Source organism: Megalops cyprinoides, chromosome 2, assembly GCF_013368585.1.
Source record: "Megalops cyprinoides isolate fMegCyp1 chromosome 2, fMegCyp1.pri, whole genome shotgun sequence".
Classification (NCBI taxonomy): domain Eukaryota; kingdom Metazoa; phylum Chordata; class Actinopteri; order Elopiformes; family Megalopidae; genus Megalops; species Megalops cyprinoides.
The window spans coordinates 41,085,190-41,157,278 of NC_050584.1; the positions used below are offsets into that span (position 1 = coordinate 41,085,190).

At 40.5% G+C, this 72,089-nt stretch overlaps 5 protein-coding genes across 6 annotated transcripts in view; 1 reads left to right on the forward strand and 4 right to left on the reverse strand.

Moving 5' to 3' along the window:
* Positions 1–11,441: 11,441 nt before the first annotated feature.
* On the reverse strand, positions 11,442–16,659 carry LOC118771204 (hydroxysteroid 11-beta-dehydrogenase 1-like protein). The gene is made up of 7 exons (XM_036519127.1): positions 16,578–16,659; positions 14,119–14,249; positions 13,574–13,685; positions 13,190–13,281; positions 12,465–12,558; positions 12,207–12,372; positions 11,442–11,625 (listed from the first exon to the last, which is right to left on the reverse strand). Exons 1-7 carry the CDS (start codon positions 16,657–16,659, stop codon positions 11,442–11,444), a joined length of 861 nt encoding a protein of 286 aa, XP_036375020.1.
* Positions 16,660–19,043: 2,384 nt separating this feature from the next.
* On the forward strand, positions 19,044–21,669 carry micos13 (mitochondrial contact site and cristae organizing system subunit 13). The gene is made up of 4 exons (XM_036522517.1): positions 19,044–19,222; positions 20,048–20,204; positions 20,799–20,850; positions 20,969–21,669. The coding sequence occupies exons 1-4, from the start codon at positions 19,194–19,196 to the stop codon at positions 21,064–21,066; spliced, it is 336 nt and encodes a 111-aa protein (XP_036378410.1). The 5' UTR covers positions 19,044–19,193; the 3' UTR covers positions 21,067–21,669.
* Positions 21,670–26,089: 4,420 nt separating this feature from the next.
* On the reverse strand, positions 26,090–31,229 carry LOC118772869 (spindlin-W-like). 2 transcript variants are annotated; one of them, XM_036521512.1, is made up of 5 exons: positions 31,134–31,229; positions 29,816–29,853; positions 29,063–29,310; positions 28,138–28,371; positions 26,090–27,834 (listed from the first exon to the last, which is right to left on the reverse strand). In XM_036521512.1, exons 3-5 carry the CDS (start codon positions 29,247–29,249, stop codon positions 27,629–27,631), a joined length of 627 nt encoding a protein of 208 aa, XP_036377405.1. In that variant the 5' UTR covers positions 29,250–29,310; positions 29,816–29,853; positions 31,134–31,229; the 3' UTR covers positions 26,090–27,628. The 2 variants fall into 2 exon arrangements, with proteins under 2 accessions (XP_036377405.1, XP_036377404.1); XM_036521511.1 differs by having other exon boundaries at positions 29,812–29,853; positions 31,134–31,212.
* A 1,214-nt stretch (positions 31,230–32,443) lies between these two features.
* Positions 32,444–42,191, reverse strand: LOC118771214 (mast cell protease 3-like). Its single transcript, XM_036519140.1, has 8 exons — positions 42,085–42,191; positions 41,682–41,820; positions 41,037–41,297; positions 40,752–40,899; positions 33,555–33,708; positions 33,331–33,460; positions 32,950–33,204; positions 32,444–32,599 (listed from the first exon to the last, which is right to left on the reverse strand). The coding sequence occupies exons 1-8, from the start codon at positions 42,174–42,176 to the stop codon at positions 32,444–32,446; spliced, it is 1,335 nt and encodes a 444-aa protein (XP_036375033.1). The 5' UTR covers positions 42,177–42,191.
* Positions 42,192–52,643: 10,452 nt separating this feature from the next.
* The window catches only part of fgf22 (fibroblast growth factor 22), a 25,142-nt gene continuing 5,696 nt past the window's right edge, over positions 52,644–72,089 (reverse strand). Inside the window, exons 2-3 of the mRNA XM_036522663.1 lie at positions 53,918–54,021; positions 52,644–52,838 (exon numbers count right to left, since the gene is read on the reverse strand). Of these exons, the coding sequence (XP_036378556.1) occupies positions 52,644–52,838; positions 53,918–54,021 (299 nt within the window). The remainder of the gene's footprint in view (positions 52,839–53,917; positions 54,022–72,089) is intronic.

The following is a 72,089-nucleotide window of genomic DNA, read 5'->3' on the forward strand; positions in this document are numbered from 1 at the left end:
TTTACCATGGTATTTAACTTCAGGGCTTGCAGTTGATGGACTTGAGGATTGCTCGGTAACACAAAAGAATGGAAAAGATTACTTTGTGTCAATTCACTGAGCAACATTTCTATAAACACGCTCACACTCAACCTCAGTGCCACAGACGTACATGTAGTAAAATGTAATTAGGTTGATGAACACAGTGAATTGCACACAGTTACATGGTCCATATATATTAATTTCCCTTTGCATTCAGTATCTTACATCAGTGTTACTAAATTTTCACTAGTCTGAACCCGTTCAGCTTCATGAGGACTTAAGAATAATTGTAATCATAGAGGCTTGTGTGTTTCTGGTTTTGATGAAAAAATTTAGGATTTTATTAACATATATATATTTTTTAAATACTACAGTATTATAAATATTAAATATTTTATATGAGATGAGAAATGTATTTGTGTGTGTGTCTGTGTTTTCAGCTATAATGTCCATGTAAAAAAAAAAAACAATAATGGATACACCACAATAAGCATGTAATTATAAATGCAATGTTTTGCAACTGACAATATCACCCAGAGGGAGGAAGGAGATTTGGTAGCACCTCAACAATCCTGTGATAGAGCATCCTGTTTTATATAGTGTCCGTGATGTTATAGAACACAATTTGAAAAAAAAAACTAACAGGAACAGTTGTATAAGTACTTTGCTGTTAGCCTAACCCACCTCTGAAATATATACTATATCTGTGATACAAATTGCACAGGAGATATTCCTGGGACAGTCAGAGCTAACACACTTTCATAGTTCAACCTCAATAACTTATATAGTTCATTGAACAGTTCCTGGTTTTGGTGAATAGAGTGAGCCACAGGTGAACTCTGTGTTGTGGTTGTTTGTGCATATTTGTGGATATGGCTGACCTCATTCTAATCATATGTGGGAAGTATGAGTGAAAGCTCAACACAGTTGTCCTGGGTCCTGATAGGGGAAATGTCACCAAAAGTGCAATTCTTTCATAACCTTGTAATTTTGTCATAACCCTAAGACAGATCCAGCAGTAGAACAGAGCACATAACTGCCCTGCACCAGTTCCACCAGAGCAGATCCTCTGTAACGGTCACAGGAAGCAAACTTTGTTATGGGATATCGTCCGCTTCCAGCAAAACCTTCTCCAAGACAATGCAAAATTTTATTTTAGTTCAGTGGTCTTATGGAAATAACAGTAAATAATTGCCCCAGTTTTGCAAAAAAGTGTTGGCTCTGGTTGTCAAGTTTTTTCTGCCTTCAACCACAACTACAATTTGAATATCAACATGAACAGATTAAATGTATTCTCTATTTTGATTTGAAAATCTGTCTTTCAAGATTGATTTCCACTTGTCAACACATGCATGGTTTCAAACCACAGGGAAAACTGCATGGGTGTGTGTGCTTATGTGCAGACATCTGTCTGATATTAAATTGATTGAGGGAGGGGCTGACTATCTGAAATTAACAGAAAGCAGATAGCTTGAATATTACTCTCATTGTCCTTATGTTGATTAATGTTGATGTATCCTTGGTAAGGAATGTCATGACTTTTACACATAGCTAATTTCTCGTGGGCAGTAGCTGACTGAATAGGCAGCCCCTTCCCTCCCGCAGTCTCTCCAGCTGTCTGACCTCAGATCCAGAATAGTGGGAGACAGATGCGTGCACTTAATGAGAAAAGTGGAGGGCATCTCAGTCAAGGAAATGAAAACGCCCATGTAGAGCAACCAAAGCTCCCTACCCTCTGAAGTCTCTGAATTCCCCAAGGACTACGTGATCAAGACTCACTCCCTGCTAGTGTCTGATCCCTCTGCACAATTTGCCCTGTTTATTCCCATGATTTGATCTAATTAAGACCAGATAACCCCACCCCTCTTCACTGTTGGATAGCTCTGGGCTTGGGTTAAGCACCAAGCTGACAGTGAATCATTCCTAGCTTGGCTTGTGGCGATACTGAAAGGATGACTTTGGTGGTGGAGTTGATATTGGAACCGATAACTGATATTGACATTATGCAATATGGAAGTGCTTCGGTTTTGCTGGTGCATGTGTCTCTTTATCTTTTGTGTTTGCGTCCAGTCAAACCTCAGCCAAGCTTTTCATCATGTAGCTCTAGCCCATCACTGTGTTTATGTCTCTCAGATTTTTTTTCATTGTGTGTATGCATTTGCATATGTGTATGTGAGTGTGTCCATCTGTAACTCTGTGTGTGTGTGTGTTTGTGGGGAAAGTGTGTGTGTGTGTGTGTGGGGGGGGGGGGTTAAAGAACAGAACAAGATGTGTGTGTGATACCAAATTCGCAAATCCTGGGCAATTATCATTTCTCTCTGTCCCTCTTTGTTTTCTTTGAAACATATCTTCTGGGGTAATCACTCCCAGATGCTGAATATTAGATGTAATCACTTCCATTGCACTGCGCTCCAGCTCTCTCAAAGAGGTGACAAGGCGCCTTCCCATGATAGCACTGCATGATGCCAAGTCACCATGACCTCACCTTTTAGACACATTATCAAACAGCCCTGTTTTACATATGGGAAGTAATCACATTTGAGGAAATTTGCACAAACCTAAAGTGGGCAGCCCTGCTTGCTTCTTTCCACTCCAATATTGGAACTCCTGGATATCAGCTGGATCCTCAGCAGTGGAGACAATTACTGAGGCTTAATTATATATTGGAGGTGGATTTAAGTCCGGGATATATTGAAATCCTCTGTGTTTTCTAGTTATGGACCCGGCTCATATGACATTAAATGTTATTATGGTCTAGCATAGTCCAGCTGCAGGGTTAGAGCCGTGTCTTCTGATTTAGAAATGAATATATACAGCTAGAGAAGAATCTTCTTCTCTTCTTCTAAATGCTATGCTGGCTGTAACAAAAACCACTGTTACAAAATTGTAGTGTGACCACGTAACCATCATGTGCTTTCCAGTTTACACAAACTCAAGTCTTTGTAAACATTGGTGCCATTGTGAATGTCATAATGTAAAATGTGATTCTTGCTCATAGTTATATAATGTAGCAGTCTCCAAGCAGGAGAACATTCCTTTCAATCAGACTAAAAGACATACCAGTATATTTATTGCAGTGACTATATGCTATAATCTAATTGAGTCAAGAGTGTAATACCATGGCACCAGACACAGAAAGTCTTCCCTTATATGACCAACAGAAACTGAAGCACCAACTGAAGGGTGGAGTGTACGCCGCACAACCAAACTGGTATTGTGTTGACTGCGGGCACCACACAGGGCCTTGAGTCAGAATCTGGTCCAGACTGGTAGAAATACCACAGTTGTAAAAGTTTTGTGGGATTTGTGTTTAAGGGCACATAGCTGAGATGTAGGAAACCTCAGTGTCATGACTTTGTAGGAGGAGGATTTGTAGAGATTACTCAGGAGAGGGGGAGAGAGGAGGAGGAGAGGGAGGATGAGATTTGAACAAGGGAGGCAGGGATGCCCCTCCCCACCAAGGCTCTTGTGGTAGACTGCAGACAGGACAGCCTCTGCTGGCTGACCTCTGTTTCACCCCTATCTCGGCACTGTCCAAAACCCCAGTGAGTTACTGCCCCAAGTCCTGTGTGCTTTGGAAGCTTCCTTTAATATCCTTAAGTCTTGTGTCCCATGGGGCTCACGGCCCTAATGACCGCACTGTAAAGGTCACGGAGGCACCAGACAGGCATGGCTCACGTCAATTCACCATCTTCACCCGAAAGTCTTGGGAAATTGCAAACCCGTGGAGAGGCAGAAAAAAACTCCTCTTGATCCAGAGGGGGAGTGTTGTTCCATTTTGGCAGGATTTGTGAAAAGAACACCCTTGACATTCATCTTGTGCACGGCACGTGGACTTCTTTGCTTTCTCACGATCCTTGTTGCCCTGAGACAGATCAATGGTACAATCGTCTCTCTTTGCCTGACCAGGTGCAGTTTTAATAGGTGTCTGAGTCTGAGTGCTCATTCACTTAATTGTGCAACGGGGATCTCAGCACTTTCCCCCATAATATTGACACAAAATATTACATTTGTATGTTGCCTTTCAAGGTTGTCAAAATACCTTAAAGTGGAGGGGGAAATTCATCTCAACATCTCATCATGTGTAGCACCTACCTCTACATGCAGAATTGGTCTCAGTGGTGTCTTACTTACTCATAACTTTTATTTGATTATTTGTTTGTCATCATATGTGCATATACATACATATATATTATTCTTTGATAAAGGTAAAACAGTGCTTCTCTGTTGTTCACTTTCATGGATGGGTCAAGTGAAGTGCAAAGGTGGAATTGCATGTCTGGCTGATTCTTGCAAGAGAAACTGGAATACATTCCAACTGATAAGCTGTGAGGCAACAGACTTGTTATGTACATGGTCTAGTTAAGTGGATAGCATCACCCTGGTCTCAAGTTTATATTGTTACAGAGCTGACTGCTATGTCTCTGAAATGATCAGCAAAGCAACGTAAGCTCAAAAACATCAAGCTCACTTTTGAACTCATCCCATGTAGCCATGTAGGCCTACCTCCAACCTCTGGTTTCTGTAGCTGTGTGGTAACTACACTATGTGAGGCAGTTCCACACTAGTTCCAGCACAGCCTCTCGTGAAGTGCCTAGAGAATTACCATTTTTTACCATTACCAACAGGAGGAAAGGGACAGTGCTCTTAATGTGTGTACACAGAGATAAGTCTCTTTTTCATATAAACAAACAGAATCTGACCATGGTGCTTTTCTCTATTAGCATCCACAAACCAGGGCTGTTTGACCTTGCTGGCAGAAAAAAAAAAAAAAACAGAAAGGATATGCTTGTGTATCCCAAATGGTAACAGTGATAGGCAGTGCAGTAGAGGTGGCTGAGACCTGGTAGAAACCTTCTTAAAGAGTGTGGAGGTCTAGATTTCTCCCCAGGTTTAACCCTGTTCACCCCTCCCTAGTCACTGCTCTTTTATTCACGCTGCTGATTTACTGGTGCAAAGAGCAGAGAAAAATAGCCATGCCTTTGATGAACGACCAACACCGCTATCTTCATCTTGACAGTGACCTTAAGCTCCAGTGGGAAAGTAGTGTGTGTGTGTGTGTGTGTGTGTGTGCGTGTGTGTGTGTGTGTGTGTGTGTGTGTACGTGTGTGTGCACATGTGTGTGTGTGTGCGCGTGTGTGTGTGCGGTGCCAAGTGTAATACTATACTGCATGCATTAGTACTTATTGAGGATATTATAATCCATATCAATAGAATTTGTTTCTGAATGAATCTTAAATCAGGAGACAGCAAACTGTGATTTCATGAATCTTTACATATTTTATACAGTTCTCATGTGTTGGTAAAACTCTATGTACCGGAGGACATTCTCCAAATGAATACTTGGCACAGCAGACAGTAACCTTGCCTTAGCTTTCATTCTGTTCAAATGGTGAATCAAACAACTCAAATATTTTTCTCTGCGATTGCATCAGCTAGAAGTTCTTCTTAGACCAAGAAGACACAAGCGCCAATAAAATGATTGTCACCAAGACTTATTCACTGCTAGGACCATGACCCTAAGCCTCAGATTTGTGGTTCTGAAATGGAACATCAATAACCAGGAAGACAAGGGCTGTCCACAGAGGAAGAGTCCCCTCGCTGTCTGAATGCTTTGTTCTCCTGTGTTGTTTCCCTCCCCTCCCCCACCCCGTCCTGTTACTACCCCTACCCCTCTCCAAATCAGCCCTTCTTCTCTCCCCAAATGAAATTCTTTGGAAAGTCATTTTATATCACCCTTTGAACGTGCATTGAACTGTAAAACCACCCCATTGGAAACAAAATAAAAGGGTTGGGGAGGGAGGGAAGGGGGGGGGGGATGGGGGTAAGAAGGAGAATTATAATTCTTCACAGGCCTTTGGTATTAACCCAAACACCAGAGCTGTCAGCAGCTTGGAGAGGGAGGTGCGAGGGGCAAACATTCAGTGTTAATTGGCACTTTGTAAGCCTAGGGCCTTCCTTTTGTGAGGGAGGGGGAAGAGAGAGCGAGGGGGAAGAGAGAAAGAGAGAGAAAGAGAGAAGGAGGGAGGGAGGGAGAAATGGAGGAAAAAAGCCAGCTCTTGTTCTTGCAAGTTTGTAGGCCCTGTTGAGAGTGTTTATGGTTCACTTCTTATCCTTTGTTAATTGGGCTTTCTCTTCTCTCAAAAAAAGTTAGAAAAATGAGAAATCACTTATCCCCATACACTCAGACACCATGACTAAGCTCCCTCTGTCTTCCCTCAGGATTTATACTTTGAGACAAGGTTGATTGGCTAGATGGGAGAACATTACAAGCATAGTTTTCCAAAGAGGACACAGATGCATATAATGCAAGATACACCATGAAATGCAAAATGCCGACTAATGTAGATTTTTTTGCTTTATGAAATATTACATCTTCTGTTTAGACACATAACCTGAACAACTTCCATTTTTTACATGTTGTCATCTTATATAGCTGGATATTGCCCACTAGTACAACAGCAGTATCCCCCCTGTGAATTGAACCAGTAACCGTTTAGATTATGTGCCTTGCTTGTGAACTACATTGTCTGAAAATATCAATCTCAGATGCTTGCACTTCTTATTTATCACTATTTAATCAAAAAGCATGAACAGAAACATCTTTCCTTTTCCCAAACACAAATCAGGATTCTTCCAGCCATGTCAGCTCAGGTCCTTTGGAAATATCAATTTTTCATTAAAGCACTTTCAAAGTATGTGTAGTAATATATTGGTAACCTGTCATGGGTAAGTGATTTATTGTAATGTGTTAATGCCCTGAGGTGAAGAGAATGGAATGACAAGGTTTATTTTCTGGTTGTATGCAATATGAAACGCTCAAAATACTAAATCTTCACTTAGTACAGAAAATAATTCATTGTGCATCATATTTTGCCAGTATGAAACCAGATACTAATTGTTCTGGTGCTATATCTGCCCAGTCTTCATTTTACGATTGAATTATTTAACCGTTAAATGGATTTCATTTTTTCATCACCACCTTAGGAAAAAATAGCTGTTCTAAAATAGATAGAATAATTTTATCAACAAACTGCAATATGATCTACTCCCATCTTTAATAGCAAGAGCAGTTATGACAACATTGCAGTTATTCTACACCCAGCCCCCCTCACCCTATGTTTTCATTAGCTCTCATATTCGGCATGTCCTGATAGATTTATTTTCCAACCCTTCCAGACTTGTTTTTAATTAATACCAACCAGGAGTCTTTTTGGCCCTTACTGAAATTCCCATTCTAATCAGAGTTTATAAAAAGAAAGAGTGAATAGAACTATTGGAAGAGAGACAGAGCAAGAAAGAGAGAGAGGGAAAGAGAGAGAGACACTAGCATACACAGGCCCTTCAAAGCCAGACCTTCTAGGGCTTGGAGTGCTTTCCCCGCACTGTGTCCATCTGTCTGAGTTGAGTATGCATGTGTGCATGCACAACTTCTTATAATTCAACCGAGGGGTATAAAAGGATGGAACCCTGTCTTTGGGAGGAGGTGGTGGTGTGTGTGTGTGTGGGGGGGGGGGGGGGGGGGGGGTGGTTGTCCTGCTTCACAGAACCTCCGGCCTCTCTCTCTCCCAGGGTATGATGTAAACAATAACAGTGCCAGGACTGAAAGGACACAGGTGTCAGCCATTGTGTTGGGGTGAATAGGGGCTGAGGCAGGGGGGGGTCAGGGGGTCTACTGGGGGAGCGGGTGGCCATACACCCTGCCAGACCACCTCTCTCACACACACGCTGCTCTCTGCACTCCCCTTGTCTGCTCCTTTCCTGCGTGTTCCACTGTCCCTCCCTCTCTTTTCTACATTTTTATTTGTTTCTGTTGTTTCTATCCTTTTCCATCCGCACTCTCACGTCTCTTAAGGCTATTCCTGTGGTTCAGGCATGTCATTTGAATAACCCCCTGATGTTTTAAAACCCAACATCAACTGAACCTTATCCGCTGACCCAGCTACAGAACTCTGCGGTCTGTTCCAAATGGTCCACTACAGTCAGTATGAGCTGTGTTGTTAGTCTGTTACAGTGTCCCAGTGTGGAGTCTTGGCACATAATCTTTGTTTTAAATGGAGGTCTTCCTGCTAAACAATTTGTCTTGCTTGCATGAAAGACTGCAGTATATGATTTGTACCATTCTCATTCATACATGAAGTGATATACTGTATGTCTAATTAGCACTGTGTCTGTCTTCATGTTGGATTTTCTCAAATGGTCTTGATCTTGGTCTTTGGGTGCTGCGCATAGTGTATCATTGTTTCTTAGTGTCTCACAGTCTCTGTATGTCTCATATATATGCCTCAGTGTTTCATTGTCTAAGCATATCATAGTGTGTCTCTACGTGTCTCAGTGTGTTTTAACATGTCTTAGTTTGTATCAACATGTCACAGGCTGGACAAATACCTCTCAGTACATTTTAGTGTTTCATTAGTTCACTACATCTCAGTGCATCTCAACATGCCTCAGGGCATCTCAGTATATCTTAGTGTGTTTCAGCATGTCTCACTGTTTCGTTGTTTCAGTATGTTCTTGGTTTTTCTCAGCATGACTCAGCATGTCTTATTATGTCCCAGGTTGTCTCAGCATATATGAGCATGTCTCTGTCTCTCAGTATGATTTAGTGTTTAATCAGCATATCTCATAGTGTTTCATCTCACTGTCTTACCGTATCATGGTGTAGCAAAGTTTCTCAGTATGTCTTGGTGTCTTTGCACATGTCAGTGTTTCTCATTGTGCACCACTGTCTCAGAGTGTGTCAGGGTGTCTCATGGCATCTTGGTGTGCCTGTCTGTGTGCTGCAGTTCTCCTCTCCCTGGCTGTGAATACACCACGTAGTGATGTTTGGAGAGGTGAGGGGATTTATTAGCAAGCATTAGCAGTACTAATCTGTTGCAGGTGTTACTGGCTGCCATCCCATGCTCTGGCTGTTCCCCTCCCAGGAGGCTCCACCATGAGTGTGTGTGTGTGCACGCGTGTGTGTGTGTGCGTGTTTGTGTGCATGTGTGCATGTGTGTGTGTGTGTGTGTGCGTGTGCGCGCGCGCATGCGTGTGAGTGTGTGTAGAGAGGGGAGGGGGGGTGTTACACACAGTAAGCAACACCTTCCCTCTGCCAACGTCCTGCTCCCCCACTCAGTCTTACATACTCTGTCTGCAGCATTCCCTTTCTCACTCCGCAGTACATACTTTCACTCTTTCAGTCTAGCATATATATATCACTGTACACACATGCAAGAGTTGCTCCCTATTTGCACATGAAATGGTTGATATAATAAAAGAGTGAATGTATAGGAAAATGATAAATATCACATTCACAATCACATTCATCCTTAGCTCTTTACTGAGGTTATTTCAACATCCTGCCAGGTTTGATGTAGCTAAATTAAGACTGTGTTTTACATAAACACAAAGTTCCCAGTATTCTGGTCTACACTTGTTTGATAGAATTACATTACATACATTATTAGTCATCTCCTGTGTGAACAACAAAAATACTTAATATTGTCATCACAGATGTATAGTTAAACAACATTTTTACATTTCAAATCCCTAGTAAAATCCCAGGAGTGGATTTATTCCAAAAACTGAAATTCTTTGCTTGCATTTGGTACTAACCATTCCTTAGGAACTGGTGCCCCCTGGTGGGTCATACTATGAATAGCTCAATTCAGTAGCAATTTTTCTTATAGCATAGCAATGAACAAATTCAACTGAAATTCAATGACAAAACAGTTATGTAACAAAAGCATACAATGAGCAAACATAGAACATTAGTTCTGGGACTGACTCTCAGTTTGAGCAGCTGTGAGCTTAACCAATTGGTTGGTATGAGCCATGAACACGTAAAGGGGGCAGGGGTCAAAGTTCATGCCATGTGTTGAATAAAGTGAAGGAGAGGCGGCTCCCGTTTCTTTCTGGAAGAAAAATCTTTAGCACCTTAGAAAATACGTGACAGCTGGTCGAGGAATTTCTCTTATTTGTACTTTGTGGTGCTGGGTCTGATGTACATATTTGTATACAAGACAGAAATACAATGTGTATAGCCCAGAATTTGGCAATGTAGACATCTGTACTTCATGCTTTGTTAGTGATAACACACTTATCTGTGTCGCATTCAGATAGGGTTATTTTCAGGCAAACTCAAGCCTACCCCTGCTGGCTATTTATTATCCTGAGGTGATACCAGCAGACAGAATTCTAGGAGGTTGTATTCCCAGCCCTGTGATTCATTTGCTTTTCTGTTCATGGTGAAGATATGGTGTGTCGAGAGCTACAGGAATGCAAGGCGAAAGGCATTAGACACCGAGAGAGTGACCAATGCATTAGCCAGGAGTTCAGAAGCCTCCATCAAACATCCTCTTTGTCTGCCTCCTCTCCAGACTGGTAAATGTGAGGATAATCAGGCCTCTGGCGAGTGTGAAATTACGTGCAGTTTTCAAAGCAAGTAATTTCAAATGTACAATCTGTTGCCTGGCAGTATTTTTGTCTCTTCGCTTCATGAAAGAGTACAGTTGGTTTCTTCATTTGGGTTCAAGGCCATTTACATGCTCCACTAGAGTAATCACATAATTTAAAAAATGATCCTCCTATTTTCTTCTTCTTCAAACCAAAAAAGAAAAAACACAAGCAGAGCAATTGGTGCGAGATATAACCACAGCCAGCAAAAGTGCAAATTAGAATTTCAGAAGCTGCGTTGAACTTATAATGAAACTTGACAAATGCCAGAAACAGAAAAACCCAGCACAAATCTGAAAGGATGCTGCTCTGCTGAGGAGAGGAATCGTGCTTTATCAATCTAGAATAATTAGGAAGTAATGTTGGGCCTCAATATGTAATTATATTTAAAATACTATTTAAGACATTTTTTTCTTCACATGCTTAAATGTTTTCTGTAAATCACATCCTAGAATTGTCTGAAATACCACCAATTTCTGTTTTAAAACTGCACATAGGAATAGAGAGCAGTAAACAGATGAATGTTTCCATTCTAATTCATCATTGTACATTGCACAAGTGGTAATGTACAAACAACTGATTCCTGACAAGTAATGAAAGAAATGATAAGAGAGTACAGTCGACATATAGTCACATTGATATAACACATAGCAGATGGGCATCTGTCACAGCAACAGTAGTTACAGAATGAACTCTGGAAAGAATTTTCAATGTGTCTTTGACAACAGTGACACATAATACAATAGCAATATATGTTCCAGTTCCATTTTCTTCATTCATTTGTCTGAATGAAAAACAAAATAAAATCAAGAGAAGGGTACTCTCATCAATACTCATGGTAATGATAAGTGACTTATCCAATAACCACACTGCACAGTTATCATTCAAACTGTGCACATCTCCTAACAGTCCTCTCTTATATGTTAATAATGATGTCTGATCCCTACATCAAGCAAGAGACAGTTTTTCCAGCATGTGTATAATCAAGGTTCATAGGAGTAGAAATTCTGGATTATAAGGTCTGTGAAAAAAGGAAACCAGTCCTTGATGAGAGTGACGTAGAAGGTGAACCAAGGGTAGAAGACCTCCCTCTGCCGCAAGGCCCCAGCTTTGATTATCTGCAGAGCTGCCTCAGCGGCTGGGTAAGCAGTGATGTTTGTGTAGCCCCTACAATCGAGCCAAACAAGGGATCATATCAGAATATAGGAATTACATGCTCAAAATCAGACTGCTTGGTCCAAAGCCCTGTAAGAGATTTAAAATCAGTTTCATCTCACATCAACATACTTCAGAATCTGACTACTAAAATGAAGCCATACAGAGTACAGCAGGAGCTGAAGTTCAAGCGGGAAGACCACTCCAGCTGTGACCACCAGTGTCACTGCAGTGAGGATGGAAGTCCTCTCAAACCACTGTGCTGTGCTGCCTTTGTGCTCCTGTTACTCCTAGAATGTTCATCAGAAGCAGGCTGAGGCTTGGCACATCATGTGGAATTGTGGTATGTGCCTGTACACTCTGCTCTATGGCCTTGTTTTTGGAATGCCCACCCTTACATTGGAAGGTTGAATACAGCTGATGCCATAGCAAAGATTTGGAAAAAAAGGGCCCCTGTGCTTGGCCCTAAGAAATACATAAATGTACTCGGGGTGATAACCCAGATATAGACCAGTGCTGCTGGGCAAGGGGAAAAACTGCAGGCCAAAGTGCTTCATGCTAAGCAGACTGGAATAAGACCAAACCGGACTCACCTGACTTTCTCCATTGCAGACTCTGTGTCGATCAGCCCCAGGGTACAGATGGTCAGTGACACGTTGGCTCTTTGCATGGCCAGTTCATGATACATTGTCCCAAAGAAGCCATTCAATGCAAACTTAGTGGCAGTATATGGTGCCGCAAATGGTGTGGACATCTTCCCTGCAGCAACAAGTCAATCAATAATCAATTAGATCTCAGTTTGACCTAACCTTTCATCCTTTCTGGAATGGGATTCAGAACCTTTGACTCACCAAGCAAGGAGGACACAACAATGATGGAGCCCCCACTCTGCTTCAGGGAAGGCAAAGCTGCCGAGGTCATCTGAATGTAGCTTAGGAAATTCACCTTTCGCACATGAAAACAGACTTCATAAAATCAGCCCTTGTAAAAAATCCTGTCAGTTCACTTATTCCCTCCAAATAGAAACCTAATTCGAGGAAGGATTACACACACTCACACACACACACACGCACACAGACACAAATGCTTGCTGTGGTTCCTTTATGAGAAACTCTGCATAAGTGGTTTCCACAACTAAAATGAATCTGAATCAATGGTGGACTCCCATGTTGTCTGAGGTTACACAGATATCACTGAGATCTCCTATTTAGCATTATCACAAGAAGGGAAGTGAAAGCCCTTTAGAGCATAATTTGGCATGTTCAGGAAAATAAACTATAATTTGCATGTATGCCCTTTGAGGACAGACACTGACAGCCACTTTGGCGGTGCACTGCCAGGGAAGCCCCTCAGTAGGTCTTTAAGTACAACAGAGATCTATGTTTTTTACAAGTTCTAAAATGTGAACAGTTTCTCTCTATAAAGCAACTGCCACAATCTCTTGCCTGTTGACACAAATGGGATGCTTATCTGACAATATTCTGTTTACTTGTAAAAAACATGAAGTTATAAAAGCACAACACAATGTTCCTTTTCTGTGAAATTACCGTAAGTCTGGAGCAAACTCCTTAGATACCTGTAGTAACCATCTAGTATGTTCCACGTCTCCATCCCACATTGCAAACGGACTGGATCCAATGTGATTCAGTACAAGGTAGTCCAATCCCCCTGACATCCAACATGGAAAAAAGGGAGTGTCTGTTAGGTTGTGTCCATGCCCCAAAACTATCCAAATCTACAAAACATAAACATGCCCCTATGCAAAATCTTATGTGTCCAACAAAACTTTAAAATGGAAAACTCCATTATCCAGAGAGATAGACTTTTGCCATGCTCCCGTGGCAATGCACCACACCTCTTGCAGTTACTGTCACATGATCAAGCAGCAGTACAAGAGCCTGTATCCTGATAAGACTCATTCACATGTTAAACGGTTTCTACCTGGTAATGTGCTGCTTACCTAGTTTATCCACGGCAAACCTCACCACTCTGGCAGGATCAGACTGCTCTGCCATGTCCCCTGATATGTAAAGCACTTTCTGTGCTCCCATACTGAGACACTTCTCCGCCACCTGCCAAAAGGAAATGACATCACAACAGAACTGTAACAGCTTGCATTCTTTAGCGGACACATATACTAGCAGATGTGATCCATTTTAATCCATTTAAAGTTCATTTTTACTCCAAAAGTCCAAGCGACATGTAGATGTCCATAATTTTGATCTATAAAGGGTCAAGATTTAGGATTTAATACAATAAGGTCAACCTAGAAGATGTACATAGGCCTAAATGCTCTGTATAAATTTCAGGCCTCGGGCTGTTGTATGAGTTGCTAAGTAAATAAGAATCTAGAAATAAACAAAAGGCCAAGTAAGAATTCCAGATGCACCAGAGTACCTACCACATCTATTATGATAATACTGAAAAGTACTTAGCAGTATGTTAACAAACGTTTAGACTGAGCAAAATGATCCAAATCAAAGAAAACATTCAGAGACCACTGACCTGAAGCAAGACATTTTCTCTCCTTGCAGTGATGATAATTTGGGCGCCGAAACGGGCGTAGTAATATGCCATCTGCTCACCGATACCCGTACTGGCACCTGTCACCAGCACCCTGGCACCTCGTAAGGACTCTGACCAAGATGCAGAACATCCAAGTCCTTCAGTAAAACTACTGGACAATTTTCCAACTCTTGACTCCAGACTGCACTGCTCCCTCACAGTTTAATGGGCTTTAGCGGACTGTACTATTATAGCTATGCTGTGTATCACAATGGAATATGGTAGAAATGACAGCTGTGCCATAATGTTTTCTGTGAAGAAAATTTGAAACACAGATACATGAGAGACTAACAGATGGTGACTTGGTATTATTCATTACACATAATCCATAGGAAAAATAAAGGAGTCATGTTTTTAAAAAATCATGTTAGCTAAATTGCAGATCAGAGTTTGACAGGCTTTTGAATAGACTCCATTTTTGCTGTCAGGGCAGCAATCCGCTGTGTTCCGATCTCATAACCCTTGCAAATTAATGCTCTGAGGAAGAAGCTAAGCTCTCTTTCAGTCAATAAAGCCTGGGCACTTGATATGTTTTAAAGAGATTCCTTTGATCGAAATGCAAATTTTATAGCTTGGATTTGAATATTAGGAGCTTTAACATTTATCACTGGTTATCAAAGTGTATGCTAAAGCTTCCATTTATCTCTATTCCTCTTAAATGTGAACAGGTCCATCACAGGGATAGCTTCATTACAATAACGATGGGACTGCAAGGTGAATAAATGATGTCTAGGGGGAGCAACCACCTCAGACGTACTCTCATCAATCAGTTTGTTTCAGTAAGTATAAAGCCTCAGATCAATTAGCCCATGAGCATGATATGTTAAACATTGTATGCCAGGATTACAGAGAAGTCAGCCTCAATAACATAACTGTGCGCTAAAGGACATGCATATATTGATTTAACCTAGGGATCCACCTTTTGACCCTTCTGTGAGTTGGGAATTAGCATGTATAATGCGCATGATCATGCTATAAACATGTCTTTTCAAATTCAAAGCTCTCCTAGGGAATTCTCAGGTAAAACTCTGGTGAGCTCATATTAAGTGTTTTCAAAGATAGAACAAATATGTGAGCAAAGTTAGGTCTCTCAAAGACACAAACTTTTATATCGTCCACAACTGAAATAGACTACAAAAAACAACATGACAATAACATTCTCCATTCTATCAAGATGTATTAATATCTACTGCAAAAGACAATAATTAGAGTGGTGGTGTTGATGCAGGATCATGCATGGATCATATCCATTCATCACAAATGGCCTTTCCAACATAACCAGATCACCATTAAGAATAAGATGACAAAATGATCACTCAATCAATACAATTAATTTCATAATTGTCTGTAACTGGACCTGCTGAAAAACTGAAAAAAGAAATATAAATGCCAAAATCCAAGCTGCATAAGTCTTGGAGCACTTTGTTAATACGAAAACACCTAAAAACAATGAAACCATCACATTTTCTTCCATGTGTGCCATTTTTCAAAAGCTGGTCAAACACACCGTGTGTCTTGTATGCCTCTTACGTATGCCTAAAAACTTGAGACTGAATTCATGAACCAGAAAGTTGATGTGAATAAAATTTGAGTGGAGTTCCTATGTGTGATACAACTGGCCTTGTAACTTTTTTTTTTCTTTTTCTTTTTTGTGTGTGTTAAACCAAAATATAACACTTATATGTGGTTTCAAAATCATATGTCCATGATATTTTAGGCAGGATATTTAGGTCACCATTTCAAGAGTCTGTAGAATTAACCTGGGATATTTGTATGCATGGAAGGTAATCTGACGTTTATGGAACAGTCTTAATTTTGCGTCTCTTAATGCTGCCTTGCACCGTTATAATTAAAGGTCCTCGTAATCAGGTATTCTGCTGCCAATAGTGCAATAAGATTAATTTTAAAGATGAGCAGTGTACGTTTCCACCACATATACTGTGCACATCCAGTTAAGGATATCAGTACAGTCTGCCTTGTGTTACGCCGATAGAATACCTTTCTTCAGAGGGTTACTTTATTTTAGTGTTTTCTGAGTTCCCACTTCAGCGAGTATTAAACGAGTTAATTTGTCTTAAAGCATTGCGTTACCAAAAATCAAAAGGCACAGGGTTTCTTTGCGTGAAAGACGCTGACAGAGAACTTGAAATGGTAGGGTACAGCGGCATGCGTATAGAATCCTAACTATGGAAACATTTTTAGATCCCACAGATGAAATTGTGGAGGACGCAACCACGCACTTACAAAGAAAACGACAGTTCAGGATCAGTAATGTCAAACACGCAGTGTCTGTCCATGCTTGAATTATTTTGCGCATGTAACGTGAAGACAAGGGTCACTGCAGCAAAATGAGTTGAACAATGTCGGTTGTTCAGGGCGTAATAAACCTTTGCACTCACCTGTCTCAAATGTATCTCTCCATATGAACGCCGTAAGAATTGCACAGACACTCATTATTAAGAATTTTAAAAGGAACGTCATCCTTTTTTTCCTCTGTAAAATAAACTACTAGACAATTAAACTATGAGATTCTTTCGACTTTGCTTCTCTCGCGGTATTCGTCTATATTCGTGTGAATGGTGCAGTGATGACCTTGTGTTATGGTGCGTTACAGTGAAGTATAGCCGAAGGTCAGTTCGCGTGGCAATAAACATGCATTTATTTAGCAGATGAAATAACGCGTCCCTGTTTATAAAAACAAACCCATCTACTGTGTGCCCTCACAAATATAATTGGCGTAAATATTCATCGTGGAGACAAATCCACCATTCCTGGAAAAATCAGGACGTTAAAAATCAATTTCAGTAAAAAGTTTCAGTGTAACAGCCTATTTGACGAACTGATGAATGTTCTTACGAGTGATTTGGCTTATCAAAATAATAATAAGAGAACTCTTGACAAAGACGCAGTCATTATGTCCACTATTCGAAATAATAAAACAATTTTTGGGAACCTGCAGCATAGGGTCGGGGAGGGGGTGGCTGTTTCTGGGTAATTTTCAAGAGGCCAACATAGCAGCAGACACAGAGGAATTCCCCTTCATTGATTCCCTTTAGAATAGTTCTGTCCCAGAATTAATCAGAAATGCCCTCACTAACCCTACCCAGCTCACAACACACACAAACCACTCCACTACATAAAGATTACAATAGCTCACATTATATGAGTAGTGTGCTTGTGTGGTTAATTCCAAAAACCACAGGCTTAATTTAAAAAAAAAACAAAGGTGGATCTTATGCTGCACTGCTGTTGTTAAATCCTCCAACAATAGATGAAGCAGAGCTTAAGTGGTGACCCCCTACATTTGTCTGTGTGTGAACAGTGATGAATGGAGTTGGATGGAACTTGGTGAAATGCTTGGCAATGAAACAGTAAGGGCTGAGCTACTGTCCAGTGATGCAGGACAGAGCAGTGGACTATGTGCAGTACCCTTTCAAGTTCACTTTGGTACAAGGCTGAATATGTTCTTCCCTACAATTATAGAAAATGTCCGAAGGGTATTGCAATGAATGGCATTTTCCTAACTATGAGTGACTGCTCTTCACTCCTTAGCTAGCTGCAATCACATAAGTGGAGGTGATGATAAGTGCATATTTTACAGACATGCTGCTGTGGGACTGGCCTCTTGGCAGCAGGAGGCCTGGGTAGTGCCACCAACAATGCCATACAGATGCCCTAAACAGTGATGATATGTAGCTCAGAGAGTTTGCCTTCACAGGGACAAATTCAAAACTGTGGCACACCATAAATAAGACAATGACCTATTGGCTTAAAACACCTATCCTCCAGCAGGGGGTTCCTGTGGTTTGTAAATCTCCTGTATTTTGAAGCAGTCTCTGTAACCCTGAAGGATTTTGATAGTATAGTGCATCTTAATACAACATAACACACATCTTACCATTGCTTCAGCCCATTCAGAGAGCAGACCTCTCTGAGTTCACCTTAAGGAGTTCTATGTAGTTCATTTGGTGATCTTAATGTGCCCAATTATGTTTGTGATTTGTCCTTCAGCAGATATTCCCTAACTATTTCTCTTTACTACATGTGAGTGCACGTAGCACCTCTCTACTGTTTAGCAGATTGTAATTAAATGGCCTTCTTAGACGAAATAGGCCACATTTTCCTGCAATTCAGCTTCCTTCTTGACCAAACTGCTAGACAATTGAGACAGTCAACAGCAGTGTTGACTGAAAGTAAATGGCATGAATGGTTATAGGCATCATCGGACGGCATTTACGGACAATAGCCGACACACATTGCCCAAAACCTGTGACAGTATTACAGTGACAATTCATTAGAGATATTGACAAATAATTATAGAGGCAATGCAAGATGCTTTTAAAATCACAGCAATCACACTGGAATTATTAAAATGAGGCAGAGTATATTGCTAGGTAGTAACCATAATAAGAGTTGAAAATTAAACTACAACTACACATGATTATATAAACCTGACCAGATTATTTTCATCATGTCATGCGAAGTGTACTCGAATTCAGACTGCTGATTCAAGGAGATAAAAAAAGATTATAAATAACCTAAAGTTGTCCACCTAAAACACGCTAACAAAGGACAAAACTTAGGTTGCAGATTAACGCTTTCGCCATTATGACACGCCCACGAAATCAGAAAATGATGCAAAACACAGATGAACATTATAATGCAAGTATACGGACAAAATGTGGTTACTATTAATAGGATAATAAAAAATAAAAGCACTAGCTACACAAATTGTGAGTTCATACAAATAAAATCTGTATGATTTAGTATGAATCTGCTGCGTTCGTTGTTAAACTACTTTTTTCCTTATCAATAACGTCATTTTCAAGATTAAAAAAACTTTATTGCTAAACCTTCCTGATGACACATGGGTCGTCCTTGTCAATGAAGGTAGACAGCGGCAGTGCAACGTTAGCTAGCTACAAAATTCCGGCTGCATAACCTGCAGTTAAACATTTAGCAACCTGAAGGTATTCATACACTTAAGTATTGTAAGCTTTTCCTTCGTTCGTGATATGGCGGCCAGGATTTTGCCTGTAGCAAAGTAAGTGTACTCCGGCCTGTTTTCAATGGGCAAAGTGTCCTTCTCCGTGAGTGGACATTCTGTGGTCCTATGCAAAACAGCGAATGTCAGTTGGCTTGCTAGTTTAAATACATGCATTAGTGACGAACGACAAGTGTTAACATTAAAATGTATGACACTGTCGATTTTAATGTGAATGAACAAATTGTAAATCATCGATAATTCTAAACGATCTGGGTAGCTACTGTCAGATAGCTGTTAAACAACGAAGCCATACATTGCACGGAAACAATCAGGTAGCAAATCAGTTACACTAATATTAGGTAAAGAAAGAAAGAGTATAGCAAATCCATAGACGAAACATGTGCGTTTCACTAAAAGCGTTTAATTGTATAATTTTAATTAGACAGCTAATGTTGTCTTGCTAACGAGATGGCTAGCTTGTTGTGCTATGACTAGCTAGCTGCCCTGTGCAAGCCAGTTAACGTTAACTGCTGAATTGATGGACCGTTTTGTGAATAATGTCAGTTTGTTCTGTCCGTCTGTGTAGTTTTGCTTGTCATGGGTGACGGTCATTAGCTGCATTGCCGTATAACGTTAATATCCATACGGATGGATTTCATTAAATCGATTACAAGGAAGTATATGCAGTAGCAATATCTCACCCTGGCTTCAGACCCGTAACGTTACATCTTTTGTGAGCTTTGAGCTAGTGTTCCATGATACTGACTTATATTGATACATATTGTCTCTTTTCCTCGTGTACATGCATTATAAATGTGACAAAAGAAGCAAAATATAATTTTGTTCTGTGAACACTTGACTGTTATATGCATCTGTTTACAGGTTAGCCACTAAAGTGACTGTTGCTGGGGGAGCTCTCTATGTAGCCTATGACACAGGCCTACTAGGGGGAAGTGAACAAGGTTCAGAGGTCCTCAGCAGGGCAAAAGCTGCCATTCCCCCTGCCGTGGACGAGTGGATGAAGTACTTTGGCTTTGAGGTAATGACCATAGTAACTTATCCTGTAGGTACAGGTAGTGAAAAGGTATGCATTTTCGTGTAATGGCATAGGTCCATTTCTAAGACAGTCATGCACATTGTCGGTTTATCCACGGAGTTCCTCAGCCACAGACAGGAGATGCTTCATCACATTACCACTTTCTGGTTAATTACTTTCACAAACATACCTTTTCACAATATGCATTCATTTGAGGCAGCACAGTTCCATCAGCAAATTCATGATTGGCATACCTGAGGTAGGAGGGATTGACACACATCTCTGTGAGTTGCCAAGGCCACTGACATTTTCAACTAGGCATTTATTATTCTAAGACATCCTAAATGTGCTGCAGTGTGTATGTTTTATCCCTTATGATTGTGCTGTTAAATCCACAATTTGGATTAATTATCTGTATATCATTACGATTATCTGTAATGGCTGTACAACATGTGTAATAAAAGGTTTTTGAAGTAAGATTCCATAATCATGTTCACAAAGTGTATATCCACAACATTTGTAGACTGTGACACCTAGTTTTTAGGGTTACATTGGTTATGGTTTATGGTAAAATATCTGGTTTATGCATTGTTGCAGCTTCCTGCTCCTCCGAAAATCGAGTTTTCTCTCCAGGAATCATGGAACTCAGGTGAGAGCATACAAATATGGTTTTCAGACAGTGTTTGTGTTTATTAACTAATGCTTAGTCGCTCAAAAGGTCTTCCATCATTAGTTTTTTGAGCTGATTTTTAACTTCATCCTTCCAGGGGTGCAGAAGTCCGTGTCTGCTCTTTCGGTTGCCCCCACCACGGTGTGTGAATATACCAACCAAGGCATTCAATACCTGAAAAACTTGACCAAGTGAACACTGACACCCCCAGCTCACACATCAGTGTATCAAGTTTCCATTTTGAATGGGTGAAAGGTTCTTACCAAACATGGTCAAAACGTAAGGATAAAATTGGATTCACATAAGTTTCAGATGATGCTATATATTCGCTCTCATATAAAGGTCCTTTGCTTGATTTGGAAATTTTCTAGAGAAAAATGGCAAATGATTTAGAGCCCAGGTGTGAATAAAAATTGTCCAGTACCATCACAGATCTCTTACTGATAACTGGACACAAAATGTTTCAGCAGATAGCCTGCAGCTTTCTTGAATGTATATGTTGCCACAAGCTGCTTGGGGGTGAATATAACAAATGATAGAATTGATGAATCATGAAGCAAGGCTTTCTGATCAGTGAGGACTGATATATGATATGTGAAACAACACGTCAAGATATGTGTGTGAATCCAATGCTCTTTGTCTGAAAGTCACTGTTTGATTTTTCTGTTGTTTTATTTATTTGAAAACCTTCCAGATATTTAATTTGTTTTGGCTTGGAATCTGTTTTCACCCATTTGCTTAAAACGTCTTTTATACAGAAAAATACTGTATTTTTTGTATGTAACCAATTCCACCATCTCCCCATGACAAGTTCAAAATAAATACCATGTCAGAGAACATTTGTCTGTGGCACTGTTTATTTTATAATTGGTGTGAACGCCAAATAAGAATGAATGTTTAATTCTTAAAACAGTGAGTTAGTGTTGTCATGCTAAACATCCAATGTCAGACTAAATCTAGAGAATTTAGAATCTAGAGAATCTACATAATGATACACTCAGTGCAACTACTAACATGCCCACTGCTTACAGGGGCAATCTGTTGAAAAATATAGATTTACATTGTCTTTAACATAGCAGGTATAAATACTTTCATCTTGATCCAGTAAAATTGTAACTGCTAATTTAGCTGTTAGGGCCATCAAATGTTGTCCACATTTTTGGAGATTGTGGCTGTGTAAAAGCATTAAGTTTCATGGTGCTTTCATTCAACCTGTGATACAGCAGTCTGAGTCAGTCTGTATGTCTTGTGGAATGACTTATGTACTAAAACTGCAGTAAATTCTGCTTTTGACAGGATTCTGTATCATGCTAGATAGTAGGGTTCGGTATCGTTTGAATTTTATCGATTCCAATTCTGATTCTGCTTATCAATTCTGATTCTTATCGATTCCCCGTTTTGATTCCAAAATAGTTAAAAAAAAAAAAAAAAGCGGGGGGGGGGGGGGGTCAAATTTTTAGATAACAAAAATATCTTTATTCTTTTAAGCGTTAACTGAACATTCACAAAGTAAATAGCATTTACTATTTACTAGTATTTACTAAATACAAACAATAAAAACTTATGATCCACAGACGTTGAATAAAAGATTAATCTAGAGCAGTTAATTAAACTAACTGCTAGTTATTTTGGAGAGACTATTTTAGTGTTCTGATGACAGACTCATCTTTATTTGTCCTATATTTTACTAGTCAAGGACATCACACACTATTCCCACTATCAACAAATAAACACCTCATCCAGAGGTCATTTTAACCGTCAAAACAAGCAAATGCAAGGGATTATACTTAGGGTTGGGTATTGTTTCAATTTTATCAATTCCGATTCTGCTTGTTCTTATCGCAAGACATTTCAGATCGACGCCGTGCTGCCTTAAATGTTTGGTCAGATTTAATGTGCAACCTGCGTTTTGCCTTGTTGTTTTCTTTTCTAAAGTGAAGCCACAATTTCGAGTTTTGACAGTTTACCGCGGTCCATCTTTCACACTATTGTGACGTTAGCCATGCAACTGAGTTTCGGTTCCCAACCCTACTAGATAGCCTGTTAAGACACTTACAGCTCATTTATTTGTGTAGATACACATACAGTGCAGTATTGCTGTTTGTAAGCATACTTTCGCTAATTCAACTCATGCAGTATGGTCAGTTCAGTTAGGGATATGTGACAAGCACCCAAAGGTGTGAGGTTTCAGATGCATTCAGATTTAACCATTCACAACCATACAGCAACTACTATGCCAAAATGGGGGAACAACACAATAGTCCCAAAAATATCTCTTTATTATTAAGGATGCCATCATAACACCAACTGGATGGAGAACACTACATGCTTACCACTACTGAAAAGTGAGCTTTGGTAAAAAGCAGTCAGATGAAAGTTGTACTGCAGGTATGACATTGGTGCTCAGAGTTCCTGCAATCTTGAAGTCTACACAACAGCACATCACAGAAAAATAATTGCCAAAAGGAATATTACCCACAAATACCACAAAACATTGTCTATATATGTATATTCTGCAGACAAATGTCAGCATTTATCAAGACAATTTTCCTTTGTTACAGCTAAAAACATTTACCAGAACTGTGTTAAAATGGAGCTATAGTGAATAAGTCTCTTTCCCAAATACACTCACTCGTGTTTGAAGAGGCTATTTCAGTGTAACCGTTTACAGGAGACATTTTACACAAATGGCAATCAGAGTACCTGCAACTCTTTCCAGATACTAGAGAAAAATATATCTGAAAAACTGATAAAACAAACAGGGAGGTAATTCTTTATGTTATTATAGATGTATTAACGTTTTACAAAAATATTGGTGAACTGAACTGAGAGCAAATATTTTGCAATTAACAGGATACAAAGATTTGTCTTTGTGGTGTTGTATGTTACTGGAGTATGAGGTACAGATAGTAATTTTGAAATAAAATCTCCCAGGTTTTTATGACAGGAAAGGTCATAATGAAAACACAACAGAATGAAAATGGACACAAGTGCATGCTTACAAATTGTGCGCTCTGAGCAGACACAATAGTTTAAGTGATGGAGTTCCATTTAATTTACAACTCAACCATTTTTGTTTCCAGATGAATTGAAGTGATCTATTTCCACCCTGGCCCAAATATAAAGTTGTCTTGATTATAAGGTGACCCCTTCTTTTCTAAGAGGGGATTTTTTAAACTGGCAAAAGCACACTTTACCCAACCAAAAAAAAAACGCTACTTCGAAAATCAATGGGGATGTCATGTGTGTAATCCAAAAACATTGTATCTCGTCTGTCTCTTAAAACTAACAACATTTAGGTATGCAAAAATATTTACTCTGGGAGTCATCATTCAAAAGGTGTTTTTACCCATGCCATTTAGTCACATTATATTTATTGATAGTATATTTTTAGCAGCACAGTGGCTGTTTAGTGCTTCTTCTTCATTAGCTACCATGATGTTAAACTTTGCATTGTAATTCATTCCAAGTCCCTTAGATAATTACACAGTGTTTTGATTGACTTTTCTTCATGATCTCTGCAAGTAACCTTATCCATTTTTCCCCTGCTCTGATATGTCCATACCCCAATTGCTAAATAAACATTCTGTCCACTGACATTGCATAACCAGTGGCCTTCGGTTTTGCCTTTCAACATTGGCATTTGACTTGTCTGCAAATACAGGGCATGTTGCACTTTGAAAACATGTATTTTGGGGCTAAAACACACCTTATAATTGGGCCAACATGCTAATGTGGACTTTCATGTTAACACCACTTGCAACAATAGGATTATGAAGGTGACTAAAGTGAATTCTCTCCCTCTTATTAATCAACATAACACTTTCTAGCTCACAGAATGACATCAAAACTGTCACTGTTTTATTTCTCATTATGAGGATATTTATAATACCTAAAACACAGATAATAGACCATATGACCTAAATTTCATAATGAACCCATCATATTTTTGGTGTCATGCTAAAAATTAAATAAATCTGAATATAAGCCACACACCTAAAGAAAATGCTTTCTCAAGGGCAATGGTAAAAACAAAACTCTGCAAGTTACACAGTCTCATCTTGCTGTAGTCACATATAAGTAATCACATGAGTTATTTCACATGAATTAAAGCAGCATTTATAGTCATTTTCTGAAAGGAGAAAAAGGTGATCTCTCTATGCTATCTTTACAATCAATAGAAACAAATAATACATCCCATCATTCTGATGTACAAAACTTGTAGGTCGCTAAACTCAACTGAAATGCAGATGCTTTATTTTTTTAATGCTTTTTATTCTTTAAGAACATGTTTACTGACAGTCATAAATGAATCAAATATTTAAATCTTCCATGGGGCAGAGCAATTAGGTGAGAGCAAGTCTCTTTATCTGGCTACATGGAGATGGCTGACTGCTGGTGAGCTTACTGATTTCTTATGCCAATCAATGAATGATATGCAAGACAAAATTTTGAAACTACAGTGTGCTAATCAGACTGCTATTGTGACCAAGCTTCTTGTCAATTATTTGTGATTGCAGAACCTTTTCAGGTCTGGTGAGGAACACACCAATCATACAGTAGGAGATAACTATACTGTAGGTCCATGCAATAGAAGGATTCAGTAACATGATTCCTCAGAATATAATCACTCTCTCCCTTAAACTGTAACACAGATGCTTGCCATCCAAGTCATATTTTTTTCTCATTGTAGACAGTTTTCAGTGCTCTCATAGGAGGGGATGAATGGCATTGGCATTCTGTTCCATTTTTAGTAAAAAAAAAAAATGACTATCAGCAACAAATCAAACTTTTTGTCTTATTTTCAGTTTTAGTTTGACAAGAAGGCACTTGAATTTAAACCGACCTTTTAAAGAAGCCTTGCTATAATATTCTTTGTGAAAGACATCCAAATTTCGACAATTACTTAACAAGCTCTACCTCATAAATATGAGAATCAACCTGAATTCAGGGCCAGCAACATAAATTCAGGAGTTACTCTGTATAGAGTAAATATAGTAACTACAATACTTTTATGTACAATTCCTTGGTAAATACATAAATTTTATGGCATTAGTAGGTAAATATTTATTCAGGTGAAAAATAGTATATTTGGCAATTACTACTGCATTGATAATTTTTTTACCAAATTTTATACAATCAGATTGTACATTTTTATACATTGAACATATTAAGACATTTGTCAAGCTTACATTTGTCGAATTTAAATTTTTGCAGGGCCCTACATTAACTGACCACGAAGACAATAATTTCATTCACCTGTCAAAATATTGTTAAAACATGTGTATTCATTCTTATGTGGTCATTAATACACCTTTGCCAGAAAAACAGGATTCTGCATATGTATTTACAGAGGGTGTGGATGCTTTGTATGCTTTCCATCCACACAACTGTATTTCACCTTGTGACAACATGATCACATGTGGGCTTCTCACAGCCTAGCTCTTCTCTAGGGTCATCGGGACCTGTACATGCTTAAGTAGTCTTATTTGGCAACATGGGGGTGTGACAATATTGACCTTAAATTCTCAACCTTAGTTATAGTACTACTGCTCAGAGTATCCCATGGTCAAGTGTACTGGCCCATCTTAGTTTTGCTTTCTCCTCTATCAAATGAATAATCTTCTATACTCAAAAGTTCATCAAGTCAAAAGGAAATGCTTACTTCAATTTGATCTATAATGCAATGATGTGTCAAAAAATGTCAATGTATCAGACCTAGTTTCCAAAAGTTTAGTCACAAGCCACTGCTGCCTATTTACAAAGCATAGTTATTTCTACCATTGCTAATTGAATGATACCTTCACTGATTTTTTTATACATTTTTTTTCCCAAAACACCTACTTTTCATAGGCTTACTAACAAAAACAGTAGTCATTGCACTGCCAGTAAAATTAGTGTGATAACTGTTTTGCATTAGATTACTGTTAATTCATTCCAACAGGGTATTAATCAACTAACAGTTTCATTTAAAATGAAGAGTTGTTTCCTACTATAAAGATTGGCTCTATGAGTTCAATATCGTTACTCACAAAGGTGTGGTCAAACATGGCTATGTTTTAATATTCACACTGTCCCCACTGCTTTCCCAGTTTTCATGCTACACACAGGGCTTTGACAGATACAGAGTTTAACTGACAACATTCCCTGACTGGTCCAGCATCTGAACATGACTGGTAGAATTTTTCAGTTGGAGTTGAGATGGGCAGAAATAATCCACATTCCCATAGCAGATTATAACCAAGTCTGTAGCAACTTTATATCTCACCCCATAAGAGCTGCACCAGCTACACATCTCTGCTGTGGCAAAAGCCAGGTTTAGACAATATTAACATTCTACACATTTTATGGGCAATTGTTTTGCTTATAGCAGATCATCTAACTTCATAACAACCTTATATTTTTACAGTTATCACATCCCTGCCAAATGCGTGATGCAGATGTTCAGCACTTTTCCTCAAACATTTCAACTCTGATGCCTCATTTTAAAACATCTAAGTGTATTTGCTGAATCTGTGAGGCAGCTTCTCTTCCACTGGAAAATGTCTACCATTGTGGAGAGGCTGACAGACCCATCTCCCTCTAGTGGCAGCTGGACAGGTACTGCTGTGTGGGAGGACTAAAAACCCTTCAAAATCAGGGCCTTGTTGAATGATTGCACTTTTTGACAATACAGCACGTCACTTTCCTTACAGTGCAATGGGAGAAGAGAATGTCAATGGCAGGTGAGCAATGGGGAACGTACAGCTGGGTCCTCTTAGGAGGTCTTGACCAGGTCATACACATGGATGTGAAAGTCATCGTCATACTTAATGTAGTAGACAGACGGCTTGGCAGGGACTTGGTAGATCACCAGACCGGTTCTCTTCACTCCTTTGTCAGTAACATACTCCACCTGCTTACCCACAAGGCTCTCTGTTTCCTCACCTGGCTTCCTGTCAGCTGGGAGCAAGTGTTTGTTCTCTAAGGGAAAAAAAGGACAACAGCTAAAATGTCTACTTTTGTGCCAATGTCACAGTCTGTCATATCTATCTGATATTTATCATAAGCAAATTGAGTGGTTCAATAGACTTTTAAATGCACATTATCTGGTAATTAAATCTTGAGACTGAGCTTAATTAATGAATATGTTCATTAATGTGCACTGCATGGCATATTAGATATCAGTTCTACATTGTTATTAACTTGCAACCTGAAAGGACTCTGTAATGGTGACACATAGAACTGAAAGACTATGTGAATTTTAAACCAAAGACATATGGATACCTGCTTCAGGTAAGATACGCAGATCTCCGTCCTCAAAATCGTCCCACAGCTGGTACATGTACAGGACAGGGTCCTTCTCGTAGGTGATGTAATACCAGTTGGTCATGATCGGCGCTCTGGAAAGGACCATGCCCCTCCACTCATTCTTTTCACCATCCTCTTTTTCAAACAAGTGCTCCACAGCCTTGCCCACCAGCTCCTCTGCATCATGGGGAACCTTGATCTTGTTGTTCACTGTGAAGATGGTCAGCATGGATGGGTTGAAGGGCAATTGGAAAAGCAAAACATGTAATGTTTATCTGCTCTTTATATTTTCAGTATGACCATAGACAAACTAAGACATTAATAACAAGAATATTTATGAACTTGTAGTGTAACAGGTTTTACATGGTTTATGGTCCCCTTAGTTTGCTCACATTTGCTGATGACTAAATCATTCAGAAAACTGTCTTTAAATAACTCAACTTTATGCATCAATCATAAAGAAAGATAGATTTATTGTTGTAAAATAGTAATTCAATGTTTCCTATGGTCCGTGTTTGTACTGGTATGTCATTACTCCGCACACAGGCATAAAGCAATGTGGCAAAACAAATACGATGAGAGACCCATTTACAGATTACAGTTCTGTAACCAGCCAAAATGTTTCTCTGTTGTGTTTGCCTTTACTGAATGAATAAAATAAGGCATTACAATTTGTGAGTGACCTTTACAAAACTGACATACAATCATCTTAACCTCGCATACCTTTCTGAGTGTGAGGCCTCTGTCCTTTTTTTGCTAAGGAAGCGTACTGTGAAGGTCTGAAAACTGATGCCAGGCAAGCATCAGAAAGCACTTCATACTTTCAAATGTGCTCCAACCTCCCAGAGGCATCATCTACTAGGCCTCTCAACCAAGAGCCCCTCCTGACAAGCCCACTCACCCACTTTCTCCTTGAGGACCTGCAGGTTGGAAACCCTCTCGTCCTTGAAGAGCTCGATGCCGTAGACACAGTCGAATCCATCGTACTTGACCATGAAGAGCGTGGGGTTGACACTCAGTCTGTCGAGAACGGTCCCCTTCCACTTAGTCAGTGCCCCTTTCTCCCTCCAACTGTGCTGGATCCTCATGCCCAGGATGCTGTTGGGGTCAGCGGCCAGGCTGTCACTCAGCTCACCACTGCTACGTTTCCTGGGGATTACAGGTGTCCACAAACTTTAACTTGGTACCCCCATCCAGCATGACCACGTAGCCACACTGCAGCCTGCAGCTCATTTCCAAACCCATTCGCAAGTCAAAACTACTGCTGAATTGGTTTATTTACAGTAAACTGCTTGGTGGCATTAGTTTGGCATACATATGGTAAGTCACAGGATCTTAGCATCATGTACTTCAAAAGACAGAACTGACTGTTGTGGGCTGTTTGACAGATGGAGGCAAGGAACTGAACCCTTGTTGGTTAACACCAGGTAAGGTGTGAGAAGGTAATATGCATCTGTAAGCAGACCTACAAAGCTTCAACTATTTTAATATTGTTCCATTATTCAACTGTGAAAATGTTAAAATTCCAGTTTTCCAACAAATGAGTCAAAGTCCCATTAGCTGTCACACATCAGTAAAGCCGGTTTGCAAGAAACATACACATGCAATCAAAGAGCTATGATGTTGTCAAAGAAACATCTTCCAGCATACCTGCCTTTTTTCTTGGACATCTTCTGAATAATTCAAATGCAGCTATGGGAGAGAGAGAAAGAAAGAGATATTTTGCATTACTTAGAACTCCCATTTACTCCACCTAAATAGAAAGACATACTTGTACATGTCTGGCATTGAAATAAATCATGTGCAGAAATACATTATAAATTGGGTTGCTATTTCATCATCAATAACAACAACAATAACTTGATGTCATCATACAATTATATGTGTTTCTGTCCAAGTGGGTTGCTATGCACACACGGTAACAGTTCACAAACAGATAGTTGCATGTTTCATCTCCTGTATGATGGCTGTTTATTGACATTGCTACCTTATGGCCTCATATGTCTCTTTCCTCCTTTTAAAAGTGTCAGGCATTGTCAATGCGACAATAATGAATCATACCATAATGCATCTGGCTGAAGTCTTACCTTTGCATGTGTGGGAAAGACAAAACAGTATATTAAGATGACTTACTCAGAATAAACAGAAACAAACTAAAGATGATAATAATAATATACAAGGCATGGTCAAAGACTTAGCCTGCTTATGCTTTGTTCCTGTAACTGCCTTGTTTTAGTTTCAAACTCCTGTGAAAAGGTAACCAGATGATATCACTCCTACAGACACTACAGCAATTTTATCAACACCCAAACAAATGATTATTGCATAAAATGAATAAGAAATCTACTTTCACATTAAACCAACTCATCTAGCTGTTTCTCTCATTAAGTATAGCTATTTGCAACCATCAGTAACAACAACAGCAATATGACATGCAGAAAATGTCTCATAAAATAATGCAGTGTTTGAAAAACAATATTCACTTCTGTTTAACGCTAGCTGCATTTCAGACTCCCACTTATGTGGCTATCAATCGAACAACATCAGAACAGCCAGCCTTCTAATGTAATGATGCACGTTGGTTATTTATTTACATATTTTGCCATGAGATGAAATCCATCTTAAAACAGCATGCAGGGACTACCTTTTATATTTGTACTGGCTTACTTGCTCGCCGAATCTGTACCTAGCAAAGAAACGGCTGTATGTGATGTTAGTTATCTCTTATCGCACCGCAGCGTGGACAATACAGCGGTCTACGTCACATACACAATATCACTGTTTTGGGTTCATTTCATATATCTCTAGCTAACGTTACTATACATCACGCATTATCCCTGTCAAAGCAACATGCGCAACAGGCAAACGGGTCGTTCTGGAGGATTTAGCTGAAGCAAATGGCGATAATTATATGTCCTTCATTTTCTCTGTTTCTCTCATTATATTGGACAGTATTATTAATTTAAAATTACCTGCCCATTATTTTCATGTCTGAGTGATGCAAATTCTGTCTGCAGAGCGCAGTCTATCTCACATTCGAGCTTCGCAAAACCTTTGGGAAAATGGGGGAAAATTGCAGTGGGAGAAAAAACTACAGCCCCCACGTTACGAGAAAGCGCCAAGACGACTTGAAGTGAAGAACACATATTCGCAATGTACACTGGGAAATGATGTCCATTGTGGGAGCGTGTTTGGTTGCCGTATTTAAAGCACCATAGAGGGTGGGGAAATCTTAACTTTGAATAGGGGGTACAGATTGATATATATTATTAGCTTACGTTTTTCCTTGTTGTATATGTAGCTACATTGTTGGCTTAAATAGATAATATGAATACTTTATAAGTGCTTCTTTTGGAAACACGTGACTAAACATGTGCTATCTTAGCAGTTTTGCCTCAACGCACATACATAAATCACCTTGCGTTTCATCATGTTGGATTCGGCCACTTCATAACTACATTGCCCACCGTGCATCGAGACGCCAACTGTTATTGGTGAAGTTCCCCACTGGTGTTCTGTTTATTCTCATCAGATACTCAAACAGAGGTGTCGCATCATGGACAGATTCAAATGTCCCATCGGAATATACACTCTACTTCAGAATAGCCTACTTCATTATATTACATTATTCCATTATCTTTCCCATATTTCATTATCTTACCCAGAGCGACTTGCATAAGTTATCATTTTGTCTATTTATACAGCAGAATATTTACTGAGACAATTGTGGGCTAAGTACCTTGCCCAAGAGTACAATAGCAGTGCCCGGAACTGAAGCAACCCTTCGTTTAAATGTCCTATTCCTTACAATTTTGACACATTGGTGACACTACTTCAGAAAGCATACTTATGTATTTTGATAAAGTGCACACTGTCCGATAGTTTTAATTTAAGTGTGGAAGAGAAAATTTAACTGTCATATAAGGCCATGTTTTGAATGCATGTTATTGAAATAGCATATTTCATGATTCTGATATGTGAACAATCTCCCACACTGAGCAGGGAGAGAGAAAACAAATCTATATCACGGGCAAAATGCTTTTCTAGTGTCTCTATATGAAGCAAACACAAATGAACAAACACTGAAATATTTGTCATAAGGCAATTGTTTATTCAGAATCCACAAATCATAAACAATGCAACAATGGCAATAATAAAACACTTCTTTTCATAACGGACAAGATAACTTTTTAACTTTTTCTGTTATTTGCAGAAAAACTACAGGTAAACATGCAAAACTTATTAAGCTGCTGTAAAGTACCTTGCACAATGATGAATGAAGTCATTTGTTTTTTTTAAGGATGTTCGCAATCCAGCGTTTATAACTGATAACACGTGTGTAAACATCTGGGGTTCTTTGGTCCCCACATCGCCGGCCTGAGAATGAAACAACGCCTGCTATCATCCTGTCGCACACCAATGGACCTCCTGAATCCGCCTGCAAACCATATCAGAATAAGGAAACCACACTGAGCAGGGAGAGAGAGAGATAACATTCTAAACAGCGATCAGGGTGCACTTTTTAAAATTTGTTTTCAAAGAAGCTGTTTTAATGGCGCGCATGCCAGAAGATGTGTAACAGAATGAAATGAGTTAGTATGGCAGGTAACTCGTTTACCCCAAATCAGTATTTCATTCCTACAAAAGGAAAAAAAATAATGGCTTGATTCCACAGAGGATGTCTAAGTAATGGTTATGTGACTTTTCATTTAGGCAGAGGTAAAACTGTACACATGCAATCAGGCAACAATGGCAATTGTAACAAACAACTATGTAAGCATAACCCACCGTGCAAAAGCCTTGGTATTTCTTCTGGCCTGTTGCGCACACCAATCGGCTTGTTATGTCAATCCTTTTGTGCTGTTGGTCGCATGTCTTCCTGTTGATGATGGTAGTTTTCACCTCTCGCAGTGTGTCAGGGAAGGTGTCATTGTCACCAATGTCACCCCAGCCAGCTACGCTGCACTCCTTGCCCTCCCGCAGTTTTTTATGCATCATAGGGATGACCTGGACAGCGCTAGACAGCTTCGCCTTCCCATTCAGCTAACAAAAGGAATGTGAAAAAAGCTTACACAAATGACCTCAATACCTTTCAGTGAAACTGATGTCCCTATATCTAATGTTTTAGCCTACTGCCCATTAGTAAAATAAAGATGAAATAACACTTACCTTGATCAGCATGATGTCATTGTTGGTATAGTTGTACGCTTTGTGTGGGAAGAAGCTGAGATCCGTAAACACCTGCTGGGATGTTTCTTGCTCGTCCAGGGAGTGAGCCCCCAGGACTATTCTGTAGTTCCTGAAACTACAAGACACACCATGCAATCTCACGCTTTGTGCATTGGCCTTATCTAGAGCCGATTTTGACAGGTAATGTCATGAGAGGAGCTCACCCTTGACAGTGCGCAGCTGTGAGCACAAAGTCCTCCCTGATTAGCGCTCCTCCACACATATGAACAGTGCCGTCTTGCAGGGAAGCCATGTAAGGGCGGGAATGGGGCTCAGCTTCATGCCCACCAACAATACGCAGCTGGTCCCCCTCAGCCCCTTGGGGTGGTAAAAAAGGAGCAATTTTAAACAAAGCACTCATAGCTCATTTTTACTGCTGAACTTTTAATATCAACAAATCAAAGAAAGCCAAAATAGCAGTACTTTTTTGGTAGTATACTACCAAAATTGCAACTGTGATTACAAACGATTACAAAAAGCTGACAGTCGACTTCAATAAAAATTAACAGCAACATCCTAGGTAAGAAAATTCCAGATAGAAGATACACAGCTCTAGATAAATTATCTTAGTCGCTCAATTTTTAAAATTATTCTTCAAGCGGCATGTCATTGTAACCACTGTCAATTGTCAATTGAATTATTATGCTGTATTTCTATTATTTTTTCAGATTTGCAATATTGAATCAACAGTCTAGTAGCAGCTCAAAGAATCTCAGTTTAGCATGTCAAAAGAAAGCTTACATGACTCACCACACAGGGCAATGTAGAGCAGTGTATGCAAACACAGTTGGAAATACATGGCCAAAACCTGTGTAAAGCCACGGGGATGCAAGCAAGTTTAAATAGGTTGGAGCCAACGTCTTACTCATCGTGGGAAAGGAAGTAATAACTAACCGTGGCTTTCTCAATCTTTGGCGCTGACCCAGCGTTGAAACCTTTTGAATGGTAACTTCAAAGTTGGATAAATGTTATCATTGTTAATATTCAGTTTAGAGCTTGAGAAATAAAGTCCAGACCACAAACAGACAAACCATTTCAACATCAGCATTTCCAAAACCAAAGAGTTACTGGTACCACTGGTATCCATATCAATAATAGTCCATTACTTTCCCTGTATTACTGAGCAATACATAACTGAAAAAACTCAATATTAATATTAAAATATTTTGTAAATGAATCTCTGTCATGGTGACAGTTGAAGCACTGTATGAAAGTACAAAAGTGTAATTGCAGTAAACAACTTAAACTGATGCTAGCAGTCCCACAGTGGATCTTTGGGCCTCTGTCTCCCATATTCCCCAAGTGTACTTAAGAGTGAGATTACACATGCTTTCTGACATCAAATGCAACAGAACTGACCACTTTGTTATGCATAAACCATTTATGATCTTCTACCCCTCTTTTACACACATACTTGTGAGTGCCAGTTGGTCATGTTTTTGTTTTTTTTTTTTTTTTTTACATTATTGGCATTTAGCAGACGCTTTTATCCAGAGCACCTTACATTGGTACAACCTTTACACCTTGTCAAAGACATTCCAAAAAGTGCTGCTTTGGAGGCTTGTCCATAACCTTGGGATGAGCGCTCCAGAGGGATGTTTGGCCAAACATTCAGTGCTTTGAGTACCTTCTGTACTCTCTGGTTCAGGATACAAACACTACACAAAAACTGAAAAAAGTAGATGTGGCTACAAGGCCATCACAACCATGTAGAACAAGCAATGAACAATAAAAAAGACACCTGTATTTTCAAGGATTCATATTTTTTATATCTTTCATGAAACATAAATCCTAACTAAATTCATCATAGTACCTCAAGGCGCCAGTGATGTAAGGTGTGATCCCTGATAGACCTATCCACTTCTGTACCTGGTGGAATGAAACCAATTTGTTCTGCTGCTATGGGCTCCTGGTCATCATTGGCAGGTTTGGACCCCAGACTGTAGGGTGACATCTAAGCCATCTGAGCTCACATAAAACATTTTTAATCCGGAATAGATTATATACCAAATTAATGTTTATCATAAAAACAGCAACGTAAACAGGGAATTTTCAGGCAATACGATGAGCATGAAGGAAAGAAAAATGCCAATTAAGGGCAGGCCTCCATCACATCTCCTCTCCCTTGAAACACTCAATGAGTCTTGAATCAGGGATGCATCTCCTGGCCTTCACACACCTGTACAATGCTGCAGTCATTGTCTGATTGGACACTGGTCATGAAACTGCCAAAGCCGTACAGCGCACAAATTTACTCACACATTGAGAGATTAATACCAAACGTACTAACTGTTACTGTTCACCTGCAATTGATAGCAGTATGGAAAAAATTAAGTGAATAAAGTTCTTTTAGTTCAAGATATGTCATCGATCCATGACATCACCAGTATGTAAAGACATCCAATGAAAAATAAATCTCATATGTTGATGACAACGTTTAGTGGCTTTGATGGATCTGATCTTGAGTTCCTTCAAAATAGCCTGAGGCTAAAAAATATGTTATGCTGTAATTTGCTTCATAGTTTACAGTTTTATGACCTTTTCTTGGCTCAGAGGGGACACAGCATGATCAATGGCTGTTTTTTGGCCTGTCATCCTGAAGTGCTGTTGCCAGTGCAGATAAGATTGGCAGAGAGTGTTAGCAGAGGGGTTGCTGAGTCAATGGTGGTACAACGACCTAAGGTAAAAACGACCACAAGCAGACATGTGCAGGTTGTGAAATGAGTGCTCCAGAAAGATAAGAATGTTATATGGAGAGATTTTCCTCTTATTATGACTTGCTTATCAAGAAAGATATTTCGGTTATATTGTGAGGACCTTTACTATACTCGAAAGGAGGGGTTTTCTCTGTATTTCAGTTTGTATCAGATCATTTTACTGTTTGAGCATGAAATTCACCCAGCAATGTAGACTAAATTTGTCAGACAACACTACATATACTTTTTAATGGCACAGTAAATAAGGGCAAGCAGCATTACACTTCTTTTGTCACTGTAATTATAAATGAAATGATAACAGTAATTGTTTTCATATGCATTGCCTTCCGACCGCCAATAGGGCACAATATTATTCAGTTCAGCTTATAACTGTTCCCATCCATGTTGAAAAGATGACTAATATGATTATGTGTAGTACAGAAACAGCTTTACAGCTTTCTGTAAGAAAAGGACAGAATACTTCTGTTTTCCATTGCTTTTCTCTTTAAAATCTGTAGTTTTACACATGTTTGTCACTTTTGTTGTAGTTTTGTTGGTTGGGCTTTTTCTTCATTACATTTAGTGTAAAAAGTAACACTTTCATGCAACATGCATGGTCACGTTACACAATTTACAATTAAGTAATAACAATAAAAAATAAAAAAAGATATAGCATGGGCTGTAGATGTTTGCCACATGTCTGTTATAAAAGCATCAGTGTTGAGTGCTTTATTTCTGCATGGTTTCCTGTTCTATGCTAGTTCAGGACACCTCATGCTCTTCATGTGGTGAACCTCAAGGCTGAAATGGTGCCTTTTACTTTGTTCACATCAAAGTCCCACCACATCAAGAGTAGCGTATTTCATCTCACCATCATCTGTAGAACATTCATGAATGCTCGGCTTGTGTGAATATTATTGAATAATATTATTGTTTATTGTTTATTTTTTTACTTTGCACTCATGCTAGACATACATGCAAATAAACACAACAATGAAAAAAATTTGGCTTCATAGGTTTTAATGCAACAGATATAACATTGGCATTACAATGTATGCACAGGAATAATCATAATCCACTCTGAATTTTAAAATAAACAAAACCATCATAGTAGATTGAGCTCTAAGCATATCTACAGTACATGTGTTTTTTCTACAACTTAATAAATCTGCCATCAGCACTATGTTTCATTTCTCTATGCACAGATGAAAAACACACAGGAGTGATCAGGAAGACTAAGAATTGTTTCTGATTATTTCCTTAATCCAGGGTAAGTACTTTGAGATCTGAGTATAAACATTTGGCACATTCGGATAGTCACAGTTTCCATTCAGGTTGAAGGAGACAATGCCCACTGCCAGACCACTGCACACCAAAGGACCTCCTGAGTCACCCTGCAAAAAGAGGAAAAAAGGGTTTCAAGTTTTCAGGAATATTGGTAAATACCTCCCATATCCATTAAATACTGTAGGTTGTGCTTATTTGAAGAGGTGGTAATCCAGATAACACTCCAGACCTGCACCTAATTGCTTATTGAATGATTCTTCCTCCAAACACTAGAATCACCAGTAATACCCCTGCAGGCAGCAAAACAGATAATATGTGTGGGGCAGACAATTCTTCATCTACACTCCAAATCGAAATCACTTCTACACTGCTACTACAAACTCGATCTCTAACTACAGATGTACTACTAAATTTACAAACCTGGCACGCCCCATTCTTTGTATTGTACCCTCCAGCGCAGATTACGTTAGCAGGAAGTTTTTGATCCATTTTACTCCACTTATCCTGGCAGAACTTAAGGTCAATGACGGACACACTGACCACTTGAAGGTCAGTGACAGGCTGTCCTCCTCTTCGAACTGCGCCCCAACCAGCAACGAGGCACTTTGAATTTGCCTTCACGCTTTTGTCCTTCACTGGAATTTTCACTGTTTTAATTGTTTTTCCTGATTTCACTTTTTTTGAAAGCTTGAGAAACAGAAAGTGGAATAAAGGACACAATGTTATAAAAATGCTCTCATAGTTCTAATGAAGGAAGATAGAGGGAAGGAAGGTAGAAATACTATATGACTAACTAAACATCAATCCATTTTATGCTTCCATAGTTCTCATTTTGTGGCATTGTAATTTCGCAAATTAAGACCGCACCCTGTTAAACAGCACAACCTGTGCAATACCTGCAGAAGCATGATGTCTTTGCCTGTCTTCACATCTTTAAATTCATTTGGTTTGTATTTTTTTTTCACATCAAATCTCTGGATATTCTTGTCTGCCTTTAAGTCATGAGAGCCAAGAATCACAGTCATGTTATCTCTGTAAAGCATGGCAAATACACAACTCATTAGATAATTTCTTCTTTTTTATCTTCTTGTCTCAAAAGCTCTTTTTACAGACCTAAAGTAGTGTGTGATGTATTTTTATTAGAAGACAAAATATATAGTTTAGAGGATCTAAACTGAGCTTAATTTCTCTGGCAGGTGTATATGTAAGTATGCTCTTCAGCACAATACAAGTATACCATAAGACCATTACCCAAGTCAATCTCTTGTAATAGAATATCAAGAAAGGAGGCAATAGGTATAATTATAAAAGTGTGGCATTGCAATGACACTGCTTGTTTTTGATCATGTTTTGAGTCATGTCATGTTATCAGGGCAGACATGACATACAAGCCATTGCATTGAATCTCAGGTGTATAGGATAAATAAACATTTAAATGGCATTTACAACATCTGATCATTCCCAGATGCTGCAGTTATTGAAGAATGAAAATGATTTTACCCTTTGTCACAATGTGCAGCAGTAAGCACAAAATTGGGTGATATGAGAAATCCCCCACACTTATGCTTCCCATTCAGCTGCACAGAAGCCATATACAGCAAGGAACCTTTCTCAGCACATTTCCCATTGATAATCTGCACACCAAAGGATGCTGAAAGGTCAATAAAGACACAGATTTGTAGATCTTTCTTCTTTACAAACAGAGCATGTCTACCAAAATATGATCATAGTTAGGTATTTCATGACTTTGTGTTTGTCTGTGTACCAGGTTCCCAATACCAGATCAGGCAGTACCATCTGAATCAGGCAGAAAAAATACATGAAAATATTAGTGATTGATTGTACATGTCACAACTTATATGGCACCCCATCTGTGTTCTACTTAATGACAGAGATGTTTCCTGCCATCTTGTGACTTACCTGTTTGAGCCAGAGAGGACAGGAGACCCAGCAGGAGAATCAGAAGAGGGGCTGGCATTGTGTCAGGCTGTCAATCTGTGATCTAGAATCACCTGCGATGAGCTGTTCACAGCTTGACTTTTATGTACCCCTTGCAGGAAACAGTGGACACCAGTGTGGTTTCTGTTACGAGAACTTCAAACATTTCCTCAAAGCAGCCCCCTATGTCATGCAGCCTCTATGTCACCATGCCTTATTATGACCTTTAATACCCAAAGTGGAACAGTGTGAGGTGAGAGGTTCCGGTCTCTGTGAGGCCCATGAAGCTCTCATTTGAGTTTCATTTCAGGTCATTTTTTGTCAGCAAAAGTCAAAAATAACATTTTGTACTAGCAGAGCAATACAGAAGCTTGAAGGTACTCAACTCCATAGTACGGCAGAGCCCAACCCTGCACCCCTGTTTCAGTCACATATACTTTCTACCCTCCATGACACCTCCATTACTGGAATGAAGTACTGTGATGACTTAATAACCGTAAAATGAGTCACTGGCCCTGGTACTATGCACTCCACATATAATTAATCATTAGCTGAACAAAACCCTCTGACTTAAAGAATGAAACACAAGAGGCTGAAATTTGTAGCCTAATGGAGCTCATGTCTGCTGGATGCACATATTAACATCATCACAGATATCCAGCAGGGCTCAGTGTGTCTGTGTGTATGGAAAGTAGTGGAAAGTAGCCCTTTGGTGTAGTTCTAAAAAGAGCTCCTTGAGTTACCTGTACAAGGGACGGGGATGAGCTAATTGCTCTGTCTTGTGTCGGGAAATTGTGATGCTTTGCTGGTTGCGGTCTGATCACACAGGTTACAAATATAGATATTCTGTTCACTCAGATGGAGTAGACAAAGCCGCTTCAACTTGCTGAGCAATATCTTGCGGTTTGGTGGTCTGCACTGAAAGACATTCTGACTCTGTATCTGTTGCACAGCAGAAACTCATTCTCTCACCCAACAGCAGCAGATGACAGTGACAATTTTCACTTGAATTTATCTTTCTGCAGCCGTGGTGTGACTTGTAAGTAGTGCATCATTGCACAAAAGCAGCAGACCACAGTTAATGTTCTCAACGTATGATACTGAGTGTTGATGTGACCTAAAGTGACAGACCTGTTTTTCACACAGGTCAACAAGCTCTCAGGTTGAAATGAATGATATCCATCAGCATAAATATCCAAATTATTACAACTAGTTTACATAAATACCTGGTGCACACTGTGAAAAGTCACAGATTATCACCCCAAACAAACACATATGCATACACACAAGCACATTCATATATACAGAAATGCACTCAAACACAAAGGCAAACAAACACAGCACACACACCTCTCTCAAAATGCTGAAATCATCATGTTTATTCGTGACTGTCATCATCCAAATATTACATGAGTATTTTCACCAATGCTCAATCGATGCTTCTTAGGATGCACTTGATCCAGGGCAGGTACTTGGATATTTGAGTGTAGACATTGGGTTTTTTGGGTGCATTGCAGTTTCCCCTCTCATTGAATGACACAATTCCTACTGCTTTGTCCTTGCACACCAAGGGGCCTCCTGAATCCCCCTGCAAGGAAAGTAGGTAATTACCAACCACAACACAAGTATGGAAAGCATGTAAACACTAAAACTACTCCCTTAGGAGTAAAAAGGCTTCCAAACCTGTGGTCTACACATTGATTTTAATATAAACATCAACACTACCTGGCAGAATCCTCTGTTATCAACATTTCCCCCAGCGCACAGCATCCTTTGAGTGATATTTGTCCTCCCCCATGCTTTTTGACACTGTGCTCTGTTCACGACAGTCACGTTGGCTTCCTGAAGAAGCGGACTCTCTCTCCCATTTGTTTTGGTGGCCCCCCATCCTGCCACACTGCAGCTGGTTTTGGCTTTGATGTCCTTGTCTTGCTTAGGGAGAGAGATCCACTGCACTGCCTTGTTCTTCTGAGCTTCTCTGCTCAGCTGCAAAAGAAGCTCTGCCATCAGCCTTCACACAACACATAGCTGTGAGTGCTCTTATTAAAGTGGAGCTACACAATGTACTTAAAGACACCTATGAGAGCCTGTTTGAGAAAATAAAACCCAGGAAAAGTGTTTGGTTGGACACTCATACATAAGCCTCTTGAGGGCCATTGATATGCTTGCGTGTGCTTAGTGTGCTTAGCGATGGAACCTTCTCTGTGGCTAATTCCTACATACTTATTGACCATAACCACGTCCTTAAGCTGAAAATAGATTGGCCGTTGGAGCTTACAACATTGAATGGAATAGTAAGGGGGCACTATGAAATGTGAGCATACAGAAAGCATGAGAACAGCACAGCAGCTCAAAATTGCTCATCATTACCTGCAGCAGCATGATGTCATTCTGCAATAGACGGGAATAGCCAGGGTAGACATGGTAAAATTTCACTTCAATCTTGACAGACTCTGACTTTCCTGCTGAAATGTTATGAGCACCAAGCACGACGGTCAGGTTCTCTCCCCTTTATGCAAAAGAAACAGCATGGTGTTGAATCAACAATACTGAGCCAGGTCTTTCTCTCTGAATGCAGACGTGTTTCACCAATGGCTCAACAGTAAAGCCTTCCTGGATCTTCATCAGATCATTTCAGTGTCTCAATTAAAGTGTAAAGAGTATTCCAATATATTATTCGGTAAAACGTTGCCAAACATCACTCTCTCACACAGTCCTTTTGACATTACGGTTCACATTCTTCGACATCCCATGACATCCCCCCCTGTCTTACCATGTCAGGCAATGTGCTGCAGTCATGACAAAGAACTTGTCCACAAGGAAACCACCACAGACATGCTTGTTATTGTGCTGCACTGAGGCCATGTAAGGCCTGGAGTGTGCCCTGGCTTCTCTGCCATTCACAATGCTGGCGTCCTGTTGGGCTTGGAAAGGATTGGAAGACAAAGTGCACAATGACAAAGTATAATCTTGTAAATCCAACATGCACAACAGCGAGACACAACCGTAATTGACCAGTGGCTGAAATAAAGCTTAAAAAGCAGGTGCGTACAGTATGCACATCCATCCTGATGTTGTACCAGAACAATCATCAGTGCCTGAACGCTGCTTTGCTGCATTAGGATCTTTCTGTTTTAGTTCTCTTCAGGATACACAGCTGAGAGGAGCCCAGGTATGAGTAATGCAGTGAGCCGGGAGCCTACAGGTGACTCCTCACGATATGCTGCCCTGCTGAAGGGCATCGGAACATGGGCTTTGACCCCTGAGACAGAGGAGCCAGAGGAGGGAGAGGTCTTACCGGAGAGCACCAAGGAAGGCAGGAGAGCAGACAGCAGGAACAGGTATGCAGCAAGCATGGCGATTCTTAAGCCTATGATTAACATATCACGCTACAGAGAATAAAAAACTCTCACAGGAAGAGGAGGCGGATCTGTGAAAACCTCTAGGCCACCAAATGTGTCCCCTCATACATCCCTGTTTGCACTGAAAGCTTGCCATGGATTTATAAAATATATTAACCCTTATTTTGCTCTCATCAGACTTCACATTTTTTTTAACTTATTTGAATTGGCAAAGTGCTTTGCTCAGGCATATGGTCTAAATTAAATCAATATTAATAACTTTGGACTTGTTCTTGTAACCACTGTGCTTTAAGAATTGGTTTTTAAAATTCATTTTCCAAGAATGTTGTGTAAGTCTTCAAGAGGATATTCAGCTGACTGGTTCAAAGAAAAATAAAGGAACGCCGCACTGAATGCTTCTAACATGCACGTGCTGCAGTGTTGATTCTTAATCGATGAAACGCAATGATGTGGAATGTCCAGCAGAGGGGGTACGTGTCACCGATAGCGAAATGAGACACAGTAAAACACATTATATCTAAGAGATGGCACAACTTGATCCCTATTTTTTATCTCTAAATGTTAGAAATGTAACATTCACAACACTTCATTAGCAAGCTAATAATGCAATCTAAGATTTTATGTGTCAAAATTCATCCTGCCAGCTACTAAAATATAATAATATTAATATTTAAGAAGGCTCATGATACTGGATACGTCTAAGAAACCTTTGCCCATTATTCACCTTGTTTTGGGACAATAAGGGCAGCTATTTCATGTGTATATATGTTCTGTGCTCTTTTATGGTAAATGTGCATAGAGATCACAACAAAGGTGAAAAACAATTAATCTGTGTAAAAACAGAATGCCTTTGTGTGTTGGTTCAGTTGCACCCTTTCTCAAGCTCCTTCCTGAAACTTAAAACGGTTTCAATTACATCTGATTGCAGTGATCGATGGTCAGGATGAGGTCATCGCGAAAGAGGGGGCTGCAGCAAGCTCTCGCCTCTCCCCCTTTCTAAATCACACAGGAGCAGCTCTCACAGAGAGGCCCGTCTGTGACTCACCCTCAAACCCCGTCTACGCTGGGTTCATACACCCTTACGCACTCACCATTCTGACAAGGCTCAGACTGTCTCAACAAGAACCACCAACCAAAGCTCGGGAGTCCACTTCATCAGAAATGCCTTGATTACACCAATTGTTACAGTTATTACCTTTCCCACCACTAGGTGGAGTGCAGGTTATGTGATCAGTCCTGTGTGTTGGGCTGTCTTCCTATTACGGTGAAAAGAATAACTGAAAAAGTTATGGGTGGATTTGAATCAAATTTGGAGAAATCATTGGTAATTTATTGAATAACACTCTCATATATCCAGTGCACATTCAGTCAAAGTCATCATAATGTGCGACAAAACAGTCTCAGTTTTTATTTGGTATGTCTGCCAAGGCACATCACACAATACTTTTTAAATACACAGCTTTACACCTGCCCATCTTTTAACACTTTTAAATTAATAAACACATTTAAGGTAATCCATACTCCAAGCAGAGTCTGCCTCTCTGGTAGGTTTATATCTACCCTACCCTATCTTTACTGATTGTGGGTCTTCATTGGCAAAAAATTATATAATTACATATTTATATTTTGTATCATTGTCACCTAACCTCCCTGTGGCTGTATGTGTGGTCTGTCTGGCAGCAGGGTGGGAATGCATAGGGACTGCCTATGTCATGGGGGAGATGTGTTGAGAGGCCATGTCAGCAGTAGAGGGAACATCCCAACAGCCTTTTGCGGTGTCTTCTGTTCTCTATATCACTGTGTAGCAAAAGACCCCCCCCCATCCTACCTCCCTCCATCTCCTTGACGAAAAGCACACTAATGCTATAATTGGTTTGTCTATTGACGTGGTTGATGTGGTGAAGAGGCTTTTTGTGTCATTTCTGGTGTGCCCTTTTTGTACTGGGTTATGCGCATGAGGAGAGATCGTTGACACACACTTTGGACTGCCAGCCTTTACCCATAATGCATCACGATGTTGGCATGTGGCACAAATGATGTGTATATACCACAGAAATGTGTTACGGCCGCACATGGACACAAAATGTTTGACAACAAAACATCCGTGAGGTTTCAACACTGAGGAGAGTGGGCTCAGAAGATACAGCACTAAAAGTAATAGTTTGAGGTACCACTGTTGCTATTACTTTTTTTTAAACACATATTTAGAACAAATATGAGGTTTCCTGTCCTGCATAATGAAGATAAAATCCAACTGAAGGATTATTATGCATTGTGGGGTGGTGTGTAGTGTTGCACAGTGCCAACAAACCAGAGAGCCGGCAGTAAGAAGAGGAACACAGTAGAACGAGGTGGAGACCAGGAAGGGAAAGTGATTCATTTTTCTGTCCCTGAGGGCACCAAGCTCACGACTTGTCTAGACTCAAGGCAGTCTGTGGGCACGAAAATACGCTTCTTTGTGCACATGTCATTGCCACTTCTGATTTCACAGTCTGTCTTGATCCGTATTTTTCCAGAGAAAAAATAAAGATGAGGTTTCACAATGCTGGTTTTATTCACATTCTCACGCTTACATCTAAGGGGGGAAAACTGCCACAAATCTGTAGTCCATGCACCTCACACATTGTGTCTCTGCTGTAGGTTGTCTATAGTTCAGACAGTTCATGAGGCTGCATAGGGCAATCTGTCAACACCTGGTTATGCTCCTGTATAGCATGTGCAATACACCCCACAGATGCATTTAAATGTAAACCTCCACCACCTCTGTGTCATCAGAAAAGGGACTTGATTTTGGGACTGAAAGAAAGATCCAGATCAGAACGTATTTTTAACATTACAGTACAGTGATCAGAAAGGACGTCCACCTGCCAGGCTCTGAGCAGAGAGCTGCTTGACCCGCTGTTACTTCAGCATTGTGAAAATACACAAGTGCAGACGGTGAGAAAAGACAGAGGCAGCCTGGCCCTTTTCACGTGGGGAATTTCTACACACACTCCGGAGCTCCTGGAGCAGGGTGGACGGAGCTTGGCCTGCTCTGTGCTTCACATGAACCCATCCTCACTTCCCCCTTTTCCAGTCTCCTCAAGCCAAAGACAACCTTGTGATGTTGACTGGGAGCTATCCAAAGTCTGGCCTGCTTTGGCCACGGTATCTGGCGAAGAATAACCCCCCCCTCCCCACCCTCCCAAGCTTCCCCCACCCCTCTGCTCCTCTACCTCCCCCCACACCCCTCGCACCCCCACCCCATTCTGCCGCCTTTGACACACCCACTAGTATCTTGGGAATGCCACCCAGAGATACACACTGAACAGTGGGCTCCACGGAGGGGCTTTAGGAGGCCCGTGGCTCGTGTGCCACTCAGGACCCCTGTCTCATGTGTGTCCAGGAGGTTCAGACGAGGAGACTAAAATCCACTACGCGATGAGAAGGCCTGGCCATGGCCAAGACCCAAGAGGACTCTGCCAGACAGCCAGAAAAAAAAATGTTGGAGGAACAAGAGAATTTCTGAAAGTTATGGAACTGATCTCATTTTAACCATCATTATCTTAAATTCTAAGAGGCATAAAGGGACATGTTTTTTCATGTTTTGTTGATGTAATCAAAAGTTTGACACACGATGTAATGCATACAGTGTATCCTGGAACAAGGCTGTAGCAGGGAACTTGACAGGAGGTGTTGGACAAACCGCTCTAGTCCAGCTGTATTAAAGTGAGCAGTCACTCAAACATTTTCCACAGTCCATCAGAGAAATTACTAGCAGCTTGTGTATCACGCTCCATTGAAAAGGACATGCTTGGCAATGGGTTGGCTAGTACACATAAATACCATAAGACTGTGAAATTCCTTTGTGTACACAATAAGTTTACCTTAGACATGAGGTAACATTCAGGGGATATGCTTGTTAAGTAATTATACGAAAATATCCTTAATAACGGTCATAATGTGTTCCTGAAAAGAAAATGCCTACAAATGGGAAATTTCAATTACAATGGAATGATCGGAGGAATGGTCGGAAGATAGGTGGTCCTTTGCCCACCAACATGCATCCACGCACACACAGACACACATATGCACACACAGAGGGGAATACACACAGGCGCACACACTCATACACACACACGCAAATACTCACACACCTCCCCACTTTCCCTCCTCGTCTGCCCTTCAGCCCATTCATTCAAATAATTCGGGCTGTTTTTGTAACAAAACAAGGGCTAATCCCAAATTCAGGGATCCGTGAATGGCCCTGAACAAATGGCGGACAAATGAGAGGGATTAGAGCCGGCTTGTGAAAGAGCGAAGAGTTTGCTATTGATCTTCGGTGGTCTGGGGCTCTTTCAAGGCCACTCTGTCTGAAAACCCCACCGAGGAAGAGCATGCAGGGCCACTCCAGAAGCCCGTAGGCCACAGAGAAACAGACAACAACCACAATTAGTCTCGGGAGCTGTAATAGCCATTCAATAAGGGCTTTATAATTGTACATCCCCCCTTCTCTCTACATGCATCAGATCTGTATTATGAGTGGAGATTTTTTTTTCATCCCCTCCCGTTTAAATTCTTCTCTTTTTTCACTCCTCAGAGTAATGACCACACAGGGTTTCAAAGGTCTCAAAAGCTTTGGGTTGTTGTCACAGAAGCAGCGTGACTTGTGCCCCTGGGTTTTTTTTTTTGCCACTGTCCATAAAATGAGTTTTTTTGGGGGTATTGCTTTCCAGCAGTCATCATTTACTCCTGTTGAAATGAAGCATAGAAAAACAACAAAAAAGTTTTGTAAGTTGCTAAACAAAGTAAGCATCAAATAAAGGCTATATTTAAATGCATGGCACTTTATTTCACATGGGGTCCAAAAGGGGGTTGAAAATCCAATCTATTATTCTACTTCTTTTTAAGTACAGTGTCTGTAATCAGTTCTGACAAGCTAGAAATGTCTGAGCCTTTCCCACAAAACTGAAATATTTATGTCAGCACATTCAGGCTTCAGTCAGCACTGGGTTCTGTGATGGGAAATTTTAAGTACCAACCAGCGACTCCATTTCCATGGCATCAAATCTCGGGTGTGGGCTGTTGACTGGTGTCACATTAATGTGCAAGGGGATTGACTCCTTTTGCCAAATCATGGAGTAACGTTTGATGCATTTACCATTAAGTACCATGCAGCTTCGTGCCACATGGACAAAGCGGCTGTAGTGAGGCCCATGGGGCACTTCAGCTGCAGGATGGATTTTTCTCCCATTGCTCACAGCTGACAATCCCTGGAGTTAGGGAGAGACACCTTCAACATGTGGCATCAACAAGCCATTGAAGAGAAGAGGTGGACGACCCTCTCGCCAATACTATCTTTTCCCACTTTCCCTCTTCTCTCCATAGCTTTCGTCCTTGATTTTCCACGCCGTTTTTTGGGGGTTTGTCGGTGATCAAAGGCAGTTGCTTTGATCTTTTGCCTTGCCGCTGCCAGCGGATGGCTCTTGTCTTGTTGGCGAGCGAACTGACAGGACAGTAGAGGAACAATGATAATTACAGGCTCCCATTTTGTGTCACCGCTTTTCAATGGGAGCCCAGCTCGGCATAAACAGGCAGCCTCACCTTAAAGCCAAGAAAAAAAGAGGGAAATTCCTGGACTGTTAGAAGAGCAGAAAGGTGGAAACCCTTTGACGATCAGGCGCACCATTCAAGAGAGCAGGCAGAAAATGGGATTAATTCACGGGTTCACTTTTTTTTTAAGATCCTTCTTCTGCCTTCTTCTGAGAAGCATAAAAGTGCTCCCATTTGTACAGTTTTTATTCACAAACCCCTACAAAGCTTTGGTTATTCCTTTGCTGATATGAAGATTTATCGCTTTTTTGATTGTTCTTTTCTCCCATTCAATACTGCACTTCATGCCAAGCACATGATTGATGATTGATTAATGTTGGCAAGTATGGCTGTTGTTTCCTCTGTTGGCAATGGCCCTGACAGTTAGTTTGATGGCTTTGAAATGAGCACATAATAAACTGAAGACCCAGTCAATTCCTAAGCAACATGGCTTCCAGTCAAACTCAGCTACATCTCATGTCATGGCCTAGAAAGACTCCAGGGACATAAAGGTTAAAGGTAAATGAAAATGAATCACGTTTTACTGTGCCCCAGTTTGGACTGGAGATTCAGCAGAACTCCCCTGTGTTCTACCCACGTTCTATTGTTTGCCAGCCCTTTGGACTGGAAAGCAGCACAAAGCTATTTGGACTGGGCATGCTTCCCATCAAAGCAATTTCACATTATGACAGGCTGAAAGGTTAGCCTTTAGTCTCAAAAGAGAGCCCATTCATTTCTAGCTCTCCATTCTGTGTTGTGAAAAAAGCCCATGGCCTCCCATATTATTTGATGTGCTCTCTGAACAATTGCCCATGATACCCCATTGAGGAATCTAAGCAGAGCTCCTTTAGAAGACAGGGGAGGTCCTTAAAGTCAGACATAATACTCTTGTGAATATGCATGCCTGGGATTACATGTATTTCTGTTTCTGTCTGGATTTGTTCAGATTATGATCAGCTCAAAAGGTGAGCTCCTCTTTCTATTGTTTGCAAACACATGCGCTTGTTTGTAACCTGACCCTTGAACAACTCTGCTGTAAACATCACGTTTGTGCAGCTGCACATTTTTCTTGCTATGGTTGTTGGTTTGGATATACCCAGAAGATATTCCAAGCTGCCAAGCAATCATCCACCCAAAAGAACAGAAAACGTTTAATTGCAGAGGCAATTGCACCATAGTTGCACACTGTGCAGCCTACTGCACTGCAGAAATTCTACCAGAGGGGGTGCTGTGACAGAGGACCTCTCTACTAAAATTAGGAAAATAGCTTGGTCTCTGTCATTATGCATTTCCGAAGACAAATTAGCTCCACGTTATATCTATATAGCTTGTTGCAGTGAACTTTACGGTGACTCAGACTGGGTCAAGTCTTACAGCTGTCATACTAACTCAACCAGTCAGAACAATCATAGGCAAGTACAGGTGTGATGACAGAGTCATACATTGGACAAGGACAGAAACAATATCACGCAAACAGTGACACACTCAGGACACTTTTGAACTAAACATAATATGTCACTTTCATTAATCTTTTGAATTCACATCTTTTAACCCTTTATTTCATGTTTAATTTTGGTCAGACCGTACCTCCTAGATTCATTCATTCTTGCTGCAGAACCTCTCATCTTAAAAATAACCTTGAAAAATAGTGAGAGGGATTCAACCACAGATTCATTAAACCAGCAATGATAAAAGTGCAGTGTTTGCTTGAGAATATTTCAAGTGTTTGACATGGTTATTTCAAATGGATGTAAAAATACAGACAGAGTCAAAATCATAGTTTTCTCAGAGCACCTTCCATCAATATCACAAGCGTTTATTGTGTTCAGTGAATTTCTACTGGTGACAGTTTTGCCTGAGGAGAAACACACATGGAAAGGTCATTTTGGGCTGGAAAATTCTATGGAAAGCAGCCTGAGTCTACATATTACTTCTGATTTTCATTCTTTCTAAACCTCAAATCAGGTTACACTCTTTTGGACTTAGGCAGCACAAATCATGCAAGCAATATGTTATATATAATAACTTTCAGTGAAGTACAGTCATTAGTACAGATTTTTTTTTTCTAATTTGGTGACCACTGGCTACTTAAGGTGTCAATTAATATGTTATACATAACATTATTTCTTTAATTATGTAATGTCTCTTTGTGCACAGGTTTCATAAATTTGGTTTTGAAATGTACACCTGTGTCCTTTCTTCAATGTGTCCTTCAAACATGTTTGCATAAATGCACAGAGGAGAGAGGTCATTCAGTGAAATGGATTTGATTCCCTTCAAACAGAAAGGAGTCAAAACATGTGAAGCTTTGGTATGTGGATGTTTTATAGGTTCTTTTTGTATGTCAATAGACCCTAAAATGAGTTTATATGTGGTCATGTAAGGACTGTAATTTTGATGATTCTCTAAATTCTCACAATATCCCAATGAGGGATACATTTAGAGATTGCATACATAATTTACAGTGATCTCTCCAACCAAACATTTCTTCTTTTTTTCTGTTCATTATCTAATTTCAAGACTGATTTTTATGTTTTCAAGATTCACAGTGCATGTTTTCATTGGTGGGATGACCTCAGTTTAACAGGTGTAGAGATGGAGTGTGGTTGAACACACGGTCAAAGGACCCTAAGCATTTAAAAAATTAGTGTGTGGGCTGTAGCTTTTTTCATGAGTTCTTCAGACATAAACCATAAGCAAAATATTTCAGGAATTTCAAAGAGGACATTATAATGCTGTACACCCTCTTCACCATTATGTATTTAACGTCTTTCCCAGAAAACACAAGTCTCATACACAGGCTCAGACAAACATGGTCTAAGAAATGAAATAAAGCATGGCGGTTTGCTTGTGGGGTGCGTCAGCATGGTAAATTCAACATATTAAATTTAGATCAAAATTATCTTCAACTGCTCTGATGGCCTGTTTTTTGTGCTAAAGTCATTACTTCAACCGTCAGTTAATACCTACATCTACGGACTTTGAATTGAGGCTTGACTGCGTGCTCTTTCTTGCCACTGCTACTGACTAGTCAGGTGGTAGGTCATGCATATTACTGGTAGGTACAACATGATGCTCTATTATATAGTGTTATTCCAGGAAAATACTGAATGTTTGATATTAATGAATAGAGAGATGTTCTGTGGCAAAAAATGGAAGCAAAGACAGGGACTGAGAATGCATCACAGTACAAAAAGACTGAAATATATTAAACATTCTATTTGCACCAGCTGTTTGAAAATGTTAGTGAGACACAATAAGAGAGAAGATATGAAACAACCAGTTACAAAGAAAACTGAATAGATAGTGTCCGCCCTGGAGCTGTTGTAAAGAGTCCAAAAGACCAGGGTACAGAGGATGCCTCAGATGGGTGGCCATTTGCATGGATGGTCCCTGGTTCCAGCATAATCTGTGTCAATATAAACTGTGTAAGCTAGGCCATGTAAAGACTGACCACCAAGCCAGCAGTCCAGGAGTCTACGTGGATGCAGAGAACAGACGACAGCTGCTTACTCATGTTCAGCGCTCACAGTATTGAGTGTCCATTTCAGACGATGCCTGCAAGCAGGGCTCTTCACTGCTCTGACTGTGTCCATAACCAGTGGAGGCATTCGAAACACTGACGGGTGCCTCTCCGTTCTATGACAGGACCGTGTCAATCCAAGCTTTCACAGAAAAACAAGTAAAATAAAATGAAATAACTCTTGTCTAGAGATCCAACAGGTGCATCAAACAGCCACTGGTTTAGCTCTTGAGTTTCCTCTGACTGGCCGTGTATGCTGCAGGGGCTGTCCAATCCCTTTCATGTTTTAAAGCTGCCTATCATTTTGGAGGATCTAGAAGGTATAAGCCCTTTTTGGAGTCTTGTGCAAAATCCTAGTGTTCCTCTCTTCTCGATTCCCACAAACTCTCTGTCTAAATGAATGTCCTGATCAGGTTACACCTACATTGTCAGTCATATTCTAATTTGTTTATTTAAGGCCAATTAAAAGAAAGCGTTGTCTCCTGGAGCGAAAAAATAATGATGATGATAACAGCAACAATGTTCATGCCCTTTAAAGAGAGTGATGCTCTTCAAACATCCCTTTATGCTGCCTCAAGTTATTCCAATCAAAAAAGAGCATTATCCATTTATTGTTATCTTTCAGTTTAGTTTCACCATCTATAGCCACAACAGACATACTGTATTTACACAACATTAGCAGCTTTTCTTTTGGACCTTAAGCTAAGAAGAGAGAACAAAATAACTTAAAGTATAGTGCTCCCCAGCTCCCAAAAATAAGTAATGTATAAAACCCCAACAAATGTACACATGTATGGAGGAGGGTTGGTAATAATAATAATAATAATAATAATAATAATATGAATGAGCACTGGGAGCGATTGAGTTGATGTCCCGCTATGAGGGCAGCATGGGCAGGAAATGGGTGGATGGGTGCCTCCGTCGTGCTTTATGGCCTCTCCGTGGCTTCCCCCTGCCATTCAGAGAGACAAACATCTGCCTTCCGCCGTGTTTCCAGCGCAGCGAGGCGTACGTGTTGTACCCATTCTCCTCTATCCGCTCCTTGAACTTGCAGCTAGGGCTGTATTTCACCTGGACCCAAGGGAATTAGAGATGGACAGTTAGACTATGGGTATCAGCACAGTGTGTATAGAAGGGTCTTGAAAACACAGAATCACACATTTTGTTTGGAAAAAAAAACAACATTTATAGAAAAATATATTGTGGCCATTTGTTGTGAATTATGAATCAGCATGTATCAGCAGCCATTAGTCCCTCACTTGTTTTGTCCTCATCCTTAATCTGTGCAATGTCAACAAGTTAAGTCAGAAAACAGAGCTTTCTTCACTCTGTCATGGATGGCTGCAGCTCCAATAAGGCAGGAGGAATAACTCAAGGCAAGACACTTCAGTGACAAGAGAGAAACACAAACTTGAAGGTCTAGTTCAGCCACCACCCCCCCCACCCCCCCCCCCCCCCAAGCCCTATCGCAGAGCAATTGGAGGACCCTCACTGCGATAGGATCAGCCCAGTGCGACTGTTGTGATTAGCCGTCATTAACGTGCGATTCAAACGGAATGTAACAAGTCATTTTTAATGCATCCTTCATCTCCAGATTGTCTTGTTTACTCTACAGCATGGAAAAGAAACCGTCTGTGACTCCTCTTATCACAGCTGGGAGACTGATTGCCAGGCAGAGATTTCTCTCAGAGTTGTAAAACACCCAGACACCAGGCCAGGGGCAAGCTTATTATACACCAGGGAGAGCTGTGTGCACGACAACTGTTAGAAGGCACGCAATGGCTTCCCAAGATCTTGTGTGCTCTTCTGTAACCATACTGTGGTCTTCACAATAATCTTCTGAGAGAGAGGGGGCCCCTTGGTACCCTCACATAACTCATAAGCATGGTTTTGTGTCTGTTAGCAGTAGCATGATGCACAAAAACACAGAAATCTCTAACATTTACATTTACATTGTCCTCACGAGAACAGGCCATTCAACCAATCTTAGCTCGTTCTTTTGCATAAATTTACTTGACAATGATTGGGAAAATCGCTGGCTATAATTCCCTCATCACCGGATCATGACGAGCGAAATGTTATGGGTGAAAATGAGCACGACCTCTCTGTTAGTCGGATAGAATAACGTATGGTTCACCAGGTGTACGTACCGATCCAAAAAGCGTGCCTTTTTTGGACATGGCTAGGTACAGCCCAGTGCTGACAGATTTGATGGCGACAACTCCCACGCTGACAGATCGGATTTCCATTAGGCCTGAAAAAGAGGGAGGGGGAATCTCAGTTAGAGGAGGGGTGTTTCCCCATCAAAAGCCACTCTATCATTACAGATTAGGAAACCAGGCATCCATATGCTCTGGGGATCTTTTTTTTCCCCAAGACAAAAGAAAAACAGGATATGCGCAATGGCCCATTTAGATAATTTGCTTTTAAAGAAACCAGAACAGGCTCGAAAGCTGAACAGTGGGAGATGGTGAAATAAGAGGACAGATGCCAAGACATAAAACTCTTCATCCTGATAATGCATTCAGTGTATGCAATGTCAGATGTATGCTATGTGGCAATTTCTGTAAACTGTGAATTTTTTATAATCCTTTTTTCAGGAAACTAATTTTCCAGTAGGATGTGGATAGGGAATTCTTTCCTAATCACCCTTCCTTTTGTAGTAATGTCACTGCTTTTTATAATGAAATTATATTTAGCTCTTTTGCAAAGGTTCAGAGCCACACAAATATTTGGTAAAACTCACCGAAGCGTGACCATCCCTGCTTTTCTGTATCTCTACCATCTAAGTAGGCTGCATTATGCAGTGCAGAGGGTGTTATGGCATTCCAGACTGCGCAAGGTAGCCTTCAATAAAAAGTAATCGCTCCAGACCTGACAGTCCGCCCAAATGATGCCCAGGTCTGTTTACCGTCAGACACAAAACAGCGTCTGATAGCCATTTTAATACCTTCTTACCCTCTTTGTCCATGAAAGAGCTGGCATTGCTGTGGGTTAATTGTTTCCTGTAGGTACTGATTGCAAACAAGTCGCATGAGGTTGGATCTTGATCTGGTTTTAGTCCACAAAAAGCCTGGTCTCATTGTCCTGACAATAGACAAAAATGTTTTTGAGATGACCTGGAGTTTGTACCTCAGGGGCCTGAATAGGAGCGTAATTTCTGGATAGGCGGCTCCCTTAAATGACTTCTCTCAACTTTATTTGTAGAGTTGCGTCTTCAAAGGCATCCCAGTGCAGCTATCTGATGTTCAGTCACATCCTTAACTATGACCATGGAAACCGATTTTGAAGGAAAAACATTTTGGGAAACATATTTCTTCACTGGTAACCTTTCACATTTCTGAAAAAGGAAGGCTAACAAATGGGGTGTTGCCCTTGGACAGAGACCATAAACACAATAACACATTGAGGTGTTGAATGAGACATGGTCACAGTGCCAGTAGGAAATGAAGTGGGAGTCTAAAACACAAGAACCACCCAGGCCAGCAGCCCAGCACATCTCATGCAGAGCCACATGCGCTGGGGGTGGTGGCAAGTGGATTTCTCAGTCGGCGCGCTGGTGAAATCTGCTTAGCGGTGAAAAAATAAACGCACGCTCCAGGGGTTGAGCAGGTGCAACTCTCCCTGTGTTTTCATCTTTCCCCACATTTATTTATTTGAACTGGGACTCCGTTTCAGAAGAAGAAAAATACAAGCAAACTAAATGTGGCGCGGAGGGTGAGTTAATGTTTTGGACGATGTGTCGATTTCAGTGTGGAAAAGCCACTGAGCAGATACAGTGCCTTGCCGTCAAAGGGGGAGATTAAACAGCAAAATCAGTGAGAGACTCAGATAGACATCTGCCTCCGCTAGAGATTTTGGAGAGTGAATGAGGGCTTCTTTCGTGACACGCCACATGGGTGTGCCATTTTGATCAGGACACTGATTTAAAAGTCCCCTATCAAAACAAAGTGGCCTGCAGGTAATCCTGCAGATCTAAGAAAGTCATTTCTCCCTTCCACCTCATGTCCTGACATCCCTGATCCCAACTGCCACCAGACAGTGTTGAGGGCATCCCAGTAGAGCGGGGAGCACTGAACTGCCAACAGCTTTGCCCATGCTTGCTGCGTAACGTCATCTTCTTTAGAGGAAGAAAGAAGCTAAATTAAAACGGGGCCCTGTTGAGTGTTTTTCTTCCCTGACACGCATGGGTACATACAGCCCTCTCAGTGTCCAAGCCACACAGGTATGCCCAAGCTGCATCCACCCCAGCATGCTCTACAAGCTCTGCTGCAGCTTTGATGGCAACATCCTATTTACAAACAGTGTTTACAAACCCTGGGGAATTAGCACCATGAGCGTGCAAGCGGCTCATAAGCAATTAAGATTCCCTCGCCCTCAACAGGAGTTCACTGTGGTTTTATTGGGATTGGTCAAGTCAAATAAAAACCGTTGGTGCCTAAAAGAGCTGTTACCTCTAATTTTCATTCACAGCAGCTTTGAAGTGTGTATGCCGCATGCACAGCCATGTTGAGCTGGACATACCATTGTGTATAATTAATCCAGATATTAATCCAGGTAAGAGGAGCAGAAAGAGCACATCACACTCGGTTTTCTTACTTTCAGCAACAGCCAAAGTCTTGGTTTTATAGTAAAAATTGAAAAAGAAAAAGAAACACTTAAATGACTTAGTAATTCCAATGTTAGGACAAAGTGAACTGCACTTATATTTAAACTAGGCTTCGATGCACCTAAGCATCATTCAAAAGCCGACTGAAGAACTTCACATATATGCTGTATAGAAGACATGAGTGATTCATTGAAGATATTTTGTGATCCACTGATCCACTGGTCAAGAGCAGTGGAGTTCAGTCATTGAACCATCCCTCAGTCATACCTTTCTTTCGCTATCTTTTCCATTCACCACACTTATGGCTATGAAACTTAAAGAAATGTTTTTATATAAATGATTTTATATTCTTCAGGAAAAATCGCTCCAGTGCTAGATTCTTGACCAAACATCTATAAAAGCAAGTTACAACAATTTAAATCTCTTTAAATTTAAATCTCTTTGAAAATTCACCCCATTGTGCGAGATAATTATATAATAAAATGTTTTTAGGTATTTAAGTAATTTTCTAGATGGCTATCTGACCTTTACACGCTGAAACCCCTAGATCACATGTCACTGGCAGAAGCACTTTGGGCTGACCTTGTTGTTTATATCTGAACTACATTACTGACCAATTATAAGTTACCACTATAGATAGGTCACTATTCAATATACCAACAACATGATTCTCCCTACTACTGAGTAATACATTTATGGAAGTGTGCCTTTTTTCCAACACAAACAAAAATGTGCATGAAAGGGAAAAAAAGCCAAATTGAAGAGTTCCATTCTAAATGGAAATGGTCCATGATACACCCATCCTGCCCACAATTTACAATGTGTTTTCTACTCTTTCAAGCAGCACTTGTTCAGCTGCATCAGCACATTCAATAGAGATTAAAATGTAATTTATATTTATAATTTGTAATGTTTAATTCAAATATTCCATACAATCATAAAGTTCCAGAATTCAGTTAATCTTGTAGATGCAAAAGGGAGTAACTGTGAGAAAACATCACAGAATTACAATATTTTTATTTGTTTGTGTATGCCCTGCTTTTAAATTCAGTAAGGTAAGAATGAAAATGGGTTTAGCCCCCCTCTCGCCCTTGGCAAAATCTGTTAACCTTTGACATGTTTTGGCCTAAACCGTCCATAAGACGAAGCAGCTATTACAAGCAAATCCTGGTCTATACACGTTTAGTCAAGTGTGGACTGACCATTTTTCTATCCTCTATGGGATTTTTTAAAAAGCATAGAACAAGCCCTTTGCCCAGTCTTTTTTTACTCTTTCTCTTTTCTTTCTTTTTCCTTTTTTGGAAGTGAGCCCATCGTCAGATCATTCAGCCTTTTCTGACCTTGAAAAAAAAGCAAAAAGGAAAGAGAGAAAAAGAGGAGCCTCACAGGGTCCCTTTTGTCAGAATAGTGGTATGGGAAGGAGGGGAGCATGGGGTGTAGGTGGTGGTAATAAGAATGGTGGGGGGGGTCATAAAATTATTTTGCCTCCAACTGCCCTCCTGTCCCTGAAAAGTCTTTGTGACTCACCTGAGAGGTAGGGGAACAACTACAGAGCAGAAGGAGACAAGATCTTATTAATGACTGAATGTTTTTGTTTGAGGGGAAAAAAAGTTCTCCTCCCACCACAATTAAACAAGGAAAAGGGGGAAAAAGAATTGAGTGAAAGACTAAGCAAAGATTCTCTCTCTCTTTTAGCCCCTCTTTAATTTCTTGGGCTGCCCCCTTCGGCAGCCCTCAGTGGCCTGGTACTCTACCAGGAGAAAGCCTGGGAATCTCTCTGCTCCTGCTGGGCTGCTGCTCTTGATTGACATACCTTTTCAATTATTTCACAGTTTGCTTGCCTTTTAAATGGAGAGGGCCCTGTTGTTTTTTTTCTTTGCCCTCCTTTTCAAAACACAAGCTTTTCATGTTGGTTCTTCACTGCTGGGCCTAATGGCTGTGACCAGCACCTTTGATCTGATCTGACCCCCTTAGAGTACTCCAAAGTGAGTGTGTGTGCGTGAGGGTGCGTGTGTGTGTGTGTGTCTGTGTGTGCGTGTGCACGTGTGCATGGTTATGTATGTGTGTGAACGTAGGTGTATGTCTATGCATCAAGGGCGAAAGACAATGCCTGCTCTCTGTCATGACTGCTTTAAACACCTTTAATGATTGCCATTAGACCTTTTTTCATTTCTGTTGAAATGCTTGTGTTTTTTCTTACCTCAGGTTTTTCATGAGCATGTCATACCAAACGCTGCTTCTAAAAATGCACATTTGATTATAATAAAATGTAGAGATTATTTGTTAGGTTGCTGTGCCAAGAGGTAGAAACATAAGCTTTCCCCTTGTAATACTGTCTTCAGTATGTAAAGTATACTGCACTCTCCCACAAACAGAATTATTTTGATTCTCCGGGCAATTTACAAAAAAAAGAATCAATATTCCATTGTGTCCAGTCATACTTGGTTGTGACTTAGTGTCTGTCTTATCAGGAGCAAACTCAACTGGCTAAAAACAGGCAGACAATAGACCCCACTTGGCCTTTTCTTGTCATTTTTATGAGTGTCTAATGCTTTTTAGACCTCTCTAGACACCCCCCTCCCCTTTTTGTTCAGAGCAAGGAGGGTAATGGGGGGGAACAGAGGGAGAGAAAGGGAAGCTTAACTTCACGCCAGTAGCTTCTACCTTGTTGGTCTCTGATGTTTGAAAGGGCAGCAAAGAGAGGCTCTCTCACTCTGTCTCTTTCCCTCTTAGTGAGTTTTGCTCCCTCCCATCTCAAAGTGCACTTTAAACATACCTGTCATATTATTATTTTCACCAAGGCAAAAGCTTTTTTTCTTCACATTTCTTTGGTTATGCAAATATAACCATTTACAATGTGTTTGCCATACAGTTTGGGAGCTGAAGTTAATGTACGTCAAGACGTTTCTTACTGATTCAACATACCTCAGGCTGGATTTTGACTTTTTATCCCGTCCTCATCCTACATGGTTTCAATGAATCAGGTTACAGCGATGAGATCCTCTTTTCCAACAGCAGTAAGCAGTCAACAGAAAGGAGCTAAGGTGGTTTCTCATAAACATTTAATCAAAGTTATTTATCATGACACTTAAGATCTGTGTATATATATATATATATATATATGGATACTGTAGATACAGACATTTTTGAATAATTTGCAATTTTATAAATACACTTACCACATGGAAATGTATTAGATATTACTAGGAAGACTGCCAAAGTGCACACTGTAACTTCACCCACTCACCATGCTGAATGTAAGTAATATTGCATAATCTGTCAATGGAATCTTTTTCCATACGTTAATAATTCTATTGCGTTCTATTTAAATAAACTGGATACCCAGTCTCCTTTCAGGTACACTGCAACTGATTCAAAACCTCATAGGTAACACAACACTACATTACACAGCTCACTTTCAGATCATAAATCAGTTTCACTGTAATTATTCTGAAAGACGATTGACAGCCATTTACACAGCATAGCAAACTTCACTTAATGGCAAACTTGAAAAATTGCCTATGATGGAATTCTTATTGAATGGCACTGGCCGTCGCTTGACGGCTTTTACTGCCTAACAGAACTGCCTAGTAGTTTTTATTGATAAGCAGCTGATTGATGTGGAATGTTTTTACATATTGGCTGTATTAGTGGGATTTACGGGAAGCTAGATAATTCTATCACAGGCATGTGATACTGCCTCTGTGATTACTGTTTTTAATGATTGGCCATAAGTAACCTAATATTCCATTAACTTCTAGTCTGACAGTGTTAAGGGATCACTTACAGGGCATACAAGAGACTGCCAGGAGACTAACCTTCAAATATTACATTGTAATTGAACTAATGTAAGCCTGGACGCAGTTGTAGAGAATATGGTAGTATTGTGAAACACAGCTTTTGCCCTATATATGTATGTATATGTATAGATGCATAAAATATCACCCATGTTTGGTTTCATGTCATATTTTGCCAGACCTGCCTTCACAGCTAAAACCAAAATACACCTATGGTTTATTTTTGTCTTGAGCCTGCTTGAATCAACTAAAGGAGTGTAACGGAGAATTCGTGGAGGGCCATTGGTTCAGGCTGATTTCATGCTGGTTTGTGTATAACTGCCCTATTAGATGATGTAAAGAAGATAAAGACAGACACCTCTCTGTTTGGTCCACACACATGCAGGCCCGTTAGAGGGCCACACGGCTTGTTTGGGTTTGTTTGATGCCGGCCACGGCCACATGTCCTTTCCATTATCGCATGTCTGCAAGGGAGGTCAGGGCCCCGACAGGAAGAGCAGGGGTCAGATTGAATCTCAGTTAACATCTGCGGGAACCTAAGTATGTATACTAGCTGACACTGCAGGAGTGGGAGCAGGGGGCAGAAGGACCCTTTCCAACCATACCAATAAAAGACTACCAAAGGGAAAATAGAAAATGCCGACAATTGTCATCCTCGAAAGCAAAAAACCAGACTAAGCAAGATTAGTAAGAAATACAGGCAAACCACCAAAAAGGAAGTATAGCGTGCTGTTAAAGCTGAAGTGGTTATTATCTCAAACCAGACATGGATGTGGAGGCTACTGAGTGAGATGGGAGATGTTGCAGAGAGCGTCAAATAGATGTGAATTCAAAAGAAAGTGCTGTTGAAAGCATTTGATTCTGTAAGATGAATGGCAGTCAGTTCCTTAGGGATCAGTAGCAGTTTTATATTGCTGTTTTAATGAAAAATGCTCCTGTCAAGGCTGTATGCCAATTACGTGTTTGCCACACGTACGGTCTGATGCCCTCACCTGCCTGCTGGAGTGACTGGAGCTGGACAGCAGTATAAAATTTACAATCTCTTTAACAGGCTTGTGACCACCACCCCGTGCGTTCCAGAGAGATCCAGGCCAGACACAGCTGTGGGGCCCAGCGCTGAGCCTTGTGTCTCCGGACATGCATCATGCATATTAAGTCTCAGAGGGCACTGATGATTTATTTCTCCCACCCAAAAAGCTATGAGACATGTCTCCGCCGAGCTGCACCCACAAGAAAAAAAGGAGTGCAGCCCCTCTATTCAATGTCTGTCCTAGCACGAGGGGTGTTTTTTGTTCCTCTTCTTTACATGGCCTGAATTTGACAGACAAGTAGAAGCAGCAGACCCAGACCTCTGTAAAGCCCCTTGCTTTTTGGGCAATCTCTGTCACATAAAACTCTATGCAACATATTGCTTTTTCTCATATCTGTAAGTGACTGCTAAATGAGGAGTGGACCTATTTGGTCATGGGTCTATTCTGCTAATGAACAATTCCTCGAATGATGTCAGACTGGGGTTTCCATGCTTTTTGGCCTAAAGAGGTACTTACGAATAATAAAGACACTCATGCTTAATTTAGTGCTGTCATCCATACACAGAAATGGCCATTCTTCATTGTAATTGATGTTATTATTATTAAAAAGCATGGACATTTTTTTTTAATTTGAGCCCTGACAGAAGAAATACAGCTGCAAGACAAAACTATGCACACACTTAAATGGATTCAGCTATGAGTATGTATGTAGTGCAGCAGACGTACCTAATCGTGCAAAGACAGGTGCAGACATTTGTGCACCCAGGCTGTATTCGTTATCCAAAATGGCAGTCAAGCTTTACCGTGAAGAAGTAGGACAGAGGAAGAGCATTCCGGATGTGCCTCTGTCCGCCGGGGCTCTTGTGTGTGGCCCAGCCCGATGGCGAACAAGACTGATGAACAGAAGGGACAAGAAGAAAAGAGCTGGCAGGGCTGCGTCCTTCCCTGCCCAGATTCCTCCTGTTGTTCCCACATTCCTGTCTCTCTCCTGGGGAATGAGAGCAGTGATGGGACTGATAACATTATCTATTAACCTCTCAGTCCGTCTGTCAGAGCTCCCCACCTCACTTTACTTTGAGAAATGCACTGCATGAGAACCAGCTAAGCAACTGTCAGGCATTCTGTGCTTACAGGGGTGCAAACATGTAGCTGCCCAAGATACTAGCTGCTGATGGGTGATTTAAAATTCATGAAAATCCATCAAGACCACAAAGGCCACAAACAATAGGTTCAGAGCAATGATAACTGCCCCCACCCCCATATTTCCTGACTCCCCCCCACTTTGTGACTCATTGGCAAAGAGCAGTTGCTCAACAACATCTTTCCCCTTGATCCCATCCAACAGCATGAAGCTTGGCATATTCCATTACAGAGCACATAGCTAAGTGAGCTCCATTAGGTTATGCTCATTCTTAAACAGCCCTCTCTAGTGGGGAACACCTGTTGTACTGAACATGGAATGTTGCTCCACTCACGTCGTGAAAGCTTCTTTCCTTTCCTTGTGTTTTTCCAGCTCTGTTGGCTGCATGGCGAGCTCTGATTTGAGAGACCCGGTGTGGTCTCAGTGTTAAGAAAAGTGAGAATGTCATTGACCCACAGGCGCTGACGGAATGAGTACAAGTCTTCCAATGAATAAATGTACAAATGCCTCCACATTTTTGGACTTGTTACTTTGCAGTCAACTTGAATGCTATCACAAAGTCGTTATTCTGTTCGTAACAGTCAACCTCTCTTCTTCAAAAGAGCACCTCTGCAAAGACGTCCAGTGAAAAAAGATTATGTTCTAGAACCTATTGTACATCACTTCAATTAGTCCTTCACCCAGTATTTTCTGACCAAAGCCCTGGGGTAACACCATCAACACTGTTTTTCGTGTTTTTCAAGCACTCCATTAATTATATTTCATTGAGCTGTTCATTGAAAACATTGAAAACTCACCAGCACTGTCTAACAATTAGGTGCTGTTTGTTTTTTCTTACAGTTAAGGGTGGTTGGTGGTTGTCCTAACAGAAGGCTGTGAGTAAAGATGTTTCTGCGTATTTGCATTACTGTAATTCTGTCACAGAATTAATACCACAGAATGTAGAATAATTAATCAAACAATTTACTATTTATGGTTAACATAGACAGGTACTCCATATTTGTTTTAGGGTCAGATATTCACAAAAGATATATATTTTGAGTAGACTACTTTATCTTTTTGCAAGCAAAAACACGCTTCCAACAGCACTTCTCTTTAACATCAAATTGACAGTAGATTAAAGTACCTTAATTCAGAGCCAGAGGGAAAAGCAGCATATGCGGTGTGCCCTTACAACCAGGACTGGGAAATGATGCTACAGACACACACTAAAGCTAAAATAACTCATTTAAACCCACAAGGAGAGATCAACATTAACGCCATATGAATGTGGCTCCTTTGGTAAGCCCCACAGCAAGACTGGAAGTATTTATCATGCTCCTCGGATTAATTTTCTAAAATGCTGTCCAATAATGTATCCAGGCTGGGAGGACTCAGGAGGACCTATATGTTAAGCACGTGGAGTGTGAGTGCACACATATGGTTAGAACAGGGAAATTTGCTTTCTGCAGATACACCAGTGATAATTTTGTCAAATAGTGGAAATTATCACTGAATCCTTTTTGAAAAATAGAACCCTGTTTAAGTTCAACCTTGCCCGTAGTCTTCCATAAAGTTCCATTTATGGAGCGTTTTATATTTGTGGTGATTTAAACATCATCTTTCACAGAAACACCTTTTTCGTGTGTCATAGTCAGTAAAGTTTAATAGCTTTGCAGAGTATTGCCCTTTCAATATTTATAAATCTTCTCAGGTCATAATTCAAACCACCTGTCTTCCAGTCTAACTCTTTCAGATATACATGTGATGTTTTCCTTTTTGTACGTTTTTCATTGATTTTAATTGCAGTTGACACTTACATTAATTGATGTATTCATATATTGCCATTAAGAATGGCTGAATATTTCCATTACATGAATTAATGAAAGAAAAACTGTGAGGTTCCAAATAAACCCAGGGGTTCTAAAATAAAAAAATCCATATTTTGGAATGAATATATAAGTAAAGTAATTTAGCATTAAGTGTATACGTTTTAGGTATTGCGTCAGTAATAGTAACAGCAATACCCTAACAGTTGGACAGCGTGACGTTCTTTTATACCCAAACCCACACATTTATATCAAGAGGTCATTTTTTTCCACAGTGGCGCTATTCCCCCAGTCACTGACAAAAGGCGTGCGAATGCTAGTGTAGCAGCTGTAAATGACTCAGTGCAAAGGGTTGAAAACTGACTCTGACATGCAGTCAGCCAATCAGTATGGGTGACATTCTCTCGCACACAATCCAAAGCTGGTACAGTTTCAAGGTCGGCATTCTACCCCATTGCCCATTATGCAGCGTTGAATAAGTGCTCAGGGGGATTAGCCAGGTCCTTCGAAGGCTATTAAAGTAAATTACAGGTATCCCCTTACCTTAGTGGCGTGACAGACCGGGTGAGGACTGCAAAGGCCAAGCTGGAGAGCAGGGGTCAGCTCAGGACGCAGGCAGAAGGCCAGAGGGGGCCTCTGCTCTCTGACTCGCGCTATCTTTGAAGCGGTGTGGCTACGCACTTATGAAAGCTCTGCATGACCCCACCTAAGTGAAGGTATTAAAGCTACAGTGATGATAAGAAAGAGTGCTATAGTTTCATTTTATTAGTGATAACATATAACAGTATTTTTAGAATGAAAAAAATAGGTTTACTCTATTGGCCATACAAAAAAGGCACCTACAGATTTTAAACTGTGAAGGTATATATGAGCTCACATCCCTGTGATATTAATAAGCCATTGCTTAACAAACTATACCAAACCATGTCCTCTGCCATGCTGTATGTCCTTATCTGGGTAGTGACAGCTAATATGAAAATTTCAACACTGCTAAAAAAGTGAGCCTGTCCTACCAGGCATGCTTTCAGTGTGGGAGTCTATGTAAAGTTTTATCAATCATTAATTTATTTCTGACAAGGCGGTGTTTGCTCATAAGATAGGGACTGCTCAACACTATCAGTTACGTTTGACACTGGCCAGGTTTCTTTGACCATGCAAAACTAGAAACTTATTACAGCTTTAAATGGCCAGATTGTTTCACACTTTCAGCTTTTGTCTTTTGCCCTTGTAGTGTTTTCTTCTTCTTTTAGTTTCTCTTTGATGTTGTGAATTACAGTATGAATATGGGTGTGTTCAGTGTTTTACTTGTTTCTGTGTCAGTGTTTTTTCCTCAGCCGGTCACCATTTTGTGATGTATTTCCATGCCCTGAAAAATTTTGGTATTGTGTGTAACATTTCTGTCTTAGGTTTTTAAATTAAAAACTTCTATTAAAAATATTAGTCAAAGCTCAGCATGGATTATTTCATTGCAAAATAATGTCATGAAAAACACGATATGTTATTTTGCGATGAAATAAGACTTGACTAGTTGTATTTGTTTTGAACTGATTTTGGACTACAGCCATCTTATTTGTCAGACTTCATCATGTCTCACTAGAGATTTATTACTGGGCACATGTGACAAGCCAGATGGATTGCATCTAATGGGGAAAATAGATATAGAAAATAGAAAAAAAAAACCTTAAGACTTTCAACATGAGTCCTTGCATAGCAACCAATACCCCACTGCAACTTTCTGATCTTTCTGATAGTAAAAAGGTTTATTTGAATGCTAAATATTCATACTAATTATTGCCCCACTGTTAGTAGCAATAATTAGCTAAGGTATGTGTTGTCATATCAACTTCATTATTTGTTATGAGTTAGCGTGCATCTAAATAAAAATATCTTTATATCAATTACCATTAGGTAACTGTCATTAACAGCTATTTTCTTTTACAATTGATTTACATACGTCTTTTATGAATGAACTTTTTGTCCATATTATAATATAACCGCAGGTATGACTTGTGTAGATACCGCTGTTGGATATATGTCTTATTATATGCTCTTGTAATTTATCTCCTCATTTTCCTCCTTTTTTGATGATATTGATGGCACTGTATCTCATCTAACACTTGAGTTTCATTAACAGTACTGACAATATGCCTATGGTACTGATGGTGGCCCAAACATGTGGCAAGATTACAATCCTTCCTGTTTTTAGGCATGATAGTTCCTAGTCTTTGTGAAGCTAAGTAAGGAAGCGAAACATTGCTGGAGAGATACTGCCGATAATTCCGCCTGCACAGTCACAGGAAACTGGAAGAATATTCAGACTTCAGGGTGATCCCACATCCTCCAACCTCCGTGCTCTCTCCGCCCTGCAGCCTGCTGGAGATCTGAACCCCCTTCAGTGAGGCACAATCAGGCACTGCTGCGGAAGTGTTTCATTAACCAATTACCGCTTGCAGATAAAGTAGACAGTTCCCACAGTCAAGCTGGAGGGAGGGGTGCGGGGTGAAAGGTCACCCATTACTCCATCCCCACAAATGAGAGATCCGTCTGGCTGATTTACAGACAGTGAGCGGACCAAGAGGGCCAAATGAGACCTTTAGAAAACAGTGCACTGTGGGCATGCGGAACTGGTCCCTATCCACCAGGATTATGATAACATCTCTTTCATCAGAACCCGAAAGCATCGCATTGGAAAACAGCTTTATGTATGGGAGAATGGGTGACGTTCGAACTTTTACCAGGTAAGCTATAAAAGGTCAATTCAGATGACAGATTTCATAGCAAAGATAAATGTTCAAGAAATGAGTAGAACAAGATTGATCACCAAGAACAGGTACCAGGAGGAATGGATCATTAGCAATTAGTAAATTGCTCAAATTAAATTAAGCAGAGCACTTTAGGGGCAGATGACACTACTTGGACACAGTAATTACAAATATAAATTAAGGTGGGCATGGCATCAATCTCAAAGAACTAACAGTAACAGTAATTTACTGCTATTTGGAGACGAGAGCTCCAAGCTTTCTTTGAGCCCATTAAAGTTCCAACATCTTGGGGTAGTTCACAGATCCAGACAATAAGTGAAAACATTTTGAATCCAGTCTTAAAACACTCTCCCTTAGAGATCTCAGGAAGGTGATCTAAAGTTAAAGTTCTAAAGTTACCAAGCAACTATGACAGTAAAACCCATAATGATGTTATGCTAAACACACATGAGCACATATAAAACATGCTGTACATACATAGACTGAACACATACAAACTGAATGTGAAGTATTAATTAGTCGGACAGAGGACAGGCTGAGTATTACCTGTCACCCTACAGTGTACAGTAGATGGGACCTGACTCAGCTGTGAGTGGCCATCTGTACATTTTAAGCAAGGACAGCCATGACCACACCCCTGTGAGTCACAGATGGAGAGCAGGTGGGAGCACATGTGCATGCACATCAAACAGCACACAGACAGCCGTAGTGACAGAATTGCCAAAGAGAGGAAAGGGAAACCAAATTTATCAGACATATACATACACATCACCTTTATGCAGATGCAAATGCTGCTACCTCTGAAACATTGGACATAGAATTTATTAAGCACAAAGTGTGCTGGCAGAGCCCACATTAATGATTACAATAGGTTCTTCTGTTAATTTTTACTACATCTCTGACATACATACAAGTATAATGTATATGTATACTTGTATAATGTATAATGTATACAAGCAAATACGCCAGACTGTAGCAAAAGAGGATATTACTTCTTTACCCAAGACAGACAGAAAATGGCTTAGTTCCAATTGGACATTCTCCTGTCTCTGTTAATGACTTGACCTAAGAAAGATAGTATCAGATAAGGGAGTTGTTTATTCATAATTGAAATGGCAGTGAGCCTTGTCGTGCCATTCAAATTCAGTTGTAAACACAAGAGGTCCATTTGCAAAATAAGCCTTGAGACAGTAATGAAACATCAATCAATCCATTAACCGCCTCTAGCATGGCAAAACCATCAGAGGATGGTTATCTGCAGCTAACAACGCATAGATGTACCAGGAGGTTCTACCGGAGGGGTGAGGGCGGGGTTGGGGGGTCAAAAAGGGTTAACGAAGCGGCGATCTACTCGTCTGTCTGAGCCTGTGTGGCACTGGGGGAGGCCCACAACCTGACCCCAAAAATGGGATTTTCTTTAATCAAGAGGAGAGAGAAAAGTGCCTCCAAATCAAGCATCACATCCGTAATGAGCGAACACTATCAAAGGCTTCACAGATAGTTACAAGCAGATTCGCAGAGTGCTTTGTGACTCACGGCTTCTGCAGTTTCCTGTCCTTTTAGCATCAGGAGACGGGGATTAGAATCTGAGGTCATTCTCGAGCGCCACTAAACTGTGTGGAGTTGCATCTGCAGCTGGTTTGCTGTCCAGACACACTCCTGAGTGAAAACAGAAACCAGAGGAAAACAGGGTCTTGTTTATCATTTCTGCCTTCATCTTTTATTCGCTTATTGGAAAAAACGTGCAACGGTAATTCAGAAATAGCCGCATTCGAATTTAAGCAGATTCCACCAGGTTTAGACACGGAGGTCGCAGCACTGCACCACACAGCCGCAGTGCAATGTGCAATTTGTTGCTGCAAACCACATTATCTCCCCCTGAGTATCGTGAAGTCGTCTAGTTTTTTTTAAAAAAAAGCGCTTTGTCAATCCAATATTTAACAAACCCTAGAAACCCCTCACCTCATAACATCTCAGGGTATAGCAGCAGGGTGTGTGACCATGACAACAGAGGGTGATGCATACTGCCATTCAAAAAACCGTATGAAAATGAAATGGAAAATGGAAATGGTCCGAGGATGGGGTGGAGGGGGGGTCAGAAGAAGAAAGTTCCAGTCTGCACATGTGACATAGAATCACCACTCTGCCCCGCACTCACCCTGTATTTCCATTATTAAAATGAGACTGGCAGACAGGGAGGTGACAGGCGGCTCGGCGGGGAAATCAGGCGGTTGACAAGAGCTGTCACTTGCTTTGCTGGCCAAAGGCACTGACCCCTACACCATCCCCAGCAGGGGAGCAGGGGTGGGCAAAGGGAGGGGGGTGAGGAAAATGACCCAGCGTCTCTCAGCAGTCTGCCTGCAGTCATCCAAACATTGCACATGTCAGCTAGCTCCTATTGCTGCCTCTGTCTCTGTCATCATCAGAGGTTCGTTAACACTTGGGCCTGCAATACTAAACCCACAGAAGTATTCTTTGTGTCGCTGCCTCGCTACGGATGGCTGCAGGGTTACATGGACAGGCTTTCCAAAGGTGACTGCTTCAGAGCAGAATACATGTAAATGGTAATTCGTACAAATACAAGACTGGATTAAATCACTTTTTGTCATATTGCTCATATGGAGCGGATTCAATACTCCTGCTATAGCGGGTTTTCCATATCTCCAGAATTCAAAGTGAATATTTAAGCTGCCATTGCGAAATGATAGCATTAATAGCTGCAGCGCTCACTTTACAGAGCAGAAAGAAAACCCGAAACATACATCATTTATGTGTTCAGTAACTTTACAGTCCGTGGTGGTTCACTGTTTGGTCTGAATACTGGAGATATGGGAGATACAGTATGGAAGAGTCGCTAGAGTGGGATTATTGGATCGCTCTTTTTTAAAATCAGCTTTCAGTGGAATGAACGCAATAACAATTGTACTCCCCGCTGATGCCCCCCCCCCCCTCCCATCTCTGACCACCCTCTCTGTTTTAATGAAGGAAATGGACAGCAGGGCCATATGAATCTGCTAAAAGGTGAGGCCTGGTCTTAATTAGAAATCAGGGTAAGGAAACACATATTTTTCCACTTTACAGCACTCTCTGTGCCCTTGCAAAGGCAGATGCATAAACACCACACACATATGCACTCACACACTCACACACACACACACACACACACACATACACACACACACATACTGTAGACATCAACTACACATACTTAACATCCAGATCAAGCTCATGCAGTAAAATGTCTCACAAAGGGTCCCTAAGGAGGACCATGATGGAGAGTGAGAAATGCTTGTTCTCTTCTTAATGTGTTACACTGGAAAATCAATATGGTAGCATAACTTGGGGATTTTTGGCCAGTGAATAGAGTATACCTCTGTACTACAAGTTGCATATCACAAGATAAATCAGAACACATACCACACCTTTTCTGTAGGTCCCACACTGTGATTGGAGGGTGGAGCACTGCTTTCAGGTCAGAGAGTACTTATTACTATCATCGTTAAGCCATTCAGTTTGTAATCTTGCTATTCACATCCTTTGCTTGAAATATGCCCTGACCATTCATGTAATGAGTCTGACATTATTGCTATGGGTGCATGTGCAGAACCCCCAGCTCCCCCAGTATGTACGCAGCAGAATATATAATATCATGACAATTAGGAGTCCATTCTATAACAATCAGGTCATTATTATTATATTTCCACAATCCGCTATTTCTGGCACACAAATTTCACCATAACAGAATCTTCCAGACATGATCCAACCAGTCACAATAAATCAGAGGTGTGTACATTTACTGTGTCTTAAATGAGTGTTACAGGTAGCAGTCCTTGAACCAGGGATTCCTTCTTCTCCATAACACAAGGTAAATAATTACCCACAGGGTGCTCGGGGCAGCCCCTTGATGAATTATGCTCTGAAATCTTTCCACTACACCTGCCTTAAAACAAGCATGGCAACATGGATGGGTTTCTCTGGCAACTACCCAGTGAGGTCCCCAGATGAGACAGGTCACCAGGAAAGGGTGTGAAGGCCTAGATTCCCCTGAATGTCTTTGCTCGCAAGCGTCACATAGACCAAGCCCTACTTTATAGCTGCTTATCTCTTCCTTATGGCCCAATCTGCTTCTATCTGCTTCTATCTGTTTAAATCTGGCAGATGGGTGAGGGAGCGCTCGCGGGTGTGCCTGAATTTCTTAGTATTGTTTGTCTGCCATATACACATGTCAAGTCAAATGCACAGATTCAGGGGGCCTGAGTGAAAAATTAATATACCGCTGGTACCATGAAAATAATGTCGAATTTGTGCACTTCTTTAGTCAGTAATTTTTTTTTTTTTGAGAGTGATCAGCTCACATGAACACAATAAACATACATTTTTATGATGTTCTTTTTTTCTCAGCCAACTCTAGAATCCTTTTTTCCAAGACACTGTCCAGTTCCACACACTGCAAAATGATATTCACGTGTTACTGAAAAGGTCAATGCAAAAGCCCTTACAGTATAGCAGTCAGCCAAGGGAAAGCATGTCTTCCGCTCTCATTCTGTAACCATGGGGTTGTGTCTGTGTTTCTGGGCTGTGGAGACGGCTGATTTAGGTTGAGAATTGAGTGCCGATGACAGTATTTCCTTTGGCGCATGACTGCAAACTTATATAGAGTTGCATGAGTAAGTCTGAGGTTCCCCACTGATCTAATTAATACTTATTTTACTCCTTTCAGAAAATGTAATAATGGTAATAATAATAGGACCATCGACTTCTTGTTAAGAAAAAAAAAAACCAAAACTCCCTTACCATCTAAAAAGTTACTGCTTGGCTGAAAGAGATTTAAAAAGAATACCTGCTTTCCTAAACATGTTATTGTTCATTTATGAGTGCACTCAATCTTTCCAGCACCAAAGCCTGTCCTCTATCCTCTATAACCCCATACGGAACATGGATTTAAATATAGCTGAAGTGAAATTCAACTAATGTTGATTAAATAATGATTAAATGAAAAGCGGATTCAATCAGGCTTATTCCATTGAAGCTTCTTTAGTGTGCTTCCTGAATGTTTTTTGTTTTGTATAAAGCTCTCTTTTTTGCTTTGTCATTAGCACAACAATGCAAATGTAAATGTTCTTGGTATCGTTTACCAAGCTTTTAATACATGGCTCATTAACGGCTGTGTGCAG

Bases quoted from the DNA above. Each gene is read 5' to 3' on its own strand.
- LOC118771214 (XM_036519140.1), bottom strand. From the start codon at position 42,176: ATGGCCTCAGTGCAGCACAATAACAAGCATGTCTGTGGTGGTTTCCTT. The intron at 41,298-41,681 runs GTAATGATGAGC...CTTCTTTTGCAG, and splicing joins ATGACATCATGCTGCTGCAG to CTGAGCAGAGAAGCTCAGAA. The intron at 33,709-40,751 runs GCATCGATTGAG...TACCACCCCAAG, and splicing joins GATCAAGTGCATCCTAAGAA to GGGCTGAGGGGGACCAGCTG.
- LOC118772869 (XM_036521511.1), bottom strand. From the start codon at position 29,831: ATGTCCAAGAAAAAAGGCAG. The intron at 29,311-29,811 runs GTATGCTGGAAG...TGTAATCCCCAG, and splicing joins ATGTCCAAGAAAAAAGGCAG to GAAACGTAGCAGTGGTGAGC. The intron at 27,835-28,137 runs GTATCCATATGT...TTTTTCCCTTAG, and splicing joins GCGTATCTTACCTGAAGCAG to AGAACAAACACTTGCTCCCA.
- LOC118771204 (XM_036519127.1), bottom strand. From the start codon at position 16,659: ATGACGTTCCTTTTAAAATTCTTAATAATGAGTGTCTGTGCAATTCTT. The intron at 14,250-16,577 runs GTGAGTGCAAAG...CATCTTGGTCAG, and splicing joins GAGAGATACATTTGAGACAG to AGTCCTTACGAGGTGCCAGG. The intron at 12,559-13,189 runs GTATCTAAGGAG...CATGTGCGAAAG, and splicing joins ATACTAGATGGTTACTACAG to GTGAATTTCCTAAGCTACAT.
- micos13 (XM_036522517.1), top strand. From the start codon at position 19,194: ATGGCGGCCAGGATTTTGCCTGTAGCAAA. The intron at 20,205-20,798 runs GTAATGACCATA...GCATTGTTGCAG, and splicing joins TGAAGTACTTTGGCTTTGAG to CTTCCTGCTCCTCCGAAAAT. The intron at 20,851-20,968 runs GTGAGAGCATAC...TCATCCTTCCAG, and splicing joins CCAGGAATCATGGAACTCAG to GGGTGCAGAAGTCCGTGTCT.